Here is a 72089-nt window from a genome sequence, read left to right on the forward strand (position 1 = left end):
GCTTGAATAGATATAAAAACACTTTCTCTTCAATTAATAGTATGTTTGTTTCACCATCAAGATCCCATGTTTTTCTTCTAAATTTGCGTCAAAAGTGAAAGAAAGAAAAAAAAAGACGCAGAAGCTATGTACCATATTTTACTAATATTTGCATTATGAAATTGTGCGAGAGAAGTTGAGATTTAAAACATTTGAGCGAGGTGTGTTAAATTTAGCCGGTCAAATGGATTTAGTTACTATTAGTCCTGTCATAAACTGGCACGGAATGAAGCTAAATCTGTCTAGCCTCCTTAATTATTTTTCACTAAAATAGGCCTTGTTTTCTTTTTTTTTTGAAAAATGTAAATTATATTAAACCCAAAATGATATAACAATAAACAGATATAGAAAATCAAAATCTCCCTAATACAAGAAGACCTATATCAAGATGTTAAAACAAATACAACAAGTGCGCTTATCTATATATAAGAAACTTAATCTTGCTAATAACCTTTATTACAGAAAATTGATAATCTTCAAAAATCAACAACATAGTGAGATCAGCAATGTGTTCTTAATCACCAGATTGTTATATCCCTCAAAGGCCAACCCCTTAATTCACACAAGTACATACTAAATACTCAACAATATCATAAATTAAAATAATTTTAGTTATTTGTAATTCGCCCGGGACATAATCCTATTCAAGACTATTTTGATCAACAAATTTATTTATCTTAGCACAATTAGGTATCCTAAACTTAATACAGAGTAAAATTTCTTTTAATTAATAAATATATTTTATTATATCATTTTTAAATTACTTTCTCAATAAGTTCTTTTTTTTAAGTATTTCACACAAGTGGGTACTAACTACTTATTAATAATATAATAAACTAAAATAGTTTTAATTATGATAAAAAAACCTCAAATATCATGCATGAGAGACAATCCTAATCAAAATAATTATGGATCACATTTTTTTTTCATTTTTTTAGTATATAAAAATTATTAATTATGTTTGTTTTAATATACAACAACTCACTGTTCCAAAAACAAAAACAAAAATTATAAAAAAATCTCACAAAATATGGAAGGAATCAAGCTAGCTAGTATAATAGGCAAAGGAATGATTTGATACCAACAGATATGTTCATTTTCACAAGGAATTTGTGATATTTTAATTTCAAATCTCCTTCAAAGTTAAATAAAAACCTCAAAGCTGAAGCTTAATACCTTGTATTTTAGCTTCAATCTCTAGTTCTTGACTTTGTTTTTCACAAACTCATTGTAAAGATGGAAGGAGCAAGTTAATCGTGTATTGAAGATACTGAACCCACTACTGCAAAAAGATGATTCTATATCGATTCTATGACACTTTTAAAGATGATTTTAAATTGTCTTTATAGTCAACGTCGTAGAAAGTTAAATTTTTTTACGACAGTTCTTAAAAAATCATTTTAAAAAAGCTACACATTCTAAGATAGTTCTTAGAAAAGTAACCGTCTGAGAATATAATTTTTTTAAAAAAAAATTAAAATAAATTTAGGATTCTAAGACGGTTTTCTTAGAATGTCTACGATCTAAGACAGTTTTTCACAGAATCGTCTTAGAATGTTTTTTTAAATAAAAAAATTAAAATAATTTTAAAATTCTAAGAAGGTTTTTTGAAAAACCATCTTAAAATGCATACAATTTAAGATGATTTTTTCAGAGAACCGTCTTAGAATATATTTTTTTAAAAACAAAAAAAATAAAATAATTTTAGAATTCTAAGACGGTTTTTTCAAAAATCCGTTTTAGAATATAAACATTCTAAAACGATTTTTTAGAGAATCATCTTAGGATGCATTTTTTTAAAAATAATTAAGAAAACCCTACAACATATTCAATTCCTCTTGCTATTTTTTTTTGTTTCATAAAAATTTAATTGGTTAACTATGTTCAATAAAAATTAAATTAATAAACATTACGAATTAATATGTGGTAATTTAAAAAGACATAATAACTAACCTTTAAATTCCATCTTTACTTTGTTAGTCTTCCCTCCAATGAAGACTGCTATATCTTTACTAGCATGTCAAAAATATACAATTGAATATGAATAATAGAACTTTCAAGCTGCAAGATAACGTTATTTGCAAATTTTCATTCCTAGTCCAATCATGCATTAAATGTCAAGGATTTGATTTCTTTAGTCATATAAATCATGCTATTCGTTCAAAATGTATGTGTCACATTAACAATTCTTTCAAAGGGGAATTTTCAAATGATATAGCATTATTATTTAGCCAAACAAAGTCATTATACTTATTTTCTTGGTCAAACAGAGAAGTAATTATCACTTGTGAAAAAAGAGCAATATAGAGAAAAAATGGTCAAACTTAAACAATGACAGAAAATTCACCTATGAATGAGACAAATAATTGATACAAGTAGTGATCATTAGAGCACCAAATCTAACATATACAACTGGCACACCTGGTCAATATGTATAAATAAAAGAACTAGTTAATAACTGTGAGAGTTTAATTCTGTTTTGGCTTTGTGTATAAGAGAGAATAACAGAATTTTAAAATTCTGTTATAAGTGCTAGTCTAAGAGTGAAGGGTTGTTACTTTGTTTTGCTTGTATAAAAGGGCAATCATACATCTTAATAAAGTGGTTGTTTTCATTCTATCATTTTCAGTCTCTAGTGCTATTCCTAGTGTGTGTGCAATTCTGTGCTTAGAAAACAGTGAGTGATACACAAGTGAATGTGTGAGGGAGTGAATTGCATCTCTTGCAATTGAGTGAAGAACAGTGTGTGTTCCAACAATTGGTATCTAGAGCATTGGTTTCGATAGAAGGGGCAAGAATCGCTAAAGAAAGGTTCTTGGAGGTGTTCTTGAAGGAGTTCTTTGATGGCTGCAATATCTGGCTCAATTCCTGCAAATCTACCAGTTCTCACAGGAAAGAACTATGAAAATTGGAAGATTCAGATCAGGGTGGTGATGCGATTCCAAGGGGTTTGGGAGTTTGTAGAAGAAGGTTATATACCTGTGGGAGAGAGAGCAACAGAGGAACAAAAGGCTGCTGATAGAGAAAAAGAAAAGAAAGATTGCAAGGCACTTTTCATTTTGCACCAAAGTGTAGATGCTGCTAACTTTGAAAAGATAGCAATGGCTCAAACCTCCAAAGAAGCATGGGACATTCTGCAGAAATCTCATGATGGAGCCACAAAAACCAAGAAGATCAAGCTGCAAACTCTGAGGAGACAATATGAACTACTACAAATGGAAAAGAATGAATCAGTTGCTGAGTGCATCACAAAAGTGCAGACAGTGGTGAATTCAATGAAAGGCTATGGAGAAAAGATAATTGTGCAATCAGTTGTAGAGAAAGTGCTTAGAACCATGCCACCCAAGTTTGACCATATTGTGGTAGCCATCGAGGAATCCAAAAATCTTGAAGAGCTTAGCCTAGAGGAATTGCAGGGATCTTTGGAATCTCATGAACAGAGGATGAATGAAAGGATAAATGAGAAGAAAAGTGAACAAGCCTTGCAAGCACGGTCTAATCCAAAGAAGCATGGTGATAGATGGAAGAAAGACAAAACTGAAGGGAAGAGCAATAAATGGAGGGGAAATCAGAACAGTGATAAAGACCACAAGAAAGGAGGGGGATCCAATTCCCAAAACTCTTCAAATAGAAAGAAGTTTGACAAAAGAAGTATTCAATGCTTTAACTGTCAAAAGTTTGGGCATTTTGCTGATGAGTGTTACAGCAAACCCAATAACAAAAGAGAACCTAAAGGTGATGATGCAAAATTGGCTCAGGAAGAAGATGATGACACTGAACAGGTACTGCTAATGGTAACTACTCAAATTGAAGGGGCAAGTGATAATTGTTGGTACCTAGACACAGGTTGCTCCACTCATATGACAGGAAGAAGAGAGTGGTTTCTCAACCTTGATCAATCTGTGAAGAGCCAAGTCAAATTTGCTGATGATAGAATCTTGACTGCTGAAGGAATTGGGAAGGTCCTTATCAAAACAAAGGATGGAGGTCAGTCTTGCATCACTGATGTACTCTTTGTACCAGGTATGAAAAGTAATCTACTCAGCTTAGGTCAATTATTAGAAAAGGGCTTTATGACTAAGCTTGAAAACAAGATGTTGAGAGTGTTTGACAGAAATCACAAGCTCATTTTGAAGTCCCCTCTTTCAAAAAATAGAACATTCAAAATTGAGATTGATGTGATAGAACAAAAGTGTTTTACTACTACAGTAAACAGTGAAGAGTGGTTATGGCATTACAGATTTGGCCATTTAAATTTTAGAGATCTGAGTAAGCTAAACTTAAGAGAAATGGTGCTGGGTTTGCCTTAGATCAAGCCTCCTAGTGAAGTATGTGATGGTTGTTTACAGTGTAAGCAATCAAGAAGCACTTTCAAACAAAATGTACCAATCAGGGCAAAAGAGAAACTTGAGGTGATTTACTCTGATGTGTGTGGCCCTATGCAAACTGAATCTCTGGGTGGAAACAAATACTTCATATCCTTTATTGATGAATTGACTAGGAAAGTATGGGTTTACCTAATAAGAAGGAAGAGTGATGTCTTTGAAGTCTTTGAGAAGTTCAAAAATATGGCAGAAAAGCAAAGTGGCTCATTGATCAAGATATTGAGAACAGATGGTGGTGGTGAATATGTTTCTACAGAATTTCAAGAATTTTGTGATCAAGAAGACATAATTCATGAAGTGACTCCTCCCTATACACCTCAACATAATGGAGCTGCAGAAAGAAAAAATAGAACCATAATGAATATGGTAAGGAGCATGTTGAAAGGCAAGAGTCTGCCCAAGTACTTGTGGGGAGAGGCAGTGTCTACAGCTGTCTTCATTTTGAATAGGAGCCCTTCAAAGAGATTGGAAGGAATAACACCTGAAGAAGCTTGGAGTGGTGCTAAACCAAATGTGAGCCATTTTAGAATCTTTGGATCACTTTGTTTTAGGCATATCCCAGATCAGTTAAGAAGGAAGCTAGATGATAAAGGTGAACAAATGATCTTACTCGGATATCACTCAACTGGAGGCTATAAGCTGTTTGATCCGAAGAGTAAGCAGATAATAATCAGTAGGGATGTGGTATTTGATGAATCTAGAAGCTGGAACTGGGAGCAGAATACTGAAATGAAGGGACCTTCAATAATGATAAGGTCAGAAGAGGAAGAAACAAGTGAAGGGAATGGTAATACCACTCAAAGAGAAGTGAGACCCCAGAGAAATGCACCCAAACCAGCTAGATTTCAAGGTTTTGAGATGTTGTCTGATGCTGATGTAAGTGCAGATGGGAATCTTGTATATTTTGCTCTGTTTTCTGAAGCAGAACCAATAAACTTTGAAGATGCTATGACTGATCAAAGGTGGGTTGAAGCTATGACAGAAGAGCTTAAATCTATTGAGAAAAATCAAGTGTGGGAGCTGGTATCTCAACCAAAATCGAAGAAGCCCATTGATGTGAAGTGGATCTATAAGATTAAGACAAATCCAGAAGGCAAGGTGGTCAAGTATAAAGCTAGACTTGTGGCTAGAGGATTTTTACAGAAAGCTGGGATTGACTATAGAGAGGTGTTTGCACCAGTTGCTAGAATTGAGACTATTAGAACAGTAGTGGCAATTGCTAGCCTAAAGAATTGGACAATGCACCAACTAGATGTGAAGTGTGCTTTCTTAAATGGTCCTCTTGATGAGGAGGTCTATGTGACTCAGCCACCTGGATTCTCTATAGCTGGCCAAGAGTCAAAGGTTCTCAGGTTGAGAAAAGCTCTTTATGGACTTAAGCAAGCCCCAAGAGCTTGGAACAAGAAAATTGACAGTTTTATGATGAAAATTGGCTTTGATAAGTGTAGCTGTGAGTTTGGAGTCTATGTAAGATCCAAATCAGTAGGTAATATCATTATTATATGCCTCTATGTGGATGATTTGTTGATCACTGGTGGTAATGAAAGTGAGATAGCAGAACTGAAAAGGGAATTGATGAGTGAGTTTGAAATGACTGATATGGGGGTTCTATCCTATTTCCTTGGATTTGAATTCAAGAAAACTGAGAGAGGTATTTTGATGCACCAGAGCAAGTATGCAACAGAAATATTGAAGAGATTCAACATGGTTGAATGTAATTCAGTAGCAACACCAACAGAGGCAGGTCTTGTACTTGAAAAGGAGGGCAAGGAAGACAAAGTCGATGCAACTGAGTTCAAACAGATTGTTGGTTCTCTCAGGTACTTGTGTCATTCAAGACCTGATTTAGAATTTGCTGTTGGACTGGTAAGTAGATATATGAAAGGACCCAGAATTCCTCATCTCCTAGCTGCCAAGAGGATTCTAAGGTTCATAAAAGGGACCATCAATGCTGGAATTTTATTTCCAAATAAAGACAATAGCAACTCAGAGGAATTGATGGGATATACTGATGCAGATTGGGGAGGAGACAGAGATGACAGAAAGAGTACTACAGGTTACATATTCATGTATGGTGCAGCACCAATATCGTGGTGTTCTAAGAAGCAATCCATAGTGGCTCTATCAACATGTGAAGCTGAGTATGTTGCAGCTGCAATGAGTGCTTGTCAAGCTGTCTGGTTGGACACATTACTACAGGAATTAAAAATCAAGGAGAGTGATGAAGTGAAGCTTTTTGTGGATAACAAGTCAGCTATAAGCCTGTCAAAGAATCCAACCTCTCATGGTAGAAGCAAACACATAGAAACAAGGTTTCACTATCTTAGGGATCAAGTGAACAAAGAGAAATTAAAAGTGGAGTACTGCTGCACATTTGATCAACTTGCTGATATTTTAACCAAACCCCTCAAAGGGGAGAGGTTTAAAATGTTAAGGGACAGAATTGGCTTGATGGACTTAGGAGATCAGAATTAAGGGAGGGTGTGAGAGTTTAATTCTGTTTTGGCTTTGTGTATAAGAGAGAATAACAGAATTTTAACAGAATTTTAAAATTCTGTTATAAGTGCTAGTCTAAGAGTGAAGGGTTGTTACTTTGTTTTGCTTGTATAAAAGGGCAATCATACATCTTAATAAAGTGGTTGTTTTCATTCTATCATTTTCAGTCTCTAGTGCTATTCCTAGTGTGTGTGCAATTCTGTGCTTAGAAAACAGTGAGTGATACACAAGTGAATGTGTGATGGAGTGAATTGCATCTCTTGCAATTGAGTGAAGAACAGTGTGTGTTCCAACAATAACTAAGTTAAAATAACTACCTGCATAATGTTTTAAGTTTAAGGTGGCACCTTCATGTGCAAGCCACTACTTCCTATTGCATCAACAACGACCAAGTTAAAATAACTAACTGGAGGATGACTTAGTTCTCAGAGAGCAAATTTTCATTTAATTTCCTAAACTTATAAGTGATTTTACTTAAAAAGATAGTCATTAATCAAGAATTTAACTTGGTAACATGAGAGTTACTATAATAATAATAATAATGATGATAAAATTATTAAGACAAATTGATATAAAAAAGCAGGAATATACTCTTCACGCTAAAGAAGTAATTTGTAACGATTTTTAGCAGCTATAATTTTTTTTAAAAATTTTAAAAAAAACTAAAATTATTATTTGAAATACCATCTCTTCATGTTAAAATTGTCTTTTAGAGCACGATTTATCCATTTTGGTAATTTATGAAATTTTTTTTACACTGATACAAAAATCAAATCATAACAATGAAGTGAAGATGAAAATATCTTGAATACCAATCGACATGAAATAACAAGGAATTAGCTTACACTATATAGACTTTATGTGGTCCTTCATGACACATGAATTTGAAACAACAGATCCAGAAGTTTTCATGGTGATTGGATAGGAAGGGGAGGGACAAATTAAAGGACAAAGGCTTTGTAACCATGATCACCCTGAGGTGAAGTGTAGTAATCTTCTTCAAATGTGAGGTGCACTTGAAAAGATTATTATTACATTTAATAGGTGAACTCATATAATTTATTTATACATATCAACGCTTTTATATTCATTAATTATAGACCTGCTAAGAGTTGTCCTTATCAATAGATTTACGACCTACGTTCTTATATATGCATCCATACTACTAAAAATTATATAATTTGGTTTAACATGATTATCTTTGCCTATTTTAGAATATAGTAAAAAAATTGTGGACTTATAATTCATAAACAAACAACAAACATAATATTAATTAATAAAATGAACAAACAGAATATTGATTAATAAAATGAATTGCCTAAACATCGGTTATGAGGGTAATATTTTATTATGTGGTATTATAAGTAAACAACAAACATAATCTTGTTCATTTATAAGTTTATGAATATATGTGTTATAATATAACGCTTGAATAAATGTGTATTTTTAAACATAATTGATTCAATAACGGCCATAAACTTGAAATGCATATAACACATAATAAATTACGAAAAACACATACATTGCAACAAATCAGTGCTTGTATTATTAACTTCCGTTATTATTTGGTTAACCAATCGATTGATGTGTTGTTACAATTCGTGCAGCACCTCAAAGATAATGATTATATTATATTTAACATCAGCCTAATGATTTAATGTTAAGAAATAAGTTAGTCTGTAAAAAATAATTGACAACAAAGTGGGAAATTGGAGATAATGGGTTCGAAAATAAGAAAAAGGGGAGAAAAATATAAAAACTCTAGTTATTTACTTATAATTTTCTCAAAGTGAGGGAGTGCATCTGCACACTCTCACTTCAACATAAATCTGCCACCATTGATATTTTTTGCCCACTTTAATACTTTTGTTGTTTTGTCAACTTCCAAATCTCAAACTTCGAAAGAATGTATATCATGATTTGACACTTCGAACTCTCATGAGATTGTATGACTTGTTTGAGAGGATAATTATTAGTCAAGTTGTGTGTATCATTGACTAAAATCTCAAACTTTGAAAGAATGTATATCATGATTGACTAATTCAACTAAATTTCTTAATTTATGCTAATTAGATAACCGTACGTTATAACAAAGACCGAAGGGAGTAATAGTATGTTCATCTATCTCATGTTTATATACATTTAATGAGCACAAGTATCATCTAGGAAGTTGTACTTTAATTAATAGTAGCTTAATTACGAAATGATCTCCACCAAGTCTAATACGAGACTATAATATGGATGACATGCAAAACCAATGCACTACTACATTCTCTTGAATACGAAGCTGTTTCATTTTGAGTTCTTTCTCTCAAAATTCACCTCTCTAAAGTGCTGCCTCCTAGGAAATATAACTGCAACTGAAAGCCTATCTGTTAGACAAAAAATATTGTAAAGAGAAGAATAGTTACATTCATGCTGCTTTGAATGTGAGTGCAGATTGAAGTCTATGATAATTTACTGCTAAGGGAGCTGCCATATATCGAGACCACTGCCAAAAACATTTCATTGTTGAAGCCAACTTTACCAAGGACAGACAAGAGGCCACTCCCACTCCCACTCTTTTTGTCATTTTTCTTCTCAAGCTTTGAACAACAGAGACAATATAATCCCAAGAACTTATATCTCATTCTTCAATCGAATCTTAACTTTAATGTGTTATTGATTATGGGCTAAAACAGATGAGACATTTTACCAATCCCGAAAGCATACCAAGATCTATAGTGAGTGATGTCACAAAACCTCCAGATTTGAATGTGATATATTTTAGTATGATTTTTTTTTTACCCTTCAAAAGTACAACACATACATGTATTTTCTAGTGCAATTTTCTAAGTTGACTGCATCAATATTAAGATTGAATTTAAGCAAGTAATAAGAAACTTCATCCTGTATGCTCTCTCTTCTTCGAACCCTTGCCACCAGAGAAAACTCCTGTGGCATACCGTGAATAAAGTACAATTGCTAAAAGAATAGCAGGAACAAAACTTCTTTGCCATAACAAACCATGGCGTTTGAGTTTAATCAAATTTTAATTTTAAGCATTGATAGAAGGCCTACATTTGCAAACTTAAACCATCAACAAGAAAACTTCACTGTTTTGTTCACAAAATTAACAACAAAGATTGATATTAATATATTCGGTGAACAAAAAAAAAATATAACATGGGCATATATTTTAACTTCCATATACTTTTTTTATGAAGGTTCAAGCAATTTGGCACAAAACCCAAAAGCCACCACTCAATAGAAATTTTACTGTTCACCAGAAAGATATTCTGTGCTGGAGCCTTTTGCCTCAAAATCTAAGCTCTTCCTAAAATGTTTGATCACAATTAAAACAGATGATTACACTATTACAGCAAGGATCATATATAGTTTTACAAACACACATAAGAAATTTTATCAAAATTAAGGAATTACTACAAAAGCTAAAGACATAGCACCCTCCAAGACAAGTAAAAGGAACACAAAAAATAGTTAAAATCAAGAAATCAACAATACAATTTGTTTAATGAAAATCATGATACGGTTAATTAATAATTTCAATAAAAAAAAAACATTTTTGTTTTCTTAATTACCTAATGTCTTTGTATGTGTGACTAATCCATTTTTTAAATTTTCACAAAAATGCCTTATTTTAAACGATATATGTTACAAAGATCCACTTCTTGAATGTTCAAAAAAATAGTAAATGGCATTCACATTTTTTTAATTGGTTGGATGTTATTTGTTGTGTATTGAATATTCTTTGAAGCCATTTTTATTTGTCTAACTATTAGGCCGAATTATATTTTAGTGATAGTTCAAAACAATTATCTCACAAGTGATTAAATTGCACTAGAAAATATATCTAGTGCAATTCTTTGAAGCCATTTTTGTCACATGTATTTTCTAGTGCAATTCAACACATACATGTATAGTCAACTTATTAATATTTATGTTATTCAACGTCTAAAGTGATTAAATTGAAACCTAAAAGGGTTTCATAAAAGTATTTTTGTTTGTTAACTTATTAATATTTATGTTATCCAACACATACATGTATTTTCTAGTGCAATTCTTTGAAGCCATTTTTGTTTGTCAACTTATTAATATTTATGTTATTCAACGTCTAAAGTGATTAAATTGAAACCTAAAAGGGTTTCATAAAAGTATTTTTGTTTGTTAACTTATTAATATTTATGTTATCCAACACATACATGTATTTTCTAGTGCAATTCTTTGAAGCCATTTTTGTTTGTCAACTTATTAATATTTATGTTATTCAACGTCTAAAGTGATTAAATTGAAACCTAAAAGTTGTTGCATTTAATTGTCCCCATATGTCTTAGACTATCACTTATTGGATTGCCCCTTGCAATACTATACCAAGAGTAATGTCCAACATCAAGTAATTAAGCATTTTATGTATTGGATTATAGTTTTGTACTGTGTCTGTTACACGTGCACATAGTTGATTGAATGCTAGAGCTTCATGCATGAACTCAAAGTAGTTAGTGAATGTCTTTACTATTATCATAACAACAAAGTGAATTAAATAGACGAACAGCAAGCTTATGGTGAGCTCTACTAGTTTTTTTTAATGGTGAGATAAGTATGGTTTTCTCTATTAAGAAGGATGCATGAATTATTTATTTGAAGTACGAAAATAAGATTAAGGGATGTGGTTGTGGATGGTTCTTGCAAGGAAGACGTTTCAAAGCCATATAAGAATGCATTTATGAAACCCTTTGGAGGAAGAATTTTGGAGCCATGATGATTGTATGGTTGAGTACCCCGTAAAAATATTCAGAGAGAGGTGCAATGAAGTATAAAGATGGACCTCTTCTTCCTCTCAATGATGAAGATTTGACTTTGGGGTTGACCTTGAAGAAAAACTAAGTTAATTTAAGCGGTAGAATCTAAACTTCAAAAGAATTAAACTAAGTATGGAAATTCATATTATGTTAATTTAAACGCTCATTGTGAAAAAGAAATAAAGAAAAGTAGAGTTGTGATAAAATAAAATCAAATAAAAAAATACTAAAATTTTATTTCAAAAAACATATACATATTCTAAAAAGTAATTTCCAAAACTATATATATTACCACACGATTTCAAAATTTTATTTTTTAATAGGTATATGTTTCCATAAAATAATTATCGTTACCATTAAAATAAATCACATGCAATATTGATGAACACACGAAACACATCGACGTGCTTTAAAATAAAGTAATTGTGCAGTGACTTATTGACAAAAATGCAACGAGCAATATCTACCAACACATACGTTATTATGTACATAATTGATGGAATGTGCACAATATCGTATTCAATGTAGGGAATGAAATTATAATTAAATTCTATTATTTTTTTACAGAGAAGAAAATAAATCAAAGAGTAGAAAATACGTGCAAAAGGAGAAAAATTAAGCTTCAAAGAATAATAAAAACGGGAGTACGAAATTAAGGTTGAAAGAATAATGAGGACGGATGAGGCAAAAACCAGATATTTAGATTTTGTTATTAATTTTCATTTTTGCCGTCGTCATCGATCTTAACAACATAGTAGTGGACCATCATACCATAGAGGTGGGTTTTGGTTGGGAGAATTGAGAGATTGTCGTCGTTAGAATTGGGGTTTTCATTGCTGGAAAACCTTTTAGAATTTTGACGCATGTAGTGTGGACCAGATCAACGTAGAAGATTCAAATGCTTCTCATTTCATGATGAAGGTGATATTTTCACGAGGGTATTTTGGGGAAAAGGGGAATGGGGCAGTGTATGAGTAGGAAGGGGGTATTTAAATAGCAATATATCGAATATAACATGTTAAGAGGGTGCTGCTTTGGGCACCCACCATTATTGCTAAACCACACAACATATCATCTGAAATTTCAGTTTTACCTTTCCATAAAACTGATATGAATTGTCAATCTATAAGTAGTCCATAAGATTTTTTTTAATTTTTTTTTCAAAAATATATTTTACAAAATTAATGATTCAAGCAGAAATCGAACCTGACTTTTGTATTATTAACACAACACTCTAACCAACTAAACTAATAGATCAATTGTTTTAAAATAATTAATGTCACTATATATAACACTAAAATTTTTAATGTATATTTAATACACATATAAATTTACATAATAAATTTTGTGACAATTAATTTTTATCTAATAATTAATTTGTTTACATATTTAAATTGTAAATAAAAATCATAGGTTTAATAAAAATTTACAAATGTAAAAAAAATAAATTATTAGAGTTGCAATTTAAAAAGACAATATAAAACAGTTTTTTATTATGTTCCAGTCCACTTTGTTCCATTCTCTACCAACAATCCAAACATTACATATTCCCCTATTTAAACAAGACATTAACAGCATTGACTAAAATTAGTAAATGAAAACAGTGCTAGTAGTTGGAGCGAACATCAGGGAAGAAGTCTTCATAGAGATGGTAATGAGGAGAGAATTAAATTGCACAGTACATATTAGAACAAAAGTTAAAAAACCAATTAGATCAGTGATGGCTGTTTTCAATAAATAAGCAATGATAAATATAAGCACTGAATTACAAGTGAATCCTTAATGGCAAAGAGAAAATATAACTAACACTGGCTTGTGCTTTCCATATAAAACTGCACAGTCTTCACATCTCAGATCCTAACCTTACTTTCTCTTTATATAAACACTGAACAGGAAAGGAAATCGCATCGCTTTGATGCACAGAGAAAGATAGCCTTGAAAACCTCATCCCCAAATCAGCGAGAAGGAAATTTTACCTAAATTACACAGCTATGTTAGTGGGATGAGAATTAGCTTTTCCAGAAGGTCTTGGTTGCAACTAGGATTTTCTCCCTGCCATGTGATTCAGGTTCTTTGTTATATATGGTGGGCTTCCACCTCACTGCATGTGCAACCCGAGCTACTTTCTCAATTACTTCAGGGGTATCCCTCACCACAACAGTGCCTTCTGGGCGTAAAATTCGATCGAGTTCCACCATCAAATCAAGAAGGGTACATCTGTAATGAAGTCATGAAGTGAGCAGGGTGAGCTCATTGTTTATGCGAAACATTGTAGTGTCTGCCAGGATACAAATTATAATAGATAATCATTTTGCATTAGTAAGAGGAAACTGTGGTAAGTCGAGATCTGACATCAATTTAATAGAAGGAAATTTGGAACCTAGGCAACTCAGAACTACATTTGAGTATCTGTTCAACCAATCCTTGGTCCATACTGTGTTTCTTAATAATTCCAGACAGACCAATGAACAGCCTACGCATAAATGCTAACTAATCAACTGATGTAACAGTTGCAGTAGTAGACCATAAGTTTTTACATTTGAAAATTTGAACATTTGACTGCAGTCAATTTAATGATGTGAACATTCATAATAAAAAAAATGATGAAAACATTCATAATAAAGGAAACAAAAGTAATTATGTTAAAATAATGTCATAGTCTCGGAGATACACGGAAGGCTCCAAGCTTTCGACATACTTACAAACACTAACAGAGTATTAACTAGTAAAACTATCAATTGAAAGAAAAAGCATACTTGGCTTCAGTACAAATCTAACACATGAAATTAATGAGCCACAAGTCAGTTAAGGAAGCCTTTTATTAGCACTTTTAGAATGAAAATACCTGTTTCTGCCAGAGGCTGGATCCTTTACAAGTGATTCCATGCTTGCCACATGTATCAGGTCATAGGTGCGAGGATATGTTGAGAAAGGTTCACACCTGTGAACAGTAATCAAACAACTTAGATTTCAAATATTTGTCCATTACAAACAGTAATACATGTTCAAAATTCACCAAAATAAGTAAAGAGGTGAAGTACTTCACTTCAGTTTTCATTTTTTAAAAAGATAACTAGAGGACTACCTAAAATGCACAGTTATAAAATCAATTAAATAATTATTAGCTGTCTCATGCCATTCAATATTTAGCTTCATTTAGCAGATTTCAACTGCAACTTAAATCCAAGATACTAAAGCAGAATGAGAACTGGATCATAAAGATAAATTCTGATACATACAAACATACATAGCAAAATACAAGATAAAATATAGTGGAAAGTAGTAACTGCCTGGAAAAGAAAAGCCACAAGGATGACAAACAAATCAAACTGTAGACCAGGAATCAATTTTAAGCAAAATAAATTCAGTGAATCCCTAGTCAAATGAAATAGTTTCTACTCTCTGGTGTTATAGTATGAAATAGTTTCCCACAGTAACCTGATTTTCAAGTCATGTCAACACTCAATTTACCATTGATTAAGACAAGCCAAAAGATAAAACAAAAAGCCCTTTTAAGAGAAACACTTGAAATTTTCAGCAAAAAACTCACCAATCATGATAAACTCCAATAAGACCTCTGTCAAAGATTGCATCAAGAGTTATTGGCTTGTGAGATGGAACAACATTCATTACCCACACAGGATCAGAATTTAGTGCTGCGGCAAATCCCCCAAAAAATGCATTCATATCCATGACATTGCGTACTGCTGAAGTCCCCAACTTTATTTTTAGAGAGTTCTTATAGTGTGCAACCCTCCTTACCCATCGCTTAGTGTCTGCCTCATATACATCAGCACCATTTTTCAGGACTGTGGATCTCAGTGGAGAAGCAGTTAGCCTTTCTGGCCACTTGGGAATTGTGCCAATAGCATATTCACCTTTGACAGAAGACATCCTAGTGACGCATTTCTTCAATTTGAAGTACCTGTGAAATAAATCATCTTATTAGTGGAATCTCAAGTAAACAACACTATGAGAAGTCCATAAACGAATAACAATGATAGCATTCTCCCGAGTGCTATTATTTCCAGGTCCATACGATGCAGAAATGTGTAGCAAGCATAAACAATGGATGTTTAATGAAGTAATGTGAAGCAAAGATAGTTCAGGAAAAACTAACTAGCAATAGCCTACCGAAAATTACCATGCAAAACTTGGGTCATCTGAATCATCACATAAGTCTAGACCAAATTCATTTTGGTTGGGGAGACACATCTCCGCTGCTGGCTTTTTCCAGATCACAGTGTTACCATCTACAGCAATCAGTTCATAACACAAAGCTCTTGCCACAGCCTGGAGATCTGACCATTCTTTATCTTGTTTAGGCCACTGAACAGGGGGACCAGAAATGACTAAATATCCACCAGGGCGAAGTAATCTGTCCACTTCAATGAAATAAGATACATCTGCAAGGCAAGGTTTCTGCATTAGGGAAGTTATTTCGATTTAGAAGTTTGCAAGATATGCAAAGGTCGGCAGTGATGAAGAACTTACTGTAGGCTGTAAAAGGGATTAAACACCGAGAACAATGGACTAAGTCAAAGCCAAATGCAGGAAATGGGAGTCTGCGAGTACCAAGCATGGCAACAAAAGCTGGTACTCCTCTTTCAAGTGCAAATTGTATCTGTGATTTGTGTGAATCTCTTGGAGCAAAAGACATGGTTAATATGTTTTGAGCTAGTAAATATCCTCCAAAACTGGCAACCTGTAAAGCACAAAAAATATTTTCATGCTAAACAAGAAATTCTAGTAATAAGGTCTCAAAAGGAAACAGGAAAATAGATCCTACCCCACATCCCATATCTAGAGCAGTCCTCAGAACACCACCATTTATTGGAATGTATTGACCAAGTTTTTCAATATACTGCTCTGCTCCATCTGGAAACATTGTGCCACCTCCAGGGAATATAAAGTGAGGACCTTCAAGCTTCATCCATCCTTGGTGACCTTTCCTGTCAGCAATCTTGTTGTATGGCATGTTGCTGTGCCATATCTACATGAATACATCAGTGCTTTTAGATAGATAGATCACTAAATGGCAAACATCAACAACATTCTAAAAGGTAAATATTTTTTCTGAGACACATAATTGCCTATTCTGGACACACGTTTTATATCATAGGTTCTTAAAAATAAATGTCCTAGGGCCAAGTTTGCTCCAAACAACTTGGCTGCCAGATAAATTTGACCAGAACATTCAATTAGATCACCAATTCCTTATAAAATGAAATTGCCTTAGAGAAGTGAATCCATACATCCACCTAATTAGCAATCACAACTTAATAGCATAACAATTTACTTTCTCATTCTAAAACCAAGGCACGCCCAATTTAAATGATGACCAGATCCAGAAGCAGCTTACTTCGTACCCCATTGTCCAGAGGCTCTTCGCTATGCGAAGGTATGGGGGAGGGATGTTGTACGCAGCCTTACCCTTGCATATGCAAAGAGGCTGTTTCCGGATTCGAACCCATGACCAACAAGTCACCAAGGCACAACTTTACCGCTGCACCAGGGCTCGCCCTCATCCAGAAGCAGCTTAAAAAGCAATAATTTTTTTAAGAGGCCTCCCTACTCAATCACCAAAAACATAAACCTGAATCAATCACATGCTAGAAAACACTCAAAACCAAGCTCCTATCTTCCAAATGTGATAATTATTCAGTGAAAAATGCTAGCAACACACTCTTTTGAACATGTTTTCTACTATATGCTGAAATTTATTGAAAAATATAAAACTTTGCGGATCTCACTTCTTATTTAGAATGACATAGTCAAGATTTTATAGTTTTCAATAAATTTTAACTAATAGTAAAGCTGGTGTTAGAAGTGTGTTATAAATTGTGTTGAGCACTTCTCTTATCCAGTTGCCAAACACTAACATATAGCTCCCTGTATATAACCAGCACAATAAAACACCATACTCAAAAGAAAAAGTGTCCGGCTAATGACTGCTCTAAAACAAATAAAAAGTTTTTATTAGAAATTTCACTGAGGTTAAATTAAAATCACGGGGCAGTGTCCTACAAAAATTTCACATTAGAAAAAAATATTGATTAGAATGTACTTACAATATGAATAATTTTTGCATGGTCATTCTAATAAAACCATTGACTTCTGTAATAATTACTTTTAAGTTATATCTATAGTAGTAGTTTCTCTTAAGTGGGTCTCAGCCTAATTCAACTTCACAAAATCGGATTATAAGATGAGAGTTTCCTATCACATGATACTTTTTTTTTTTGGTTTAATTTGGCTATATCACTAATTACAAGAGTTTGTAACAATGTAAATATATTTACACATTGGCATGCATGAAAATCAAATTAAAAAAAATAATAAAATAGTTAAATAAACAACAGCATTCCCCAACATTGCAGCCCAATCTCAAGATCCATACCTTGTGCAGGCTCTCCGGCCACTTCACCGGCACCTTGTATCCCTTCAGCGGCGGAACGAGGCAGAGCGGCGTGGTCTCGAGAGGCGGGCAGTGCCTCTCGCGGTAGTAATTCATCTCCCTGCTGAGCTGGCTGTTGAGCCGCGGATCCTCGCACGGCATGTGGTCGGCGGCGGTGTCGGCGGGGCAGGCCTCGATCACGCGAGGCTGCCGCTGCCCCGCCTCCTCGATGGCCGCCGACACGCGCAGGCGCAGGCGCGGATCCGCGGAGGAGGCGGAGAGGAGCAGCGTCTGGCGGCCGGAGGCGGCGAGGGAGTCTCCCGCCGGCGTGAAGACGAGCAGGAAGAAGAGGAATACCAGGCCGAAGAACGCCGCCGAGACCAGGTCCAGCACGCGCCACTGCCGCACGCGCTTCGAGGCTGGGAGGTTCACGTGACCCATTGAAATGAAAATTGGATCCGATCAAAACGGCGTCGGGGTTAAATTGTTAATGAATGCAACTAACTGGGAGGGTTTATTGGAAGAAGAAGATTGAAGGGTGTGAGATTCAATAGTGTGAGTTTTGTGTTGAGTTACAACTGTGAGGTGAAGTTCCACATCGGTAAGTGGAAAGGTTGAACACCATGTTGAACACCTTATAGGGAGAAGACCCATAAACCTGAACTTAACATGTTGGGTTAGAGTATGGTGTCAGGTCTCCTTATGTGTGACTCGTGTTCTACATGTGTACCCCTCGAAATTGTGTACAGTGAGGTTTATGGGATGTACTGAGTCAGTGATGATGTAATTTTTTTTTTCTTTCTGTGGTTAAAAATCAAATGTATCGATCAATTATTGATGAAAAATTAATTTTGTGACATGAATATGATGATTTAAGAAATTTTTACCTATAATAAAAATTGAATTCGGAATTTTCACATTAAATAGATAAATTTTTCACATTAAATACAAAGAAAACCTTCTATCAACACGGTAACCTATGTATTTGATAAATTAATTAATGGGCTCCTTTGAAGCTTAGATAAATGTCGGAAGCTTGAATTGAACAGCATGTGGTTCAGATCTAACAGAAAATTGCTGAAAATCAAGAGGATAAAACAAAATAGAATTGTAATATGCCCACTCTTTTCTCAAATAAAAATCTGAGGAAAAAAACAAAATGCTCAAATTGTTTAGAATTTTATGTTATTTCGTGTTATGTTCTTTTATTGCAGCTTTGTGTTATGTTTACTTGTTTAGAATTAGAAAAAAAGCTATATGGAAACAAATTATATATATATATATATATATATAATTATTAATAATGGAAATTATCATTTAGTGTGCACATTTTATTAAACAATTTTATTCTTAAATTAATTTTTAAATTTTAATTTTTTTTCTAACTTATATTAACTTCCTATTACTTTTTATATTATTAATTTTGTTTGTTCTGTCATTTTTTTATTAATTATATTTAATTTCTATTGTTTTTATTATTAAAAAAATTAAAGAGATACGAAATGTCTCTCTTCCCTTAATATATATATATATATATATATATATATATATATATTATTTAAATTAATCAATATCATTTTACATAAAACAATATTACAGTGACAAATATATTTTTAGTCCCAATGAAAAAAGTGTTTTAATTTTAGTCCAAAGAAAATTCTTTACTTTTATCCCTCTAAAATTTAAACTTATTGTTTAATCCTTCCAAAATCTGATATAAGTATTCATCCCTAAAATTCATTTTAAAGTAGATAAATAACATTTATTTTAACAATCTAAATTTTTTTTAGGTGGTATCACACAATAATATTGTATCATAAATACTAACATGTATTACCTTGAATGGGTTACTTGACCCCAAAACACAGGAGTCATCAATACGTATCATATAATAATAGAAATTCAAAACAATTTTTGATTTTAGTCTCCCCTAATTGTTTCTAATTTTAGTTTTAGTCACCCTTTAAATTTATTTACAAATTTATTCCTTTAATTCCTAAGTTTATATCTAGACGTTGATTGTTAAAAGGAACGCTAGACGATCAAAATATATTGTTGTCAACGTCCAATCAGAGCGTGACACATGACAGTCAATATTCTTTTGTAACGGTCAACGTCAAAATTTGAATTTGAAGATCACATTTATAGAATTAAACATAATTTAAGAACTAAATTCGTGAATAAATTTAAATGAGAACTAAAATTGAAATTGGAGACATCTAAAAAGATAAAAATATAATTTTTCCAAACAATATATCAAATTCATGAAGATGAAAGTTCAAGAAAATTTTTTATAAGAACTAAAATAAAAAATCATTAATTTTTATAAGAATTACAAACATATTTAAGGGTAGGAAAAGAATAAATAACTCCTTGTTTGATTCACTAGAAAAAATGAAAGATTTTAGAAATTAATTTTGTCGTGGTTCCTTCAAATTCATAAAACATTCTAATATGTAAAATATATATATCCTCATGATCTAACAATTAAAGGTTATGCAGGTAAACCCAACCAGCCAACCCCCCACCTTTTCTCAACAGGTTAAAAGGATTAGTAGGTTGAAAACCTTCAACCTTTCCTGCCAAAATAACCAAGTTGACACAACATGTCCAACCCAGCACAACCATTATCTTCTGAGAGCTCATTATAATTACCAGAACAGAGAATTCTTAAGACAGATCATGAGAATGTTTTCGGACCATCAACACTCAATTCTTGCGCAACGGAGTCACCAAAAATGAGGTGCAGGTTAAAAACAGGAAATGAAGATCTTGTGACGAATTAATTGAGAAATTATGAAAGAGTATATACAAAAGAAACCATAATATGCCGTTAAAATGTTTGCACAAAAATGTACGTTTGCAACCTTGATTCACTCCAGAATCCTGCTTCGTTAGAGTTGATAAACGCCTGCTATATTAAAAAGTAAAATAGCAACTTGGTCCCATTATCATCAGTCCATAATCAAAGTTTCCTTAATGCTCTAAGATTGAACTCATGCTTGATAAGATTTGATCTCAGTAACATGGAACGAACATCACGATCAAATTCCCTTCCAGTTTCCAGAACCCTTTGAAAGGTGGCATTCCTTTGATCCGCATGCCGTGCATACAAAATTTTGTTGTGCGAATCAATTCGAGCCTGCAAAGTGCAAAAGGTTCCACCAACAATAAACTGCTTAAGTCACATACAGACTGTTTTATTGTAAATACACACACACACGTATATATAAAACTGTCTTCAAAAGTTATAATAAAAAAATGAAACGAATGTAATACTGAGGTGTCGATTTCTTTCCATTATAAATTCAACCAAATCAAGCTATAGACAAAACAAGGCAAATTAAGTGAAATCAGACCTGTATCTGATTATCAGTAATCAATGCTTCTAGTTCCTTCTCAAGTCCCGCAACAGTTGTCTTGAATGCATTAGCCATCATGTTCAAATCAACAGACACAAATGGGAGTGTGTACTGGATAAGGGCTTTGTGACGAATTTGATCATAAAGTGTCTCAACATGGTCATGCAAATGTATATCAAGCAATAGGTTTGCTTTGAGGTTCCCGAGGTATTCCAGACATGAAGCATAGTGACTGAGAAAAGGAAGCAAAGACATCAAGATAAATATATTTTCCAGAGAGCCAGAGAAAAAAAAAACACGTACAGAAAGAAAGTAAAACATTGCAAAGAAACAGTTTGAGTGATATATATAATTAAGAGTAAAATAAATATTGAAAGATGTAATCATGTAACGGCCCCCTTTTCAGTTTACACCAATTCAACAATATTAAAATAAGAATTTAATTAGTATGCACAGACAGTAATCACATATTGTCTTCTATGGTGTGTTCCATGACTTTTGTCTTTACTAGGATGATTTTTAATTAGTTGACAATATAAAACTTTTTACATCGACAATAACATGATAACTAAATTCTAAAAAACAACATTTTAATTTGCAGTATGCAAATCAAAAGGACAACAATCAAGAAAAATAGTTAACTCTAACCATCTCCCTTGTTGGGGGGGGGGGGGGGGGGGGGAAGGTTTAACCACATCAATAATCAATATAACGAATTCATGTCTATATTCTCCATGCATACCTTCGAATCCAATTTCTTAAATATCCTGGTAATTTTTTCAGACCAGCTTAGCACCACACATGAAGAACTTCATTTACCTATTCTACTGGTGATTCTCTATAGTTTTATTTTAATTCAGTTGAGCAAGAAAAAAAAAAGTGATGCCTAGTGACTAATCCCTAATACATTACATAGGTGAACAACAAAGAAAAAGAGAACATGAAGACCAACTTACCTTGAGTAAAAATCATTTATCAGTTCCCTTACTTCAGGTACTAACTCTAAGAAATTGCGGAAGTTGGAATTGTCTATAACTTTACTCTGCCAGATATTGAAAAAGAAAAAAGAAAAAACAAAGACAATGCCATCAATGTTTCAGATTGAAAAGAAGAACCATCACAACAATATAATGGAGAGCTTGCCTTTAACTCTGCCCGATCAAATGTTGCAAGTGCACAAAGTCCTCCATATGTTGCAACATCTTGAGGTGCAATTACGTCATTATAGTGACTTCCCAGTTCAGGTCCTGTTTCTAGAAACTGCATTAAATAAAGAAAACAAGGTTGCCAAAGTTATTAGCCACGGCAGTTGAATCGGGATACAAATCATGTATCGGAAAGCTTTCGAATCAAATCGTGAATCGTAACATTCATGATAAAAAATAAAACATATATATGTATGTGAGTGTGTGTGACATTTAAAAACATTGTAGGAGCATTTGAACATAAAGAAACATTAAAAACGAAAGCATACATACCATATGGTTTAATTATTTTATTACTGAGTATTATTTCGTTTATATATAACATGTTATCCTTTAAATAGTTTATTACATTTTTTATTACTATATTTATTTATTGCATTATATTTATTTTAATATATTGATTAATTTGTTATACTATATGTTATGGATTATTTAGTTTTTTTGGTCACTACTACTATTATTTAGTTTATATATTATAGGTTATGTTATACACAATGCCTACTGGCCCAAGTTTGAAACTAATCTGGACACAAGATAGAACCCAACAAAAAAAAAAGGCAAACAAAAGGTTTGGGCCACATGGCCCAATTTGTCTCCTGGAATCCTAACTCCTTGAGAGATTGCAGCGCCGCAAACACTAACAGGGAGGTCAAAGCAGAAAATGAAATTGCTCCCACTAACCCACATGGCCACCGTGATTCAGCCACAAAGCGCAGCCACTTCTGCCGGGAGGCAACCATGCACCGCACTGCTGTTACACAGTTAGTCCGTGCATGACCCAACCCTGTTTTGGGGACGTGACCTGCTTCATCAGTTGCTGCGCCAGACACACACAATTCAAAAACAACTGGCAATTCATGCGATTCTGGAATGATACAAGCGATCCGTTTGCAATTCACACCCAAAAAGGATCCAACATCCAATTCACATCGTTGGGCCTCTGAATCACATTGCATGTATCGGATCAAGATACCCATGATACTTACTACCATGTTATTAGCAATTAAGTTAAGAGGTTATCATACATCCAACAATGATAAATTAGTATTGAATCCTCAACCTCCAAATCAGGAATTTCATAGACCATGCTAGATGGATCTAGTCTAGACTGACTGAGAAAGTAGAGTGCTAAGGAACAGACCTTTCGGGCAGCAAGCTTGTACTTTTTGGCTTCTAGATTAGCCAATCCTGCAGCACATCGTAGCTTTGCAACTGTTACTGCTTCAAGGGCATCTGGTGACTGTTCTGCCTTGCTAACATAGCTTGTAACATGAGGAAATTGACCCATTTCAATGCTGACCAGAATTGCACTCATACACATATGAACAATGTGCTTTGATGTAGTGCAATAATCCCGAGTACGGACATAACTTTTAAAAGCGTCCCCCAATTGACCATGAGCATAGTAAAACTCTCCAAAATCATTGTATCCCATTCTAATGCTTTCCTTAATTAAGTTTGTCTGCAAAAAATAAATGCAAGATGAACAAATTGACAGGATAAGGAATCAATGGTGATTTACGAAAAAGCAGGCCTCATCAAAATACTACCTACAGTCCTATATATAAGAAACAAAAGGCAACATTTTTTTGGTCCTAATTAAGAAACATAGGACTACTTTAATGCTAAATTTCTTTCTTACCACTAATTAACTGTGATGTCTATTAATTGATTACACTCATTTCCACATAAAAGTGAAGCATTTATTGAGCTATCAACAAAACAAGGTACACTCATTGGTTGAATTTGAAAAATAATCACCTCTTAAATATTAATGTATGGATAGTCTTGGAATAAAATTAAAATTTATGACAAAATAACCAATCTAACCACTTTTATTGGTCTTGATGAATTACGTAATTGTTTCTTATATACAAGACCAAAGGTAGTATCATACAAAAGAATGCTATCCCAGAAAACAAAAACAAATCACAAAACCTATCATTTTAGCTTCATAGTTTTATTCTTTTAGAATTTTGTTTGGGAGGAACCATAAATGGCATGACAATTAGTGTGTTTGGAAAACAATTTGTATCAATGTAACATACATCATAATCAATGAGACACTGGTGTTGCTTCTCTGTTTTCTGTCCCGGAATGTACAGATGTAAATTCTTAGTGATTCAAACAGTAATCCAAACACTGTTAATCTTGCATGTTGGATACATTTTAACCAAACCCTAACGCAACCACAAAATACAAAAAACTGCAGAGTTTCCTGTAAATAGCACACAACTGTGCACAACAACCATCCCCCCAGAAGTCGGTAAACAAAACTATCTGCGGAACACATTGCATGAAAAACAACACCAGACTCTTCATCTCTCATAAATAAACACCAGAGTATAAAAAACACAAGGTGAAAGCAATACATACTAATCACCAAACAAAAGCTACATACACATACAGGCTACAGCACATCCCAAAAGATCACTGAATGTATACAAAACACAATAGTTTGCAGCAGAAGCAACAGCACAAACAAATGTTATAGTCAAACAACAAATTTCATCCAACAGCAAACAAAAGAATTTGAAACAAACAAACAACACTTCACCGTAAGGTCTTAAAAAACAGTTAGCGACCAGGATTGAGGCCACAACATCAAGGTTTTTAGATTCACAACTGTAATTGAGGCCAAAGTCACATTTGTTCGCAAATCACAATGAACCTGCTACCACAATTTAAAACTTTAGTCTGCAATTGTGACCAACATCACATTTGCCTGCAATTTCCCACAATAACACGGATTACAACGAAACTGCTACCAATATTTAAAAAAGCTTAGACTTCACAAACACTACTTATCATCAATGACACGTGCATTTAAACGTCGTATTGTCTGCAATTTCCTGCAATATCAAGAATCAGAACGAAACTGATACCACAATCTAAAACCTAAGTCTGCAATTGTGGCCGATGTCACATTTGTCTGCAATTTCCCACAATATCAAGGATTGCGACGAAACTGCTACCACAATTTAAGCCTTCGTCTTAACAAACACTACTTATCATCAATGGCACGTGCGTTTAAAACATCCTACAATCAAAACCTAAGAACACGTTTCATCCACATTTTAAAAGCTTAGTCTTCACAAACACTACTTATCATCAATGACACGTGCGATTAAAGCATCCTACAATCAAAACCTAAGCACACGTTTCATAACACCAAAATTTGAAGAAAAAAAAATAATAACCTATTTTCAAATAACATGACAATATAAGTCATATTTTTAATTGATTAAACCAACCAAAGATTCTAGGGCAAGAACAAAAACAAAGAAAAAACACAGCAATTTCCAAATTTCATCCCCAAAAAATCAAAAACTCACCCTATACGCATTGAGTTCGTTCTCGAGCTTCTCCTTCTTCTGCTCCGCTCTCCGATCGATGGCGTCGCACCACGCCGCATCCATGCCGTAGTTCGGTCCCAGCCTCCCGTCGATCTTCTGCACGACCTCCCTGAACAGCTGCGTGTTCTCACCCTTCTTAATCTCGTCGTAGGCCATGCGCAGCGCCTCGAGCTGCGACGCCGCGTTGTTCATCTTGTCGGCGATGAACAAAAGCCGCATGATCTTGGTGCGCCCCGAGTACAGCGCCGCGTACGCTTCGATGTCGACCTGGTCGCCGCTCATGATCGCGCGGCGGCTCCGCTTGTCGCCGTCGTCGCCACCACCGTTGGCGTAGATTTCGTCGATCATCGGACCCGAGGTCTCGTCGTCCCCGTCCATGTCTAGGGTTAGGGTTTGCGAGGGTTTTGTTTTGGTGCGGTAGGGTTCACTGGGTAATGTGGTTCGCGCAGAGGTGGTTGATTTGTGTCACTATGTATTCTCGGAGATCGCTAAATACTCTTCGGTGCTCTTCCTCTGCTCTACTTGTTTAGTAGTACTATGGAGATAACCCAAAACGGGGTCGTTTCATTCGTTTAGGTGACTTTAGAATATTTTGAATAGATAAAGTGTTTTATAAATAATTGTAAAAGAATATTTGGAGTGTTTGCATATCCGATTTGATGAGTTTGGAAAGATAAATTATTTGATTTAATCACTTTCATTTTTTAATTTATCATTTAATTAATTTTGTTTAAAATTTTCATTTGTTTCAATCCAAATTTAACGTGATTTGATAAAATAATTTAAAATATTTAATATTTTATTTACATATTATTATATAACTATATTTGCATCTTAAGTCAATAGTTAGTAAAAATATCTTTAACTAAATATATTTTTTATAAATAAGTATAAGTTAATGATAATTTTATAAATATATAAGAAATAAAAAATATAAATATTAGTGATATTATCAAATTATGAATATATACATATATATATATATATATATATAAAAGTTACAAGAGACTTTTGAATATTAGATGTTAGATTTTTTAGCTTAAAACCAATTAACATTAAGAAAATAAATATATAAGCTATATTTTCAGAATTGAGATAGAGATAAAGTGAGATTTCCTAATAAATATCACCTCTCATCTTATTTGTAAAAAAATAAAATAAGTTGTAGTATATTTTGCACTATAATTTGATTCTTACAAATAGGAGATAAGATAATAATACATAGTCTTTATCATAAGAGAAATTAGATTATGTACTTTCAAGTGTAAATTAGTCATCCAATCACATACTTTGTATGTTTACTTTTGTAATAATTACTTTAAAGTTATATCTTTTGATTGACCGGTAATGTCCTTAGGCTTCTCACTAAGTGAAGGTATGGGGGAGGGTAATTGTACATGGCCTTACCCTTGCAAGCACTAGTTCCTTCAATTTTTATTAGTAACCGTTGGTGTGAATTTAGCTAGTCATAATTCGTGAAATGCCGTGCATTTTTAAGAATAAAATAAAAGTGAAGGTATGGGGGAGGGTAATTGTACATAGCCTTACCCTTGCAAGCACTAGTTCCTTCAATTTTTATTAGTAACCGGTGGTCTGAATTTTTTGTTTAACTGGTATGCAGAAATATGGAGGCAATCTAAATGAAGCTATTAATGCCCATTTTCTTGAGGTGGATAGGCACATGTATGGCAATGTGGTTCATAGAGTTGCTTTTATTTTCTTTCATCTTGTTTTTACTTCTATTTCTATTTCTATATGCTTTCTAAAATTTGCCCTGCTTTCAATAAACATTATTTCAGGATTCATCTGATGGTGGGCTTCCTCGAGGTCATTTTCAGCAAGAAGATGATGATTTGGCTCATGCACTTTTGTTGTCCTTAGAGGTTTTTGAATATTCATTTTATTTTGACAATTCAATTTCTCCTTTTCCAGTCTTTCTGAATTTTAGTTGCATTGAATTTAGACTGCAGAGCAAGAGGCCAAATAGAGGTAAGGTATGTGACCACCAGCACTGTGGTTTGATGAATGACCGATGACTGGTTGTGCAACATCTTGAGCTACAATTTTATTAGATGATGTTCCTAACTTGATTTAGAATATATATATATATATATATATATATATATATATATATATATTTGTCAAAGAGAGAAAGATATATTGATCATTCAATCTTATTTCAATAAGTTATTGACCATTCAATCTCATCTCACAATGTAGTGGGGTGGTATTTCTTCTGAAGAGCTTAATGAAGCATTGTTCGCTGAAACTGCACTTTTTGGTGAAATTTCCAATCACAGTTCTCACCATATTTCATCCTTGCCTAATCTGCAACATCATCCAGAACAAAATGTGGATCCGAAGGCACAATGTCTGTCCACTTCTATGTCACAATTATTAAATGACTCTCGCTTGCTGAAACAACAACAGGTTTGGATTCTGGCCTGTGATGGCTGTGTGATCAAGGTTTATGACATGATGCGTCATTTGTCATAATTTTGTGCAGGATTCTGAATATCTAGAGTCACTACGAGCTGATAAACAAAAGGAATTGAGTTCTCTCAATAAAGCTGAAAGCCATTCCTCAAAGGAACAAGAGTCATACAAAAAAATGCTTGTAAAAAAGGTAACACATTTGCTCAGTTTGTGACTTGTTGACTTTGTTCCTGCTGTTAGTTGTGATAATGAATATGAATATGATTTTGTTCCTGCTGTTAGTTGTGATATGAATATGAAGTGTAACCCTTCATCTATGGATAGTCAATATTACAGTTAACTAAAGGTTGCATGACTTTAACTCCAGATATTTGTCTATACATGTAAGATTGAATGGTCAATAACTCACAAATAGCCCCTTTCTCCACTCACAAAAAAAAATAGTGCTTGTGCTTGACATGCCCCTATGTATGTTTTTGTGTGCATGGGTAGTTATTCTAAGTTTGTATGGTTTTCCTGTATTTGTAAATGGTGGTGATTCTTAAATATATCATCATTATAAACTATATAAATACAAATTCATTATAAGATGTGGCTAGAGGCAAGCACCACTGAATTGTGTGTGCCTTGTGATTGCAGGAATTGAGGAAAATTCTTGACAAGAAAGAAGTTAGGCTTTCCAAAGAACCGCCGTTATCTGATGAAGTAATTACTATCGTTGTTCGAATGCCAGTTGACAAACTAGAGGTAAAATTAGCGTTAGAATATGATGAAATCCTTACAGCATAAGTAAGAAATCTCTGTTGAACAGAGAAACAAAAACAGCAAAGATAAACCAGAATAACTCAAGAAGAAAGTTGGAACAAACAGGCCCCTAATGATTAGCTAATGAAGAGCTCATTTTAGCTTATGGAGAAACTCATCTCATTTTTTTCTTCTTGTTTTCTTTTCTTAGAAGTGCTTCTAATGAAGCTTACTCAAACAGGCCCTGCCCAGTATACATTCCCCAAGCCAATGACACATCCATTAGAAAGAGTGCTCATATATCCTCCTAAACGTTCTAGCCACCCTCTCCTTTGTGATTTCCTTCATCATTACATTACAATTCTCCAATTCTCTTCCCCCAATACCCTCTTGCCAGCAGCCCATTATGTTCAGCATTTCCGTTCATTTCCAACGGATTTCTCCACTTCCTGACTCCCTTCTTACATTAAATTTCCATGCTTTCCCCTTTTATCTGTTCTTCTTTCATACACCAACAGACATTTGCTTCCCTTAAGCCCATTTTTCTGTTTTTATCTCTCTCCTGTTTGGAGAATTGAGACATTGTTTCCTACAATCGAATTCATTTTAAATACCAGATGAAATCAAATTCTTTGTGAGTTCTGTATTTAAATTAGCATACTTTTTCAAAGTTTATTTTTGAATTATACATTTTCTCTCACAAGAACCTAGAGGAAAATAATTTCTCACTTCAGTTTAAGTCATTTCTTTCAAAAAATCAAACAAGTCTTTTCTATCTTTCCCTTATTTACTTCATGAATGCATACCTATGAAATAGGCATCAACACATTTCGAGGTGTAATATGTCTATATTACATTACTGTGAAAGTTGGCATACTTGGCTAACGAATTGTCATTTTGTTACCTTGGTAGCTTCTTTTTGATTTCATAGACATTTGTGGAGCACAGAAGCCTGGAACCTATAGACTTGTGAGTGTCTCTTTCCTATCCACTTCATTTCTGGATTGAACCTTCATGTTGTTTTACTTTTATGGCATGATTTATGACATGCCGTTTGAACACACTCTCTAACATACTCTTTTACTCTTTTGAACATACTCCCTTTTATTTGAAAATCATAAAATTTTGTAGGTTTCACATCTTATTTAATGAATCTTTCTCATGATTTATAGTTTTCAATAGATTTTAACCAATAAGAGACACTGTTGGGAGCATGTAAGAAAGTGTGGTGCTAGCACTCCTTTTTTTGTCAATAGTGTGGCTAAAGGTGTTTAACTTCATGCTTAAAGTATATGATTTAAACAACTTTCTCAGTGACTATTGTTTCTTGATGCATGCCATGAATTATGCTGGTTCCAATTGATGTGTAACTAATACTTGGGAATGCATTAAACTTATAGTAGTTTGATAATATATCCTAAAACTAATTTAGTGATTGTTAAGGTTTTTTATGAAAACTGACAAAGGCATAGATGATGACACTTAGTTTTTATTATCCTTGGGTTTAAGTATGTAATGCATTTCCATCGGATACAACTTTTGTAGTATGGGGGCAATTATCTTGATCATTAATTATATTTAACCATCATATGTTATCATTGCTCCAATATTTTTTAACAGGTAAAGTCATAACCGCGTCGTGCCTATAGTATTAACAATTGCTCGTCAACTTTCAATGAAGGAGGCCTTAGCAAATTAAAACAATGAAGCTTTATTTCTAGAGTTGATTTAGTTTCACCTATTTTCCTTGTAGTATCTTGATCTTTTTTTTTGCTGACTTTTTAGTATCTTGATCAGTACAATATAGATTTGGATCCCAAAAAAACTCTTGAGACGGTTGATAAAAAAGAAAAAAGAAAAGTGGACGATTGATATTCATTGAAGACAATGGAGGGCATTTTTTTGCCAACAGATCTTATTACTTGTCAAGTATTATATTTTGAAATGAAAGAATTGGCTATTAGACAAACATACATCATCGCTTGATCGAGCTCATTTTTTAATTTCTACATTATTCATTCATTCAGAGTGATAAAGAGTGAAAAGGTTTATTTTTTAGATTAGTGGGAAAAAAATTGGGTGGATCATTTGTATCTTTTTTTTTATTTCTTAAATTTATTAAGTTGAATTAGGGATTATAACAAGTTAATTAATCTCACTTCACAACCACTTGAAAAATAACACCCAAGTGAATGACTTGGGATTTTGTTGGAACCAAATACTTAAAAGGATTCAAATTTTATTAAAGTTGTGTTTGGTTTAACGATCCATAATATCAAAGAACTAGAATTGATTACATCTTTTTGTATTGCAACAAAGTTAAAAAGTAAGTTAAAGGATGAATCTAATATGTGTTATACAAGTATGAGACTATAATTTTTAAATAATTACAACATATAACATAATTATGTTCTTTCAAAGCCTCTAAAAAAGTAACACATCATCGACAAAAAGTAAACGCGTGAGTGAAGGATCACCTCACGACAAAGATATATGGGTTACCAGATATTATTTGAAATCAACTCATGAATCCTCAACCCCAATTTCTCTACACAAAGCACAAATAAGCATGACGAGAGTAGATCACCAAGTGCAACCCTCGTAAAAATTCTCTAGGTTGCTCTCATTCCAAAGGATGTAGAAACTGAATCCATGAACTGTGATGTGGCTAGCAATTAAAGCAGGAAACCCAAAGTTAATTAAGAAGGATGGAATGAAGGAAATTCCAATTATACTCTATATATCTTAAACCTAATGTGCTAGAATCGCATTGTCGTGGGTCAACATATTGGTCTTTGAAAGCCCCACTCACATCTCCCAAAGATCATCATCACCAACGACGAACTAATATATTACTTGAAAAATTATTAACTAAAATTAACTCATTTAACTATTCCTATTATTTATTTACTTATTTCTTATATATGACACTGCCAAATATTCTTGAAATAAAATAAAGAATTGAGGTTTTTAAACATATATTTTTTTTTAATTTGGATAATCTTTCTAATAATATGAAGTTTATTAGTGGCAAGTGGAGAACAGTGCAAAGTGTTAGCATAGGACTTAGAAGTTTCTTTTATTTTTTTACATTTATTAGTTAATAATACACGAAGTTAGTTAGTACTAACTGTTAACGGTTAACGGTTAACGGTTAGCACGAGTCCAACGGATTCAGAGGTTGGGCCCCACATCACAAAGTTGAACTATAAATGAAACAGTGGCTAGCGCGCATAACCATAACAAACAAACAAACACTACACACTTTCACTGCAAAAAGTCACAAACACTTTCAGATCGACCGAGCAAACGATGCCGATGACGAAGCCGAAGCCGATGCCAGAGGAGCAGAAGATGGAATACTTCATGCAAGTCACTGAAGCACCGTTGTCCGTCGCCGTTCAGAAATTAGAGGTACGACTTCACATTCTCTCACTCTCACACTTTTTCTATTTTCTTTCTTTTTTCCTCCTCCGTTTCGTTTGTAGTTTCGATACATGCAATATTGTAACTACTCACTTTAATTTTCGTTTTTTCGTGCATTTTTCTTAATATTTTTCTGAGTTTTTGCTTAACTGGTCTGCAGAAACATGGAGGCAATCTAAATAAAGCTCTTGAAGACTTTTATCAAAAGGATTCGCTCCGGTATGGCAATGTGCTTCTTAATTTTATTTTTCTTTCATACCTTTGAAATTGAAATCTTTATAAATGATAATTATTTTTTTTTTTTTTACTAAACATGTTCTAAGAAGCTGAGTTTAATTAATTTCTTTGATTTATTTTATGTACTAATAGTTTGTATGATTCTTGTTTCGACTAGAAACCCAAGTCAAAATGAGCAACATCGTAGCCAAAAGGGCTTAACAGTGGCGGAGTTTTTGGAAGCATATCCCAAAGTATAATACTCATAGCATGAAGTTTACCATATTGTTGTTACTTCTATTTCTAAAATTTATTATCCCTGCTTACCATTTTCTATAACAGAAAACACTGGCGGAATTGTTGGACGAAAGCACTGAGGGATCTTTTTCGTGGAAGAAATGGGCAGCTCCCAAAGTATAATACTCATAGCATGAAGTTTACCATATTGTTGTTTCTTCTATTTCTAAAATTTATTATCCCTGCTTACCATTTTGTTGTTTCTTCTATTTCTATAAGATTCCTCCAAGTCATTCTCAGAAAACAGAGGCGGAATTGTTGGACGAAGGCACTGAGGGATCTTCTTCGAGGCAGAAATGGGCAGTTCCCAAAGTATAATACTCATAGCATGAAGTTTACCATATTGTTGTTTCTTCTATTTCTAAAATTTATTATCCCTGCTTACATTTTGTTGTTTCTTCTATTTCTATAAGATTCCTCCAAGTCATTCTCCGAAAACACTGGCGGAATTTTTGGCCGAAGGCACTGAGGGATCTTCTTCGTGGAAGAAATGGGCAGTTCCCAAAGTATAATACTCATAGCATGAAGTTTACCATGTTGTTGTTTCTTCTATTTCTAAAATTTATTATCCCTGCTTACCATTTTGTTGTTTCTTCTATTTCTATAAGATTCCTCCAAGTCATTCTCCGAAAACACTGGCGGAATTTTTGGCCGAAGGCACTGAGGGATCTTCGTGGAAGAAATGGGCAGTTCCCAAAGTATAATACTCATAGCATGAAGTTTACCATATTGTTGTTACTTCTATTTCTAAAATTTATTATCCCTGCTTACCATTTTGTTGTTTCTTCTATTTCTATAAGATTCTTCCAAGTCATTCTCAGAAAAAACAAAAAGCTAAGTCGGGCCAGCTTCCAATGTCCTCGTCCTCAAAGGTTTTTGAATGTTCATTTTATTTGTACAATTTCAATATCTGTCCACTTCTTGATGACAATCGGTTGCTGAAACAACAATAGGTTTAGAATTTAGATTCTTGCCTGTGATGGCTGTGTGATTAAGGTTTATGGCATGATACATCATTTTTCACAATTTTGTGCAGGGCCCTGTCAAACAAAAAGCTATCGATCCATTAACACGGCCTAAATTTCCGTATGCTCGCATACCAGCTGATAAACGATGGGAGTACTTGGAACGACTTTGGAGGGTAATACATTTGCTCAGTTTGTGATCTGTTGTCTTTGTTCCCGCTGTTGGTTATGATGTGAATATGAAGCGTAACACTAAACAACCATTGAATAAGCTATGGATGGCCAATATTACAAGTTAATTAAAGGTTGCATGGCATGCCCCATGTATGTGTTTGCCTGCATGGGTAGTTATTTAAAGTTTGTTTGGTTTTCCTGTATTCATCAATGGCGGTTATTCTTAAATATATGATTATTATAAAGTATATAAATACAAATCCATTATTACACTGTGCCAGAGGCAAGTACTCTGTGTCTGATGTTTAATGTTTACACTATTAAGGGAACATATGCTTGAGGTTTTTGTTTCATTATGTTGACTTATGAAAATGTTGAAGTAACTCAATTAACCACTATTTCTCAAGCTTACTTTTGTGCAACTTGTTTTCTTTTCTTCTTTTTTTTTTTTATCTCCAATGTACTGAAAAAAAAAATACTTGTAATCTAATATAAATATGTTGTTTTATAGTAAATATAGATGATTAAGTTGACAGTGATGATTTCCAACTTTCATTTGAACAACTGAAATCTTTTATGAAATCCAATCATAGTTTTCAGTAGTTGCAATTCATGTAATAGTCATCACAACAGAAAAACGCACCAAATTGTGGCTGCTACTTCTATCTATGGGTAAAAGCACCACTTTGTCCTTCTTGTTGTGTCTCTTCTTGTTTACTGTTTCCATTTCTCTTTTGCATTTGTGGCGTTTGCTAAGAAGCATATATACACTTCAAAAAAGGATATCTTTCAGACACATATTGGACATGCATTATACACGCGATGTGTAACTGAAACTTGTGTTAAAGAGGGTGCAACAATTCAAATTCTAACGAGGGGTTTTAAATTTTGCATTAATAGTGCTAGCCTTTTTTGTCCTGTGTGTGGATACATTACCCTTATAATTTTTTATTGATTTGGTAGGAGGATTTCTTGTACTTTTGTTTCTAAATGCACTACTGAATTGTGTGTACCTCGCTGTCTCATGATTGCAGGATTATGCGGATACACGTGATAATATTCATATTGCTGTTCACATACCGGGTGGTGGTTGCGTTCAACGTATCTTTCTCAAAACTGACAAACTTAAGGTAGAATTAGCATTAGAATATGATGAAAACTAAATTCTGGATAATATTCAGTTTAAAGGAATGGATCTCAGCTCCTTTTTCGTCCCAAAACAGAGAAAGAACAACAAGAAAACAGGAACAAACACCACAGGATAGTATACACTCCCCGAGCCAACCCCACCTCCACTAGCAAAAAAGCTCGATACCATCCTAACATTCCAGCCACTTATAATTCTGCAATTATCTTCCCCCAATCTCCTCTTTCCAGCTGTCCATTATGTTCAGCATTTCCCTTTCACTTCCAATGGATTTTTCCACTTCTTCACTCCCTTCTTTCATTAAATTCCCATCCTTGCCTTTTTCAAAGTATTTTTTGGAATTATCAATGTTCTCTCACAAGAACCTAGAGGAATATAATTCTCACTTCAGTTTAAGTCATTTCCTTCAAAAAATCAAACAAGTCTTTTTATCTTTCCCTTATTTTACTTCATAAAGGCATACTACTCATGAAATAGGAGTGCGAAGCACCAGATAAACATTTGAAGGAGTAGTACTGTCTATTTTACATTACTGTGAAAGTTTGCATACATGGCTAACCAATTGTCATTTTGTTACTTTGGTAGGAACTCTTTAGGTTCTTACGCGTAATTGGATTAGGAGAATATTTGTCTGAATCCTATGTACTTGTGAGTGCCTCTTTCCCTATCCACTTGATTTCTGGATTGAACCTTCATGTTATTTTACTATGGCATGATTTCTGTCAACGGTGTAAGTAACTAAAGGTGTAAGTTTCTGTCAATGCTTTATTACCATAATTTTTTCATTAAGGTTATCGAACTTCATGCTTGATAGAGTATATATGTTCAAAATTACCTAGGTGAATCTCAGTGATCATTGTTTCCTGACACATGACATGAATTATGCTAGTTCCAAGTTTATGTCTCTGATTAATACTCGGGAGTGCATTTAATTTATATTAGTCCTGATATTTAAAACCTGTTAATGTGGCATGATCATATCAGAATATACTGGTTTTCATATTTTTCATAACCTTATAGAGAAAATACACAGAAAAATATGTGAAAATTAAGCATATAATTTCACTTTTACCTTCTTTTTTCAGAAATTGGAACTTAGTTCTGAAACCTTCACGATGGATTTACCAAATACACAACCATTAAGATTTTCTCTTTGAGAACCCCGTCTGATATCATGCATTGCTAGTAAAGTGAAATGTTTAAAAGATGAAATAAATTATAACAGAAAAATAAACAAGCAACCCACATTAATTTCCAAATATAAAAACTTCAAACTAATGACATGATCCTACAAGTATGTATGTATGGAGTATGGATAGTTGCAATTACTTAGCATACAATAACTGAACCTCGTTTAATTGTGAACCTTTTCACTCCTATTTTACTCTTTATGCCAAGCTAACTTCAATTGCAGTATAGAATCACAAGATGTGTATACCAACGAGTCTCAAATTTACATAAATATAATATACTGGTTTTCATATTTTTCATACTACTGTCTATTTTATATGATCCATTAAATACATTGATTATATTCTCTAACAGCATGTCCTAAAATTAACTCAGTGACTGTTATGGCTTTTTATGAAAACTGATAAAGGCATAGTTGATGGAGCTTAGGTTTTTTCTTAAACTTTTTTTTTAAAATCTTGATCATTAATTATAACTAGCAGCATATGATCTCTATATAATTGAAATGATCCACTTTTAACTGCTCCAATATTTTCACAGGCAACGAAATCCCCACGTCGTTGTTACAGTATTAAAGATGGCCGGTCAACCTTGGATGAAGTAGGCCTAGGCAACGGTGGAGATTTGTATCTGGAGAAGATTTAGTTTCGCTTATTTTCCTTCAAGTATCTTGGTCTGTACATATAGATTTTGGGACCCCAAAAACACTTTGAGACGGGTTAGATAAAAAAAAGAAAAAGGAAAAAAGTAATCTTTGTGATGGATGATATTCATTGAAGACAATGGGAGGGCATCTTTTTGTCTATACAGATCTCCTAGTTGTCAATTATACTTTGAAATAAAAGAATTTGCTATTGGACCAACATACATGATGATTTGATCGAACTCATTTTCTAATTTCTAAGTTCATCGTTCATTTAGAAACATGAATTTTATCTTTTCATAAACTGGGTGAATCTTTTTATCTTTTTTTATTTCTTAAATTTATTCAGTTGAAGCTAGGGGTTGAAAGAAGAGATTTATCGCATCTTCTCGTCCTTAGTCTAATCGCGCTTTTCATGATGGCCACAAAGATGAATTGAAAACAAGTTGGGTAGTTTAACAATGCAAAGTCTAAAAAAAAAAGATGGTTTAAAGACGCATTTCACATAATTGTTTTTGAAAGTTTTTGATTATTTACAAAAGTACCACTCAATTTTTAAAGACATTGATTTTATAGAAACATGTTTAAAAACCTCCAACAAGGGAACCCCGGCTCAACATCATAACATGTATGTTGAGGTGTACAATCAACAAGATTTAGCAAAGTTATAATTGGTAGATAGGAGTTTTTTTAACATATCATTAGGGATTCAATTCCTTATTATTTATATAGAAAAAAGCTTATTGAGACATAAATACAGGTTAATTTGTTTAAGCTTATTTTTTAAAACAAGCTTTCTTTAAATAAAATAAATAGTTTTATGATTTTTTTTATATTTTTTAAATTGTTTTTACTTTAACATAAATAGTTTTCTTTTTTAAAGAATCAAATCTCAACAGTTTTTTTAAAAACACTTTTATAATAATTTTTTTAAATTGTTTTTTCCTAATTTTAAACAAATTGACAGTACATCTCAATGATCTAACGACATTTCAAAAGAAATTAGTCTCCAACAAGATATGCTTGATGAAAAAAAAATGTATATTGAGGTCAGTGAGTGACACATCTACCTATTGAGAATAATTGTTCTCACAAAGATTTTACTATTACTTATATACGTGTGATAAAAAAAATTGTTCGCATAAAATAATTTTCTTATTAAAGTGAAGGTAAAAAAAGAATAAATTGATATTAATTTTAATATTTTATCTTTTAAATTTTTAATGTTCCAGATTCTCTAATGAACATCTTTGCATAACTTTAGTATCTTGGATTTCTTTTGTTATAATATTATGTATTTTGTAAAGTCTGTGATTTTTATTTTTACAAATATTATAAATTATTTACTGTCTCTATTAACAGAATTTTCTGGATCCAGTCATTGGTTGAGGTATACAACTCATACAAGTTGAAACATAAATGTAGAACATGGTTAGTCTATCTATGATTATAAATTATAAGACATTGAAAAAGCATGAAAAGAAAGGGATGGAGAATTCCAAAGATCAGAGACACTCCTCATCATTTTTTACACTTCCTCGATCCTCTCCCTCGTATTATTTTACATCCTAATCATAATAAATAAATATACAATAATCTATTTCAGCATGGAAATACGTTTTTGTATCGGTCGTAAACCACTCCTTTTCACCATAGCCCAAACTATTCGTTTCTAGATAACTAATTGAAAAGTTTAACTAAGCTTAATTTCTTTTAATAATGATAATTTAATAATTAGTTATATACTATATAAAAGATAATTTTTAAATGAGACCGTCAAAACACATATGTATACTCTTCGTGATAACTTTGCTTAGTACCTTAGTACTCAACCGTTGTAGTATACACACAACCAGCTAGAGTACTTAGATATTGGCCAAAATTAGATGTGAATTCAAGATTATTTTTTTATTGAGGATCCCAAGAATACTTGTTCCAATACTAGAAGACATTGGTGGTGGACATTTGCCTAAATCATAAAGATATACAATCCTCCTATCTTTTAGGATGAGTTTAATAGTGTGAAAAAGAAAAAAAATGTAAGAAAATTAAAAAAAAATATCTAAATTAAAGTAAAGAAAAAAAGTGAGATATGTACTACTTTTTTTTTAAAAAAAATCTCCAATTTCTTCTCAATTTGAACTTAATAAAACATAGACTTAATTTTGGGTTGACAGTTTTTCACATTCTCAATCAAAAGAATAAAATTGAAATCAATGTTTAATTTTAACTCATATCTAAGTACTCCAACTGATAATAAAAAAATCCGAGCAAATATACTTTTAACATTATGTTTGGAAAAAAATTGAAATAAGAAAGCAAGAAATATAAATTAAGATGAATTTAAAGTTGTTTGGATTAATGAAATAATGAAAGAATGAATGAAATATTTTTTTACTTGTTTGGTTAGATTGAAAAGTGAAAGAAAATAAATAAGAAAATTTTATGAAAAAGACAAATTTATCCTTTATAATATAAAATATAGATAAACGTGATCAACACAAAATCGATAAGAATTATAAAACATGAAAGTTTTTCTCATAAATATAAACAATAAATTTTATAACATAAAATTGATATTAAAAATATTTTTAAAAAAATAAGTTTTGTTTATAAGTTATAACTAATACAATATTTGCAGCCTAGAAAATAAGTTTCACAGCCATGCGGATCTAAATAAAATAAATTTTTCATGAAGAAAATTTGACTTTACATGATCTATATGATAGGAGCAGAGAAGAATCTAACTTGATTTTCATTAAAAAAAAAAAAAAAAAAAAAAAAAAACTAAGTCAAGATGATATAGATCTACTTCTCCTCTTGCGTTCGTACACCAAAATTCTTACAATTTCCTTAATAATTTAAGTTATCTCTATTTTTTCATTTCAAGAGTTTTTATTTGTTTTCACGTTATCCTTGCTTTTATACTATTGGCATAGGAAACATAATATTGAAAATATAAAGCAAAAGGTGATTTTCAATATTGAGTTTTTTTTTTGGGAAATTCTGGCTCTATTTCACACCATAGTGAAGAGAAAATAGAAATATTTTTTATGAACGAGAAAATAGAAATACTATAATTAGGTGCCACTCACAAAAATTTAATCATTTGAGTCTCATCTAAACGACTAAAATAAATGCATCCTAATTGAGCACAAAAGTTCCAGAATTCAAAATGAAATTGGTATCAATGGTTGTATATGACTAAGCTATGCATATATATAATGATCAATCATGTGCTTATTTTTATAATTAGGCATTAATTCTTACGTGTGTGGCACCTCATGAGCACATTACATACAACTGGAGAAAATTTGTGAATATTTTTTGGTATCTTCTTCTTCTTTGTTCTTGTCGTATTAAATATTTAGGGAGTGTTTGGTTTGGTTGTTTTCTGTTTTTATTTTCATTAAAAATAGAAAATGGTGATGAAAATCTGTTTAGTTGGATTTCTAAAAACATTTTCGGTGAAAATTAAAACAGGAAATAACCAGAAAATGAAAACAATAAATTCTCATTTTAGTGTTTTCAGTTGAGAACAAAAACCTCATTTCGGGTAAAATGAAATTGCGGTGACAATGAATATAATTTTAAGCAAATCTAAAAATACAAAAAGACAAGAAGTCAATATATCATAAATTTTCAGTATTTTTATTTCATGAAAACAGAAAATAAGAAGTCAAATTAAACATGTTTTCAGAATTTTAATATTTTGAAAATGAAAACAAATTTCAAAAAATGAAAACAGAAAATGAAAATGCAAATCAAACACACCCTTATATATTAAGATGCTTCTGTCTCATATTTTAATTTTAACTTAAAGCAATCCTCTTTTAATGGGTTTTGTTCATGGCTTCGGGTTTGTGTTGTCTGGAAAATTATTTTAAGGACGACACACGTTCACTTACTAGATAACAAGTAAAAGTGCCCCTTTAACAATAATATATCGAGCTTTCCTTTTCCTTTATACACTAATGTCGTTTATGTTTATATAATTAAAATTTACAATAAATTATTATTTTTAAATATATAATTATATAAACTATATTACAAAACTATATAACAACTAGTCAACTAGATACGGAGTATTATTTTATTATTAATGATTTTCTTAATAAACTATTGAAATTCAATTTTAAAATAAAGGTGAAAAAATAAATTGAAACCGATAATCAGTTAAGAAAATTAAATATACATATAAAGATAAAAAAAAATATTTAAGAAGGTTCATTATCAAAAAAAAATTAAGAAGGTTGAAAAATAAATATTTACCTAATTATCAAATTAAAATAAACTAATTTAAAATTAAAATTAAAAAATATATCCAACGATAAAGAATAAAACTAATATATGTATATATAATTAGAATAAAACATTTAACTTAATAAGAATGAAATAACTACTAAAGCATTCTTATCTAAAAATAACTCTTAAAAATATTTTCATTTTAAAAAACATTTAACTGCATTTTCATTCAAAAATCTAAATCAGAGACACATAAAGCATCTTTTCATAACATAATAAATTACGCTCAATAGTTGACTCTATGATTGATGCTATCTAGGAAATCTAGAAAAGGTCAACAAAAACCTAGTATTTGGATAAGAACTGGATTTCTTTATTCCAATAGATAAGAATGAAGTCAGTCAACATTAGACGATCGTTAATAACAATTTTTTCTTTCGATAATTAAAGTACTATGAATCACTATGTTTGAACAAGCATTTGACAATTGACAAAACTTGAAATTAGAGTATAAAAATCCAAAAGTATTCATTCCATCTTGCCTGCTTAGCCGACGGTATTTTCGAATAATCAATTTACACTCAGTGTACCCACACAAAATAAAAAATAATGTCATCTACACTTTATCAAATAATTAATTGATTATAAGTGCATTTTCTTCTTTATTTTCTATAAAAATAAAAGTTGATGAAATGTATATATAAGAATTCTTATTTCCCCCCCATAGTAACGTAAGCGCGAACCGATGAGTGCATTATTCAAATAGTATGATTTTTTTTTAGCCTGATTAGCGATGTTGAGCTTAGGTGTTATGTGAATGTAGTTGTGTTTATTGAATGTATAATGTGATATTCAAGCACTGGAATCTAAAAAAAAAAAAAACTAGCATAAGTGTAACGCATGGATGCCCATTAAGTTTTTTGGTATTTGCAGCACTTACTGCTTTCAATTTCAAATTTTTCCCCGAAATATCAGCATGAACTTGTGTTGTTCATTCTCTCTAAAAAAGAAACTTGTGTTGTTTACATCTTACTCTGGCAAGTTAGTGGCAACATATATACATGAAGAGGTTGATGCATTAATGATCACTATCCACCGGATAAAATAGTTTAATCCACTTTGTTATGGTATGGTAAGTTTACTCCATTCTTAAGCTAGCTTATACAATGAATGTCTTTTGTGTATATCCCTAATCTTATATATTTTTTCCTGCAAATGAGAATCAAATATAATGCGTGTTTTAGTTCAAGCTGATCTTAAATTTAATATTTTTTATCCTATCAAGTCATTATTGACTCTAAATAAATCAACATAATTTGTTGAAGGTTTACACAACGACTAAATTTGTGATCATCTTATAAAAGGATAAATCAGTCAACAAATATTTTTAGTCTTTTTTTTCTTCAAGATATACAAAGTATTTTAAGATCTTAGTATCTATATAATGATTTACAAAAAGCTTTACAAAAAAAGAATGAAAGAATATGTTGGTGATATAATTCATGTCTTGGTTCTTCAAAACTTTTTTTATATATAGTTTTCATCTTCAAGTATTTGTTGTCTCACAGTGCTCTCCACCTTGCCCTTCATCTGAAGTCTTGAATCCATTGAAACATTTAATACTTGTATTAAATGTATGTTCTTTTTCATAGAAAGTTCATGCTTATAGGTTAACATGTTGTATAATTTAATAGGAAAATCACTTTTTTTCATAATAATAGGTTTGCAATACTAGAACGTGTCTTTTGATGAAAATCAACATCTTTGAGATGGTGTGCTTCATTTATTCCTCGTAAGATTTTGACAAATCATGAGAGAATGTTTTCTACATGAAAGAATCTCAAATGCATAAAGGTCTTAAATGTACTACTTGAAATGATATGTCAATTGTCTTATAAATGCATTGTCTAAAAATACAAACACACATGTACAAATCATGATTTGATAGCATATCGAACACAACTTTTACTATTCATATTTATTTGTATCTAATCAAAATAATTAGGAGTCTTGATTCATCCTTAAGACATAAATGTCTTTTGACTTAACAAATATATTTTCCATTTTTAAGCTATTAATTTATTAATATTTTATTTAAAATTAGTGAAAAGATTTATAAAAAGGTATAATGTTATTCATGAATTATTTGATTTTTTATTCAATTATTTCTATCTATATTGGATTAGAAGAGTTTAGTTCAATTAATTAATTAAGCAATATAGAGATGTTACAAATTATTCAATTTATGTTCAATTTTTATGGATAAAAAAAAATGTTGATGAAACTTGTGTTATGGTTAAGCATGTCAATGAAATTCATACCTGTGAGTATCCGTTCAAACCCGTCTCAATTTTGATGAAAAATATCCGAGTTGATCGAGTACAGGTTCGGGTTTGGGGATTACTCAACTTTTTTAATTAGAGTCAGGGTTAGGGACGGGGATGTCACTACCCATCTCATACTCATTCCCATACACATCCCTATGATGAAATTATTAAAATTTTATTAATTATTTGTTAATTTTTTTTATAATTTTTACATAATTTAATATTCTTTTCTTGATGATTTTTATAAATAAATGTGCTGCAAATATAAGTAGTAAAAATAAATGTGTAACAATCAATTTTTTTTAAATCAGATTTTCAATATAATTTTTTTACAATTTTTTTTTACAAATCTAAACCGAGGATGGAGATACCTGATACCCGACGGTACGGGAATGAGATAACAAATTTTAACCCATCGGGTATCGGGGACGAATACGGGTACATGTTGGAAAGTCAAAGTCGGGGACTGGAGAAACAATACACGCCCCCGTCTCGCCCCGTTGCCACGTCTAGTCATGGTTAAACTCTTTTTTTTATTCATTACTCAATTACTCATTATGATAACTTTGTTCAACTAATTATCCTTAAAGAGACCTAGCGTTTGGAGATCGATATTTCAAAATAGTGAGAATTCGAGAATATAAGTAAATAGTGAGAAAATAAGAATTAGGAGTGTTCATACAATTATATAACATATTATAATCCGATGCCTTTATATTACTTTGTCAAAGAAATGTCAACAGTTAAGAATACAGAAAAATCATAGTACCTTAATGGATTCATCTATCTCAAAATCATAATCTCTCATTTTTTCCTAGGAACTTTCCTCCTATTTTATCTAATCTCTCATCTAGAAACCTCAACTCTCTTTTTAATCATCCTTTTCGGCATAAGTGATAAAATGAGTCAATATGTCCCAACCCATTAAAGAAACATGTTGATCCACCTTGTTCCTTGTAAAAAAAGTGAGTTAAAAATTTAAGTCTGTCCCATATATGTTTGGGTTGACAGGTTAACCCATCAAAAACAAAAAAAAAATTAAGAAAAAAATAAAATAATAAATATTTTTTAGTTAATTTTATCTTTAATTAATATTAAATAATAAATACTTACTAAAAAATTAAATGTATAACATTAAATTTTAAATAATAACTTATTTAGACAAAAAATAAATTAAATAAAAAATTAATAGTATATGTATTAAATATCAAAATAAATATTAAATACTTATGGGGAAAAAACAGGTTAACGGATTGGTGTATCTCATTTTTTTTTTTTTCTCAACCCATGTTTTGGCAGGTCAAAATGGGACATGTCAAGATAGATTGACAAGTTTAAAAACCCTTACCCTTACTTCTTTGTCTAACTTTCCTATCCCATCCCACTTCTTCAATCTCAACCCCATCCCCCCTCCCCCCTCCCCTTGATGCCTTCCTTCGTCTCATTTCCTTTTAAGGGTCAAAACTAGGTCCTACATTTGAAGGTTGAAATTTTGAGATGAAAAAATGGGAAGAGAAAATATAACAAGAGAGGTAAATTATGAGCTCTTAAAAAAGATGAAGTTGGAATGATAAAAGATAATTTTTTAAAATTAAAAGTAATAATTTAACCAACAAGCTTCAACAAATTGATAAATAGTTGAGTTCTTTAAGTATATTAATAAAGGTTTGATTTTTTAGTTGTGAATAATATTTTATTAAAAAAGATAATATTCACATTGATGATCTTTATGATTAAGAATTAGTTTGGTGACTTTTAACGGTATGATATCCATGCTTTAAAAAAAAGATAAAATTAGTTTTAATAGTTAAGAAAAAAATAATAAAATAAATTACTAAGTGTAATAACACACTTTTTTTGCTGAGTAATTTTTTTATAAATAAAACACCTATAATGTAATAAATTAATAATAAAATAATAAATTTCAGTTATCAATTTATTTAATTTTTTGAATGTGGTTTTTATTTTATAACTATAAGTGCATGCTTAGACTGTAGTTTGTAAAAGTATTTGAATAGTTGCTTCTTCCAATCAAATCTTTGGACTAAATTTTAATCTCAAACATATATTTTTTTTAACAAAATAATGTCAAACTTAATTTTTTTTTCCAAACTAAGGTGCTTCTCATCTGTAAACCAAACATTAGCCTTAAATATCCCATATCAACAAGGTGTATACATAAATAATCTTATTCTTTAAATATATAATTATGAATTCAAATTCTTAACTTGTACATATATAAAAATATTTATTAAAAGAAATTAACTTCTTAAATAAATTTTAATAATATTAGTCATTGCCTTTGACTTAAAGGTATCTTACTTTTTTTAAAATAAAAAAAAACCCCTTAAATATTCCATTGAGAATATCCAAATAAAGTAAACAATTTCACGCGCTGCTTAGAACAAGAAGCGCGTAAGAGAAGAGTGACTACTCCGTAACAGTCCAGAATAATCCTTTGTACTGGATAAGAACCATCAACCTCGTATTCCGATCGTCACACAGTTTGTGCATCTCAATTCTCAACATTCTCGGTTCACCTGCAAGCAAAACGCCATGTCGCTTATTATAGCAGTCCACGCCCACTCCTCACATGTCGTTTCCGCACCCGATCTCCTTTAAACGACACCTAAGACTCCCCAAACACGCGTGGTGAAAAGCCTCCACCCTGAAAAAAAATTCCGAAAGAAAGAGACACCCCTAAAGATCTGGTCTCGGCTTCTCACCTTTCCTTCAAAAATCTCATGTATTTCACTCCAATCGCTGTTCTCTTAACTTTTCCCTCTCTAGCTCTTTCTCAGAAAATCGACAAATTCAGATTCAAACTCAAGTTTTGAGGCTGATTCAGATTCTGGGTGTGTGGAATTCATAAAGTCAGGTTCAAGATAAAGTTTTAGCTCAATTCATATTCTGGGTGTGTGAAATTGGGGAGAAAAGAATTCAAATTTGGGGGTGCAAAGTGGTTTAATTTGATTAGGTGTGTGTTAGTTAACATGGGTGCTAGTTTTTCCATTCTGGGTATATGCAATTGAAAAATTCAGGTTCCATATCTAGTTTTGAGTTCAATTCATATTCTGGGGGTGTGGAATTTAAAGAAAAGAATTCAACTTCGGGGGTGCAAAGTGGTTTAATTTGGTTAGGTGTGTGTTAAGTGTTAACATGGGTGCTAGTTTTTCCTCTTGCGTTTGTGATGGGGATGGTACCCCTTTGAGGCCAAGGCTTGGGGACATACCCGAGAGCTGTGTGGCATTGGTGTTGATGTATTTGGACCCACCGGATATTTGTAAGCTTGCACGATTGAACAGGGCGTTTCGTGATGCCTCGTCGGCGGATTTCATTTGGGAATCGAAGTTGCCTTTGAACTATAAGTTCATTGTGGAGAAAGCTTTGAAGGATGTTTCTGTGGAACAATTGGGGAAGAGGGATATTTATGCTAGACTCTGCAGGCCTAATTCGTTTGACAATGGGACCAAGGTGGGTAGTTACCTTTATTCCATAACTTATATGAAGTTCTATAGGTGTTTTTGATGTTGTTCTTTGATCAGAATTGGAGTTCGACTTTGATAACCTATTTTGATCTTTAATATAAACATTTAATATGTGGATAATTAGGTGAGACTTTAATTGTGGAGTTTATTTGGGTAAATGTCTTCATAAGTACACCATGAACTAAAATTAGCTTATATATATGTTAAAAATAAGCTATCGGAGAAGCTAATATGAGAAAATTAGTTAATTTTAACTTATGGAGAAGCCAACTTCATTTTTCCTTCTTATTTTCTTCTCCTATAGGTGCGTATAGTAGCGAAGTTTATCAAAAATTGGAAAACAACATATATAACGCTTATATTACTACATTTGAGTTTTGTCCTTATTTATACTCTTCTTCATATATATTAAGTGCCTTGGTGTTTACTTGTCTAAAATGTTACGTTGGTGTAGGAAATTTGGCTGGATAAGAGGACAGGTGGGGTGTGTTTGGCGATTTCATCCCAAGCATTGAGGATTACAGGGATAGATGATCGGAGATATTGGAGTCGCATTTCAACTGAAGAGTCAAGGTGAGATTATTGTAATTGAAACTGTTGCTCGGGCTAATAAGTAATAATTTATAGAACTGGCCTATGCTTGACTTTGTTTTGTTGTGTTTTCATCTTTATGGGTTGAAATACAAACCATTTTTTTTTTTGCTGGATTTTTATTTTTAAGCCCTTTTGTGGTTTAAGATCACACATTTTTCACCTTGTGGCTTTGTTATTTAACTTAATTATAAAGCTCGAAGGTTGAATTTTTCATACTTCTCCAAATCCATTTTACTAATATTCAAGGTTATCTAATACCAAATTTCTTATGTAAGGAACTAAATGAGTTTAGTTATCAGTGAATTATTTGAACTTGGTAAATTGAGTGTTCATTTAAGTTCATTTGTTTGACTAAATGAATAACTATATTTGTAGTTAAGTTTGATTATTTAAATGAATCAAACTTAAGATTTGTAGGTTTTACATTAACAGTGTGAATAACTGGTATATACATGTACAACTTGGACAGTTGCAATTTATATTTACTTAAAAAACTGTAACTTTGTTTATTATCTTCTTATATATTACTTAATGTCAATTTTCAAGAGTCATGCTTTAAATGAATGACTATATTTTTTAAAAAAAAATTGTCATTTTCATCATCAGTGATTTGATCTCCAATCTTAATCAGTTTTATGAATACAAAACTATTTTATTACAGTTTTAAATTGCCTTCTAGCTTGACATTGTTATCAATTTAGTCATGGTCGCATGTATGTTCTTAGTTCTTACTCCATTACTTTTTCTCATGGCTCCTCAATTTTAAGTTTTATCCACCTTCTGCTGGAACACATAAAATTAGGAACTTCAAAATTGGATGACCCCTGTTTTTGTGTGTGCTATATGATGAAGCCTGATGTATTATACTATTTTTGTCCATAACAGATTCCACACAGTTGCTTATCTTCAACAAATTTGGTGGCTTGAAGTGGAAGATGATGTTGATTTTCAATTTCCACCTGGGAAATACAGTGTGTTTTTTAGACTCCAGCTTGGCAGGTCATCCAAGAGATTGGGTCGTCGTGTTTGTAAGACGGACGACATTCATGGCTGGGATATAAAACCTGTAAAATTTCAGCTAACAACTTCTGATGGTCAACGTGCTGTATCCCAAAGTCATTTGGATAATCCCGGGCACTGGGTTCTCTACCATGCAGGAAACTTTGTTTCCAAGAGTCCTAATGATCTGATGAAGATCAAATTTTCATTGACTCAAATTGATTGCACGCATACCAAAGGCGGTTTGTGTGTAGATTCTGTATTTATATGTAATAGTGATCTAAAAAAAGAGGTGTAGGTTTGGTTTTGTAGGAAGGAAATCTGTATATAGTGGAAATGAGCTGAGGCACCTGAGTCCTGAGTTGACTTTTGTCATTTGGGTTACAGGGGGGAGTTAAGTAGAGTTGATTCTTCCAAATATGCCCCAACAACACTCCCCTTTAGATTTTTTTGTTTCTTTGATATTCATAGTCCCTTTAGATGTTTTGTTTCTTCAACAGGACAACGTTTTAAGAGGTTGCACAGAAATTTACACCCTTTTTGGGCATAATATTTGTGTGATTTATGTATATTTCCTCTTTTGATGGTACTGGGAATTGATTGATGTTGTTTTCTCAAGTAATGAAACGGTTCATGTGGTCTAATTTTAGGTGGTTTGGATAATGCATGCGTAGTTTGTCTTTTTTTTGTGTGTGGATTTTCTTTTATGATGCGTTCCTTTGTCCATAATATAAAGATTCCACTTGATAGTTTCGATGAAGATGCAAATGTTGAAATGGTATATCGTTTGCCTTTCTTTACCTCTATCTGTGAGGTAGATATTCTTAATAGGAATTAGATGTGGTTAATTAATAATACGTCTCATCTAACCCTTCAAATTTTGCTGAATTGCAATTTCATTCCCACGGTGGGAGGCCTACACACCTTTTCCACCTTAGAAGGCGTCTCAATTCAAATACTTTATAAACATACTGTACCCCCTCGGTCTAGTAACCGGTTTACTAAAAATGCTGAGATCCTATGGGGCTATGGGCTGGATAGATCTCGGCCCACCAAATATTGAAAGGGGAGGTATGTGAAGTTTTATATTAAATATTATTAATAAATTAGGCATAAATCATAGGTAAAATTATAAATTTGGTCCATTTATTTGTCTCAAAATTGTAAATTTCGTTTCCTATAATTTAATTCACAAATTTAGTCTCCATTTTTTGGTAATCTAGTTATTTCAATCCCTAATCCTGAAATTCGACATTGACTATTAATTGCTTACACCGTCGCATGTCGTGATTTTATTGAACGTTGACCGTCACGTGTCATGCTTTATTGGAGGTTTGTGCAAATTAGGTGCATGAAATTAACGTCCAATAAAAACGTGACACGTGACGGTCAATGTCCAATAAAAACACATGTAACAGTCAAGGTAATCAATTAATAGTCAACATCCAATTTCGGGTTTGGGGACTGAAATAATGGGATTGCAAAAATTGAAGACTAAATTCTTAAATTAAATTATAGGGGGACCAAACTCGAATTCTGAAATAAATAGGGGACCAAATTGATAATTTTGCCTAAATCATAAGATAATGAAAAATTAGTAACATGGAGATTAAGGTAAGGCACATGGACAAAAGGTCCATTAAAATATGTATATAAGGTGAGATTTTTGAGGTAATTCAATTGTTCATTTTCATTTACAACTCTAATTTATTATACTGGAGTGATATCTGACTTGAACGCCTGAATGTATTTATAGGTATTCACCTCCTTTGACACATAACAGATAGTCGTGAAAGATGACAAAGATGAACAGATAAAGCTCAACACAACAAGAGAAAGTTACTATTGTACCCTCAAACAGGTACACATACTAAACATGAACTTGTAAACATATTGTATGAGTAATTAGTTAAGTCATTGGTTAACATTGTGATTAAAGTACATTTTAAAAAATGTTCTAGATTGTGCAAATATTTTTATTATACATCTGGTGACCCAAGAATGCATATGAAGCTTCTATATTAAATTTTCAGGTCGTTGTATGTCTTTCTGGTAGATGAATGAATACTTGTTCCCTTATCCCTCCTCTCTCGTAGTGGATCCTAGGCAAGACTACAAGAGCCTCTCCATGGAGGAGAAGAACAAATAGGTAAAGTGCATTGGGCAATTGCTTCTTGCTATCCTATTTTTGGTTCCCGCACCCCCATAGTAATGTTAAAAGACAAAAAATTACATATGCTCAAAACCCTAGCCCGTGCTCTTCCTATTATCCTTCTTTTCTCCCATCACCCATCACCCCTTTTCTCATCTCCATAACACTCACATCCAGAACCTACCACACAACACACTCACGTCACAATCTCCATAATTTGAAAACAAAAGTTAACAAAATTCAATCAAATTAACTCACAACACAAAGAAGGAACTTCAAGCATTTAAGTAGATGGTGGGGTCTCAATTGAATTTCAACTTCACTACAATGGCATGGACTACTTTTTTATTATCATCAAATGTTAGAATTTTAGTTTTGTTAGCAGAGGATATCACATATGATCTTTCTCCCTTAACCATCCAACCCAACTTATATCTCATGACATGGACTATCAAGAAAGCAAAAAAGGAACAAGAGATTGTTATCGTGCTGTTTTTTTTTTTTTTATCCTCGATTCAAAACAATGCAACCCATCTCTTTCTCCTTTATTTTTTTTCAGTTTTCTTTGTTTAAAAATTAAGTCTTAAAAATTTTCTCTTTAACTTCATTGATCAGTGTTTGAGAACATTAGTTAATGAAGTTAAAGAGATTTTTTTTATTGGAAGGCTATAAAAATGCCCTCTCGTAATACATGAAGTACACTTTTGCAACTAAGTACTAACTTCTAAAAAGGTTTTTAAGTTAAAGTTTCATACAGCCTCGCAGGTGTTTGTAATTTTTATTTAGGAGTTCGCATGTAACTTGTAAATTCATTTTGTAGGTTTTGTTTGAAAAATTATACTATAAAAACTACAAACTTATTAACAAAATGTAAAACTATTATTTTTCTATTTATAGAGATATAGTGTTTGGTCTAGTTTTTAACGTTAAAAGTAGTTTCGAATTAAAATTTAAAATAAAATAAATAAATGACAATTATGACCGGTGGCATATCAAAGTAGGCATGAGTCGTGCAAGTGCACCCGTCACTTTGAGAAAAAAAATATATTAGTTTTGTAATTTTTAATTAATGATAAAGACAGGAAATGCTAATAAGTTTGTTTTCTTTCTTTCTTTTATATCATTTTATTCTTATTTTTTTAATTTTTGATGAATTTATCTCAATTTTTTAATTTGGCTCATTTTATCTCAATTTTTAATAATCGTATGAATTTTATCCTCTGTCATTTATTCTTTGATAAGTACAAAAATTTGTCAAAAAAATTAAGAGTTAAAATTCTCCAAAAAATTTAAAAGTTTGAGGTAAAATTTGAAGAAAAAAAAGTAGGAATAAAAAGTACAATTATGTTAATAGTAAACATATAAAATTAGGGAAGGTAAAATTTATAAAATTCTTAAAAGTTAAGGTAAAATGTGCAAAATTAAAATATTAGAAGTACAATTCATCAAAAATTAAAAAATTAGGAATGAAAAGTGTAATTAAGTCTTATATTTTCATATTATGAAAACATGAATCTGAACATAATAAGCCATGACATGAGAAGTTAATTGTAAGAAATTGAAGGGAAAAATTTCAGATATCTATCATGCGATAATAAATTCAAGTTGATAAAGCAATGGTAGAAAGTTATTGTTATCATAACTGGAATTATAAAATGAGGTTATTAACACCCACATATCACTTGACATTATTGTTTTCTCTCTATCTCTCAGTTATATTTATCTTTTTTTCTCTCTTAAAGTATTTAGTAGCATATGAATGTCTATTCATCTTTATCAGACTAAAAAATCATAAATGTGTCAAAATTTGATAGGAAAAATGATACACAAACACTTTATTATTTATCTCTTTTTTTTCTGATCCCCTCTTTTTATCATATCACAAATTTTATCGTATTTATATTTCTCGATCTCTTTTTTTTTTTTCTTTCTTTGTAGCTTGTTAAATAGCATAATTGGTGTTCAAGTAATATTTTTCATTTGATAGTCACATTTTCCCATAATCCCATGCCTTACACTATGGCTTAAACGTTGTGAATCTTTTAATTATCAAATATCTAATGTAGTTGTTTTTCTAAAAAAACTGAAGGTTCAGCGAATTAAGGGAACTTGAAGAAGGCAATGCTTCTAGACAAGGCAATGACAGCAATTATCGACAAATCGAAGGTTTTTTTTTCTGTTGAAGTGTGGTGTTCTTGAAAAGTTTTCCTATATACCTACAGGAAACACAAATGGTTCTTAAGTTATACAAGGGTGTTTTATGAATAAAGTGGCCGTGTATTTATACAGGAGTAGAGGTGTGTGTGGTTTTTAAATTATAAGAAGGATGTTTCATATATTTGACATGTATTGTTACAAGAGTTTAAATTACTTTTGTAATTGTATATTTTATTTTTATTTGTTTCAGTTATTAACTTAGTTAATAAGTGATTCCTATACTTTAGGAGTAAGTCAGGTTTAATTTTTAGTTTTTCTGAAATTAATAAGTGATTAATTTCTGTTTTGCTATATATTATATTGATGCTCATAACAATTTGATTCAGAAAAATCATTATATTTCCTCCACATTGTATTGTCTCTCTTCTTTTTTGTTTTATTATATTTTTCTGCTACAAAACTAACAATTGATATCAAAAGCCTCTTCTGTGTTTTGATTTCTGAAGGATTTTGAAATAAGTTTTTCCCAAGCCATTCTTCCCGTCTTTACTGGGGAAAGTTATGATCTCTAGGCAGTCAGAATGAAGACTTATCTGGAGGCATTAGATTTTTGGGAAGCTGTTGAAAAGGATTATGACATACTTCTGCTGTCAGATGATCCTACTATGAACCAGATCAGAATTCACAAGGAGAAAAAAACAAAAAAGGTAAAGGCAAAGCCGTGTCTATTTGTCGGTGTCTCTCAAACCATCTTCACAAGAATCATGGCTCTCAAATCAGCAAAAGAAATTTGGGATTTTACCTCGAGAAGGAATATGCTAGAGATGAAAGAATACATAGTATGCAGGTGCTTAATCTAATGAGGAAATTTGAGTTGCAAAGGATGAAAGAGTTTGAGACAGTCAAGGATTACACAAACAAATTGTTGGGTATTGCTAACAAGATAAGGTTGTTGGGTGGTGATTTTGTTGATTCCAAAATAGTTGAAATTTTTTTGGTAACGATGTCGGAGAGGTATGAAGCATATATAGTCTCATTGGAGAACACAAAGGATCTATCTAAGATCACATTGGCAGAAGTGGTACATGCCTTGCAAGCCCACGAACAGCGAAGACTGATGAGAGAAGATCGTGTGGTTGAAGGTGCACTTCAAGCCAAGCATCATGACTTTGGGAATTGCAGAAAGAAAATTTTCAAGAAGAACCAACTAGCAAGCAACGAAAATGGTGCAAACAACCAAAACAAAGGTAAGGGAAAAAGGAAAAATTACCCACCTTGTCAGCATTTGCGGAAAAATGGGTCACCCACCATTCAAGTGTTAGAGAAGACCAAATGCAAAGTGCAGTAAGTGCAATCAGCTTGGACACGAAGCTGTAATTTGTAAAAGCAACTTGAAGTCAATGCCCAAGTTGTGGAGCAAGATGAAGAAGATCACATTTTTGTTGCAACGTGTTTTTCTATGGCGAGTAATTCAGAGTGTTGGTTGATTGATAGCGGTTGTACAAATCACATGACATATGACAAGTCTACTTTCAAGGATTTGAAGCCTATTGATGTCTTGAAGATCAAGATTGGGAATGGTGATTATATTCAAGCAAAAGGAAAAGGAACTATCAAGTTCAGGTGAAAAACTTATCTCAGATGTTCTTTATGTACCTGAAATTGACCAAAACTTGCTAAGTGTAGGTCAATTGCTTGAAAAGGGATTTAAACTGTTTTTTAAACATAAACATTGTCTTATTCATGACATTGTTGGTCGGGATGTTCTAAGGGTTAAAATGAGAAATAGAAGCTTTTCGTTTGATCCAACAAATGAGGAATATGCAGCCTATTAGACTCAAGTCAGTCCCACAGAACTCTGGCACAAGAGACTAGGTCATTGCCATCTTGAAAGAATGCTAGATATGAAAAAAAAGGACTTGACAAAAGGCTTACCAGATTTTTCTGATAATTCACCAAATTGTAATGCTTGTCAATATGGTAAACAAATCAGAAATTCATTCTCAAAATCAGCTTGGAAAGCCTCCCAAAAGTTGCAGCTAATTCGTACTGATGTAGCAGGACCTCAAAGAACATCATCACTAAAAGGTAGTCTCTACTTTGATCTTTTCATAGATGGCTTTACAAGAATGTGTTGGATTTTTTTCTTAAAATTCAAGCATGAAGTGGTTGGAGTATTTATGAAGTTCAAGAACATGGTAGAAACCCAAAATGGATGCAAGATTCAATTTCTAAGATCAGACAATGGGAATGAGTATACTTAAGCAAAGTTTAATCAATTCTGTGAAGAAGCTGACATTGAACATCAATTCACAGCTCCATACACTCCAGAGCAAAATGGAGTTAGTTAGTGAAAGGAGAAACAGAACCGTGATGGAGATGGCTAGGTGCATGTTGCATGAGATGGAGTTGCCTAAAACATTTTGGGCAGAGGCAGCTAATACAGCTGTTTTCATGCAAAATTGGCTTCCAACCAAGGCTTTGAATGATAAAACTCCATTTTTTGAGGCTTGGTATGGGTTTAAGCCTTCACTAACCTTTCTTAAAGTGTTTGGTTGTGTTTGTTTTGCTCATGTTCCAAAGGTTAAGCGTGACAAACTTGACAAGAAAGCAATTTGGAGCATTTTTGTGGGCTACAGTTCAGTTTCAAAAGCCTACAAAGTCTATCATCCACAAACTAAAAAGATGACAATCACTAGAGATGTGCATTTCAATGAAGGTCAGAAATGGGATTGGAATAACTCACAAATAGTTGGGTTTTTCCTCAATAGTGGAGACAATCATCCCAGAGAGCAAACAACAGAGCTTATGCATAATGAATTAGAAGATGACCTTCCAATCAAAGGAAAAAGGCTACTGTCTGACATCTACCAAAGATGTAATGTAGCAATTTATGAACCTGCTAACTATGAGGAAGCACTAAAAGATCCAAAATGGAAAATTGCAATGGAGGAGGAGATGTCTATGATACACAAAAACAAAACATGGGAGCTAGTTGAAAGGCCTGAAGGTAGAAAAGTCATTGGAGTTAAATGGGCTTTCAGAACAAAGCTTAATGCAGATTGCTCAATCAACAAGCACAAGGCCAGACTCGTAGTTAAAGGGTATGCACAAATTTTTGGTGTTGATTATTCTGAAACTTTTGCTCCTGTGTCCATATTAGATACAATTAGATTGGTGCTAGCAGTGGCTATGCAAAATGGCTGGAAAATATTCCAACTAGATGTCAAATCAGCTTTTTTAAACGGAGATCTACAAGAAGAAATATATGTAGAACAACCAGAAGGATTTGTGAAGCAAGGTGAAGAAGATAAAGTTTATCTTCTCAAAAAGGCCCTCTATGGCCTAAAACAAGCGCCAAGGGCCTGGTATAGCAAGATAAATGATCACCTGTTGAGCATAGGCTTTGCAAAAAGCATATCTGAGTCCACTCTTTATGTGAAAAATAAGGGAAATAACTTTCTCATAGTTTCTCTCTATGTTGATGATCTTTTAGTAACTGGAGATGATGCAAGGCTAGTTGAGGAGTTCAAGCAAGAAATGATGCAAGCTTTTGAAATGACTGATCTTGGTCTCATGACTTATTTTCTTGAAATTGAGATCAAGCAAAGTTAGAACAAAGTGTTAATCTGTCAAAGAAAATATGCAAAAGAAATTTTAAAGAAGTTTCAAATGGAGGAATGCAAATCTGTTAGCACACCAATGAATCAAAAGGAGAAGTTCAGCAAGGAAGATGGTGCTGATAAAATTGATGAAGGATATTATAGGAGCTTGATTGGATGTCTAATGTATCTCACTGCAACAAGGCCAGACACTCTATTTGTTGTAAGTCTCTTGTCTCGTTTTGTGCACTGTGCAAGTGAAATGCATTGTAGATTATGGTGTCAAATTTAAGAAGTGTTAAGAATTCAAGTTGTATGGATTCTCTGATAGTGATTGGGTTGTATCCGTTGATGACATGAAGAGCACTTCAGGATACTGTTTCAGCCTAGGCTCAGGGGTTTTCTCATGGTGCACATAGAAGCAAGAGATTGTAGCACAATCCACTGTTGAGGCTGAATTCATAGCAGCAACAGCAGCGGTAAATCAAGCTTTATGGTTGAAGAAGATTCAATGTGATTTATTTTTGCAGCAGAAGAACAAAACTAAATTTTTTGTTGACAACCAGGCAACCATTGCTATTGCAAACAATCCAGTGTGTCATGGGAAGACTAAACATTTCAACATCAAGCTCTATTTTTTGAAAGAGATGCAGTAAAGTGGAGAAATGAACTTAATTTACTGCAAGTCTAAAGATCAACTGGCTGACATGTTTATAAAGCCACTGCCTATCAATAAATTTGGACTCTTCAGACAAAGAATTGGAGTTTGCAGTTCCTAAAGCAAGGAGGAGTGTTTAAATTTCTTTAAATTACTTTTGTAACTGCATATTTTGTTTTTATTTGTTTCAGTTATTAACCTAGTCATTAAGTGATTCCTATACTTTAGGAGCAAGTCAGATTTAATTTTCAGTTTTCCTGAAATTAATAAGTGATTAATTTCTGTTTTGCTATATAATGTATTGATGCTCAGAACAATTTGATTCAGAAAAATCATTATATTTTCCCCATATTGTATTGTCTCTCTTCTTCTTTGTTTTATTAAACTAACAAAAGGTTTGCATTGTTTTGAATTACGTTGTTGAAGGGCTTTCTATGAATAACGTAGGCATGAGTGCATTTCTAAATAAAAAGGATGCTCCGTGAAGAAAGTTAGCAACTTGACATGCATTTCTACTGATGTTGTGTATGGTTTTTAAGTTATAACGAGGTGTTTCATGAATAATGTTCACATGCATTTCTATCTGTATTTATGTACTATGGTTTTTAGTTATTAAAAGGAGTGTTTTGTGAATAAAGTTTTCCTGTAATTCTGCAGGGTATTGGTTTTTAAATTACAGAAAGAGTGCTTCATATATAAGGTTTAGGGTTAAACATCTTTTTAGTCCCGCAAAATATGTAAATATTCGTTTTTATTTCCTTTTTTTTAAAAGGTTGATCTTTGGTCTTTAATTTTTTTTTAGAAAATGTGTCGCAAATGGCTACATTACAGTCTTACAGAGCATACAAGCTCCCCAAGTCATAGTGGGGTTGGACACAGTTTAATGCATTAGTAAAACATAATACTGTTTAATGGTTACAAATTGTGTTTTTGTTTCGCAAGTATCCTGGTGGTGCTAAATTCAGCTAGGAAAATAAATGACAGGGACATAAAGATAACTCAAAACGACAAACTTTAATAGCACTTCCATAGCTATTGATATGTCAGAATTAAGTTAAGACTTCATATCTGCTCGCTTTCTGGAAAATATGAGATCATGAGGTTTCAAAAAAAATACTAATAGATTTCATTCCTCTGAATGGTATCACCACAATATATAAAACTCAAAATAAAATACTTAATTCTTTATGTTATGGGTCATAAGTAATCATTGTCTTAATACCATTAAAGTTGGTTCAGGGCCATCAACAATAACACGTAAATATTTAAATAAAGTCTAGCAAAAAGTAGCCCACTTTTAGTTGATTTAAGAAAGTAGAAGCTTTTCTTAAAGAAAACAAAAACAAAAAGAACAAAGAATAAAAACGAAAACAAAAAAGGAGAATATTCGAGGCTTTGCTAAACCTGCCTAGAAAATGAATATTATTTGTTTATTAAACATGCAAAGCCATTAAAGAAACATGCAGCAATGCTCAATGTCTCAGAAAGCTGTTAAAGAAGTTTGTAATAAGAACTTCCTTGGCTTATTTTCAGATAAGAAAAATGCTAGACTTGCAGTTATGTATTTCTTTGATGAAAAAGAATCTTAGTAACTGCACAAAATTTGGTAAACTATTGATGACTTCAGCAATAGCATATTTTGATTCATTTACAATACAAATACCATTAGGGATCCAAGCTTGACAGAATATGGCTGCATGGAAATGTGCCAGCTAGAGAAAGGGAGATAAATCATCACAAGTTTTTGAGACTTGAATTTTACACTTCTTGACCAGAGTTCAAATGCTAGCAAAGTTTCTAAAAGGAAAACCGATGAGAGAATCAAAGAGGATGCAGAAAGATAAAATATTATACAATCTAAACATTGATTAAACAGATTACCAAACTTTCTCATTCCACAGTTTACACTCTAAGCTACTTGTTTCATATAGGCAATGAAACAACATTGACAAGAACAAAAGTAACAAAGAAAAAGCTTCAAGATACAAATAGTCATTTGAAATTTTCAGTGGTTCCTCTACTTTCTGCTGAACAAGCTTCTCAATTTCCCTCTTTCCAATCGCTCTAGCAGCTTTTTAGCTCCTGGAATGTCCATCTCTGTAAGCTTCTTCAGATACCCAATTGCTCCGTATGAAATCATCAGTTTCTTACATTTCTTACTTGGAGAAAGTGATCCAAGGCAAGAAACTGCATACTTTTTTGCAGTGTTCTGGGGGCTTGGATCAAGCAACTGGACCAGATTTGGCACACTTTTATCATCCTTCTTAACCTCTCTCCGATTCTGGGACAGAACCATTAGGCTTGAAATCGCTTGAGCAGCAACCTCTCTAGCATTATTTGCTTTAGCCTCAAGCATCTTTATAAGAAGAGGGATGCACCCGGCTTCACCAACTATTTTCTTCATCTCCATTGAGCTGCAAACACGGCAGATGATAGACGCAGCAGCTTGTTGAGCACCCAATGATCCGGACTTCAGCACGTGAACCAAACAGGGAACCAAACCAAGAGAAACTAAAGTTTCCTCAGAAACTGATCCAATCAGATTTTTCAAAGCTCCAACTGCAGATTCTTGGGGAAGTGGACCGTCAAGATAAGCCAGAAGACTCCTAACACCGCCTTCTGATATCACAGACTTTCTCAGATACTCATTGCTTAAAGTGAGATTCTGCAAGCATTCTGCTGCATACTCTTTGGAACCTAATAAAATTCCACAGTTAAGAAGACTGATCATAACCCTCACAATACCTTCTTCAGCCAAAGCCTGTCTCACCTCAGGAACAGCTGATACATTTGTCAAAGTACAGGCGGCAGCTGCCTGCGACACAGAATCACCACTTTGACAAATCTCAATCAATGGCCGGACACCACCATGTCCAACAATTGCACGAGTTGTTTCAGCTGACATTGACAATCTCTGAAGAGATAGCGTAGCCTTCTCTTTACCCACAGCACTACCAGATTCGACAAGCCTTATGAGAGGTGGCAGAACTCCTTCAGAAACTAGCCACTTTTCACAACTTCCTGACTCCACGAGAGAGCATATAACGGTAACTGTCTTCTCCCTTATCCTTGGAGATGTTGCTGTGAGCAATTGGACTAAAGCAGAAATATTGCTCCTACCAAAAACAGCCAAAACATTCTTCTCATCCTCTTTCATAACATCGTAGAGTCTGTCTAAGGCTTTGTGCTTTGCTTCCAAGTGACCAATCTGAAGGCGCGCAAGTAGTTCTCTTATATTGTTGTGTGTTGCAATATCTGATTCTGCCATAGAACCTAACACTGTTAATGGCAAAGTAGCTTCACCAAGCACGCCCGTCTTGATCAAGAGACCACAATCCTTCAAATTCAAATCCAGTTTCCCAATTAATGCATCGAGATCACTCTGCATCCGAAGTTTGCCCTCATACTTCTCCTTCACACACAACTCAGCCAATTCAACGGCTTCTTTAAGTGTCTTTGACACAGCCTGCAATTGCTCCTTGCAAAGAGCATTCTTGGAGAAACAAGGGTGGCTTGACAAGTCCGATAAACGTGACGGAATCTGCTCCAAATTTGAAATGATCATCTTCCACCTACCAGGAAACCCCTTAACCTCCCTTGCATTAGCAAGAGCAACAGGAACAAGTTCCTGTGCATGCAACAACCAGTCTTCTGTGGAACGGGCTTCAAATGCAACCACATGGTTATCTTTACTAGCTTGAGTAGCTTCCACCATGATTTCAAATTTGGGTGGACTGGTCTAGTAGAATTGAATTGATGATCAACAAAGCTGTAGAATAGAAGAAAACCAAGCTCAAAGAAATTACCAAGATGCCAATTTGTAGAAAAGGCAATGATATTATCAGCATAAAAAATTAAAAGGTTGTGGAGCGGTAGCAATCATAAAATCCGTAAATTATAAATTAAGACTCCAATAGAAAATTCTCAGACATTAAAAAGAAATAAAAAAGACTACACCAACATCAATAACTTCGAGAATCTTATGATCACACACAAAGCTTGTTTGAAAGCATAACTCAACCATCATGAAAACTGAAGTACCTAAAGATGCCCCACGAGTCTTTCTTTTCCTTACTTTAGCAAGTGATCCTTTAATGCCCTTTTGGAAATTCCAAACCATATATTAAATTTCGATGTGAATAAGAAAAGACAAGCTAAACCATAGTTGATGAGAATAGCTATTGATGAAAGTGAGGGAATTGGCGTGTAACGGCTAACTATTGAGTCCAATTAAGAAGCCGTCGGTGGATAATATTATGCAAATCAAAAGCATCAGGCCAAAGAGACCCACCCCACACACATGGTATAAATGTAATACAAAAAACCTCTCAAGGGTATTTTGGTCATTGACAAAAAATCTCCTTCAACTTTACTTATCAACCATGAAAAATTAAGGTTGGTGAAGAGAGAGTATCAAAGTTAAACGTAGGGAGTTTTGTTTGTCATGTTGATTCCAACCCACATCAAGGGTTCCAGTTTCTACAAGAGAGGCTCCTCAAAAGTGGAATTCTTAAATGTGTTTTTCCTTCTTTCTCCTCATAAAAGCTACCGGTTTGAGAAAGGGAAAGGCTTTACTTTGAAGGAAAGACACAAAAACAAAAGCCTACATCTACAAGTTGTATACAACCCAATTACATCCAATAAATAACCCCTTATTTTTATTTATTGCTATCATTATTACTATTGAGTATTAACATTGATGAAAATTCAAAATCATAAATGTAAATAGTAATATACCTCAAGCAAAACTTAACTTGCTAAATCTTCAAAAGACTTGATCTTGTAAAGAGCTATCACTGTTGTTCTCCACTGTTTCTGCAAACCCAAAAGACATAAGAGAAAATACTAAGTTCACAATCAAATGGGAAGAGAAAGAACAAAATTTGTCTTTTCTTCTATAAAGATATCAAAGCAAAGAAGCAACATAAAAAGAAAACACTTGAAGGACCAACCTTTAAGAATTAGTTACTAAGACAACAAGCCAAGCCTTCGTAGCTTAATCTTCAAACTTGACACTCTCTATCATACACATACACTATAGTGTACTTCAGAAATGGCTATAGAGAGCATCAACCAAATGTAAATGCAAATGCTTCCAAACTCATCAATCAAGACACAGCTGAATTTATTTACTTCAAATCCACCATGCCCTTCATGTTAATTTCTGAGAATCAGAAGCATCTTCTCTGTGGTGATCAAGTTTTGAAACAAAAACCTGCTACAAAGTATTTAAGAAACTGCACAAAACGACAAAAGAAGTACAATACAAACAACACAACGTTCACACCCACTATTCAAAAATCAAATTTTTACCAGCGTGGAAGCCAGTGCCAGCGTTGAGGGAGAAATGGGAGATTATGTTTCGTGTGATAGGCTTAAAGGTCGAGCATCTTCGATGACCGGACGGTGGAGATTGTAGTTTGGACAGACAAGGTTACCGTTGCGATTTGTTAAAATTTGAAAATACTAAGGATATTTTGTTTTTTGGCCCGTTACCAAGGTGATGACGTGGAAACTTGGCACGTGTGATGGGGCAGATGTTACTTTTCAAAGTGACTAAAATCCCACGTGTGAAGGAGACGTATCATGAGGAACTGTGTTAAGTTCAGTTCGCAGTGTTCAGCGTTATGGTTTTTTGAATTTGCAAACATTTGACATTGGTTTTGTGGAGAAATTGCGAATATGCCACTGATTAAATGTTTGGTGAAGCAAAGCATGTGAGGTTGTTGGCTGGTAAGTCATAGAAAATAGAAAATAAAATAAAAATTGGATTATTACTTGTTAGTTCCAATTCCAATTTTTATTTTATATATAAATGGATTATTAGTTGGGTAATTAGAGAATCATATGTAAAATGGAGTAGAGTATCAATGTTAATTGCATAATCAACTCGCATTTCAAAAAGGATTAAAAAGATTAATAATTTTTTTGTTTTTTTAACCAAGTTTTTATCTTTTACTGGAGCAGATTTAATTAACTTGTTTTAAAAGGAAAAACTAATACTTAATCCAAGTTCTTGTGTTGTAGGAAGGAGCTTTAAAGGGGGAAATTATATATAAAAAAGGTTCAAAATATGTAGTATAATTAATTAAAAGTTGAGAAGAAAGAAAAAAAATCAATATAAAAAGTTCTTAAGAACTTAAAACTTTTAAAGTAAAAAAATATAACAAGAAATCTTAATGCAAAAAAAAATAATTAATAGTCTTCAATTATAGAAACAATTAGTACTTTAAGTATGATTTCGTGATTTGCGGAGAAATTGTAACTACTAACATACAGTCAAAATGATTGAAGAAATCATTTACACACGCTATTCTAGTCTTGATGAGAATTTTCTAACACAAATTGAATTGACAACGATCTGAGAAGCATAGATTGATGCTTTGAATGATTTTGTTGTCGTGTCGTAAGCTTGATCAGATTTTGTAAGAATTGAACGTGGAAAAAAAAATCAATTTATGATAAATTAAATAAAATAACTACTATTTTACACTTAATCACATTTAAGCAGGAAGCCTAATCCGTAAGATAGATCATGCTTAACAAATCCTCTACAAATATTAATTCCAACATATTTTGAATATTTAAGTATTTTAAAAAAATCAATATATTATTTTTATGTATTGATAATATATTTTTTTATAACACATGTACCACTACGCAAAATAATTTGTCATTCTGTGTATAGCTCAAGAAGAAAATAAATAATAACCGAATTTCTATTGAATGAAAGGAAAAATAATGTCATACTTCTTATACTCAATTTTAATTAAAAAATTTATCTTCTATTTACATCCTCTAACCAGATGTGTTTGGAACAGCTGAAAAAATATTAGATTATTTCAATAATGAATTATACATAGTCCAAGATCCAAGAAAACCTGTTTGAACCTGAACAAATATCCAATTTAGGGCATCAATCACTTCATTTATAGGCCGAGATAAAAAATTTGAAATTTTCATGTTGATTTTTTTCTCAACATAGTCATTGTTTTCTTTACGGGTGTATTTGATTAAGAGAATTGAAATAAAAAGGATAAAAATAGAAGAGATTTTTTCTCAACATAGTCATTGTTTTCTCAACATAGTGTAAGAGGTATTGATCTCAAAAAATACGAAATTTTTCTCCAATATTATTTCCCTACTTCATTCCAAACACAACATACACGTTACAATTGAATTTTAAATCTGATGGTTGAATAATGAATATATTAGAGGGGAAAACACGGGGGCTTAATCTATTCAGAGTTTGAACCAAGTGTCCAAATTCATCCGAGTATTACTAAAGTCCAAAATCATGCTATAGCATGAACTTAAAGTTCAAAAGCATCCAACAGAACTTATACGACGTATATCCCACAAAACAAAATAAGACAACTCGCTGATCCACCTCAATGAACACTCGTACGTTACAGCCGATGGCTACATACATAGCATAACAAGATGCACAAAACAAATCATCAAATCAAAGAACAAGAGACAATACCAAAATGGCCACTATGATGATCTAGAGTGAAAACCTAAAGACAAACATAAGAAAATTAAAACAGAACAAGCAAGAAACGTCTCTACAAGATTAAGCCTGTGAAAGCCACTAAACAAGACTCACTAAACAACGCCTCTTTTATCATAATATGAACCACAAGCAATTAGGATCAGGCTTACCTTCGGTTTAAAGTATGGTAAACAAAAAAAAATATTTAGCAAAATAAAAACCATAAAATTTGATGAGCAGCATAATACCATCTAATATAGTGTCATTTGCACATTAAGGTTCTAACCAAACATAGCATAACAGTAAATACAATAACAAGTTTGAGTTTTTGCTGCCAAACTATGGACTAAAATGAAATTAAAATGGTCTAACAACAATTTCACACAGTTCTATTCAGCTTTTCCTCAAGATCGAGACCTATCTCGGGGTGGGGGAGACCGGCTGCATGAACAGTAAAAAAAGTCAAAAGTATAATGATGTATATATATCATAAAAAATTATTTTAAGAAAATAAAACAAGTAAATTAGATCAAACCTATCATATCTCCCATTTATTGGGCTTTCAGCTCGATCATACTTGGGGCTTCCTCTTGGTTCTGGTCTGGAAGATGGATTCGATCCATGACCATAATCTGGGCTACCCCTACCTCTACGATATGGACTGGGGGATCTACCACGACCATATCTCCCATCAGGAGAGTCATGGCCTCTTCTATCAGGACTGTATCCATTCCTTCTGTCTCTGTCATCATCATCTCTTATGGCATACTCCACAGTGATAACACGGTCCATAAACTTGCTGCAAATCGAATCAAACATTAAACAATCAACAAGGTTTAAACTAATAAGCAATTATCCCCTTTTCCCCATACCTTCCTTACCCAGGGTACTAGAGAGTATTTCAAAGGATAAAAGTTCAGGGAATGGGAGGACAGAAATAACTAGTCAACAATTGCGAAGGCAATTACAACCTCAGGTTGGTCGCCTCCAAAGCTCTAGTAGCATCCTCCTGGGATTCAAACTGAATAAAAGCAAAATTCCTTCTGATTCTTATATTTAATATTTTCCCATAGGAATCAAAATGTCTCTCCAGATCCCTTGTCCTGGCATTAACGGGATCAAAATTTATAACAAACAAAGTTTTGGATGGTCTTGAATTAGATGAAGATTTTCTGGAATCACCACCTGACCTTCTACTGTCACGTTCTTGCTACAAATCACAACATATTTACACAACGAATGTTAAAAATTACAATCTGAACAATAAACCAGAATTACAATAAAGGCAACCAAAAAAAGCAGCAGCAGCTGCTAAAGCACCAGTTCATTTGAATACACAAACAAGTGTCAACCAATCAGGCGATGCACAGTAAGTACAGATTCTCAGAAATGACATTCATTGAAATGAACCAAATCAAACAAAAAAATAATTTTAAACAAGAATCCCATGTCATTCTTTGCTCCCCAAGCATCATGCTTTGGTATGTACATGAGGTAGTATAGTAATCATCACATTTTAGTAAGCACAAGTGCAATTTACTACCACAACCTACCTTAGTCCACTCAACACGAATCCGGCGACCCTTTCTACCAAATTCTGTTCTATCAAGCCTTCTGATTGCATACTCAGCATCACGTTCATCTTCCATGTAGACGAAAGCAAACCCTATGAAACAAAAATGTTATGCATAAAACAGCACATAAATATTTAAGTTAAACAATTGAAGACCCCTTTCATGAAGATGGTTTATAGAGGAAGGCCACATCAACTTTGCAGATGATAAAAATTCAACATAAAACACAAAAATAAAAACTGTCAAGAAGTACCACAACACCTGCCACAGTTGCGAAATCATCATGGTTTCTATGTTGAAACATGTTGGAAATTGAACACTGAGCAAAAGTCATGAGGAATGAAAAAGCAATGAATGCTGAGGGAATGCAGAATGGCAGGGCTAGGGCGAATCAGATTATTTCTTCTGGAAAAATACAAGAAGGAGAAGCTGGGGCACATTCTAGAAAAGAAATGCAGAGAAGCACATCCATCCAAGAAGAGCATGGACATTCCAACTTTCCAAGTAATCCTGCCACAAAGAAATTATTGAGTATGGGGGTTCATATCTAAAGACAGCTTTCTTTCTTAAAGAGGGAAAGAAAATGTACATCCATTCAAAAGAAATTAGTCAAAGAACATCATCTCGACCCTTCTAAGAATCATTATAGGACGGAAGTCAAAGTTGACAGTTTTGGTTTGTAAATCATGGAAGAATCAATGGTGGACTCCAGGTTGATGAGCGTGCTCCAATTCACACACAAGATGAAAACAGAAAGTTTTAAAATAACTAAAGACCTAAAAAATTTCGGCCAACAGAAATACAAGGATTTTACTATTTGCACTCTCATTTGCCAAATATGCAAAGCAAATAAGTGACTGTTTTAAATGTTTAATAATTTCATAACCAGTACCATGTAAAACATTAAGTCTATAAGCTTTCTTCTTTCTGTTTATTTGTGTGGATGTATCCAAACTGACATAAAAAAAAGGGGTCAAGGAGTTCTTTGAATGATGATTGCTTTCAAATGGTTGTACATTACATTTTCCTTTCCCAAATATTTGTGACTCAACCCAATAGAACACTTCCATCTCAACTTCCACGTCTTCAAACACCATCATTCACCGCATAACACCGCTCACCAATCTGTCAACCTGCTTTATCGCAACAGAACACATCTCTGAAACATCCAATCTTCCTTTTCCATACAATCCATCCCAATACCACATGGCAAATCCAGCACAACAAAACAAAACTTACAGTTATCACAGCCAAAATTCAACATTGCCACCCAATATATCAAACTCGTCATTCAAATCAGAATTCGCAGTGCAAGAATACCCAGAAAGAAAATTGACCAGCTACAAAAACCAAGCCTCAAAAAGAAAGTGTAACTAAAAAATGGTTCAACAATTCATTTGGTCTTATGTTTTTGTCGCTATCCGAGAAAACAATACGTTTTAATCACTAGTTGGGCTTTGGTTCCCAACGTTAGCACTAGAAAAAAATTTCTTCAGTATAAAATCACTACAAAACTTTCTGAAGGTAATAAACTACTGCAAAAAAGTGTATACCAACTAAAGCTTACTGTTTTCTCGAAAAGGGGCTAATAGTGTATTTGTAACAGCTTCATCGTGAGAAAAAATAAATTAACTTTTTACGGTGAAGCTAACACGACAAAAAGTTGCTTCTACTTTTTCATGGTATCAACATGATTTTGTGGGGTAAAATTGATTATGTGTTACACAAACACACTACAAAACTTAAAATGAGAACGAGTACAGGGACCAAATGAATAGCTTAATCCTAAAAACTTAGAAAAAATTTAAATTAAAAATAGACGATGTTGAAGAATGATATACCGGATTTCATGTCGACTCTATCAACCTTGCCGTATCTTCTGAAGAGCCTCTCCACGTCGGATTGACGCGCGTCGAAATCCAGGTTTCCGCAGAAAACAGGTTTCATCTTTTTTTTTTTCCTTCCGAAGCTTCGAAATCCCTTCGCGCGCGACCTGCGATGCAATGCAAGGAAAAAAAATGATCGTCGTGAATCGAAAATCAAAGAAAAAATAGCGATTCGGATCGAGGGTGGAGGGGGAATAAGGGAAGGTGGATCTGAAGTTCCGTGGAAAGATTGGTACCTTAATGAAGGGAGTGAGGGTTTGCGATAGAAACCCTAGGCGTGAGATTTGGGGAAATTGCGAAACGCGAGAGAAAGAAAGCGAATGTTGGAAAGTGGAGAGAGAAAGAAAGAATGGGAGGGGATGAAGGTAATTATCACATCAAATCATATATAGCCACGTGGCTACCACGATGAAGTGAGTAAATAAGCTATGATTGGAGCGTTTGGGGGTGCGTCTATTCCTGTACCCAACTCCTCCTACTTGTGTTTGCATATGAATTATATTTTTTTTCGCCCTCAATGATAAGATATAATAAGCAGATTTTTTTTCCTTGTAATAAAATTTTATTTTATATTATTTTGTATTCCTTATGTTACTAATTTATTTAGAGTTTAATGGTGTAAAATTAATTTATATAATCAGTTTATGACTTTTTTCTCATTTATTTATTAAAGATAAGTTTAAGTTATACTGCTAAATATTATTATGAGTAAATAGTATGTAAATATGGTATGCTTGATTTAGGGGGAAAAGGTGAAAGGAAAAACAGAAAAGTGTGATAATTTTACAAGTTATTTAATAAAAAAAGTAAACAAAAAGAAAGTTAAATATGTATGTAAAATATCATAAGTGTTTATAAAAAAAATACTACAAATACTCCTTGTAAGAAATAAGAATATTTTAGACATTTAATGCATTATAAAAAAAAATTCTCCCTTTCTTTTCATTTGGATATATCACAAAACTAATAAGTTTTTATACTATTATCTAATTATTATGCATGTTAAGTTTATTGATTTTTACATTAAATATATATGATAATTTTTTCATTAGATGGCATTGTAAAACAAATTACACTAATAATATATAAATATTATTTATGGAATCTGGTATAAGTTTACTGTTAAACTAGTGACAAACCAAATCGCACAAGTAGAGAGTGTCATGTCCAAAGGGATTTCATTCGTGTACAAATAATTTGTCCAATCCAAATTCTAAGCAATAGAAATGAATGTTTGATTTAATTTTGAACTATTATGCAAACTTAAAAGTATCATAAAAGTAGTAAACAAGAAAGACAAGTGGAAATAGGACACAACTACTAAATCAAAACCACAAACACTTAGAGTTTAAAAAAAGAAGAGAAAATGCATAATTATGAAGTTATTAGGTGTTTGGCCTCACTAAATCACTCTTGAAGCAATGTTAATAGTGTTTTTTTTACTCGATGCTCAGTTAAGTGTTACCCTAATTCATAAAATTATCCTAATCAAAATTCCTCTTGTAAAAGGGCCTAAATCACCTCACTTAACTTCTAATCCCTTAGCAAGTTAAAAGAAATGACTTGGATCACAACAAGGATTAAAAACAAGGCTAATAAACCACATTTTATCCCTAGACACGAGTTTTATTAAAAGTTACTTTCAATTTTTAGTAATGATAACATTTCTCAATGATTCTCACTCTATAAAATATGCAATGGGTGACCAAATCATGAACAAGACAATATAATAAAAGAGAGTAAACAATAACATCGAAAATGAATATTAAGTAGATAGAATAGATAATTACATCAAGAGTTTGAAGTGCACCAAACCCCCAACAAAAGGTGAACTAGTCTTTCATTGTCATGAGAAGTCTTTCAAAAGAAAGAAACACAAAGTGGAAGAAGAAGAAAATGATCAAGAACTAAAAACTAACTTAAGTTCTATGTTTGTGTTTTCTGTTGTGCCTTAGACTGATCCTCTCCAATTCCAAAAGAATGTCCTTTTATATTGGGCTCAAAGCCTTTATCTTGTCACTTTAGAGTGTGATCTTTTCATTGAGTGAGACATACTCGTTGGATGAGTTTTTTAAGAATTCCAAAACACACTTCAAATGTGATTCCACTCACTGGACGAGCTTCAATTTGTTGGACAAAATCTTCAACAATTAAAAATATGAATTTCTTTTCTTCACTCAATAGTTTTTACTCGTTGGCTAGTTTCTCCTAGTTGGACGAGTCCTTCTGATGATTTGACACTTCTTCACTTTTGAGCTGTCATGTGACCTTGTTTACACAATTGCTTTTGTTGTGAGAGACATAATGAATAACATCTTGAATTGGTGCTCCAAAACCTTGACCAAAAGAGTAAAAACTAAAAAAAAGGATTAAAATTTTATTTACAACCTAAGATTCTATAAAATTCTATTTCCTAACTAAATTGAGGCTAAACTAAAGCAAAATTGAGGAAAAGTAGATAATTGTTGTGTTATTTGTAATTCAAATGAAAAGTATGTACACAAATTATCATTTACTCACAAATTTTAACAGATATAAGTGCAAGTATGAATACCTTAATATCAGAAGAAGAAAATATCACAAAATAAATAAAGAGAAAGATCACATTCTTTAATTCACCAAAAAGAGAATATATATATATATATATATATATATATATATATATATATATATATATATATATATATATCAAGTTCTTTAATCCTTTATGCCAAACGAAATATCACATTTATAGTTCAATAGATTGAGTAGAATTCTTGAGTTATTGTAAATTCTCAGTATTTATCTTCAATTCTTACAGATAAAAAAATGTTAAAAGATAGGTCACATTTCTTAATTCACAAACAAAAAACATTGTTCATTATGATGTTTTATGATTATGTTTCATAAAAGATTTTTGTCTAAAATTTTAGTTTAATTACTACCTTTGTTTCTATTTATAAAATTGGAAACAAAATGTTGGTTACTTTTTATAAAAACCAATTTGATAATATTTTTTATATTAAATATTTTTAGACTAAAATATTGGTCCTTAATTGAATATGATTATAAGAGAGAGGTTGCATTGACAAATATTTAAAAGAGAGGAATGACCATTAATGACAGTGATTTTTTTTTTGAAAAAATATATAAATTAGGATAAATTTATTCCTATCCATTAAATTGATTATTTTTCTTAATATTGAAAAATTAGATAGTTGAATCTTATAAATAAAAATAGATATAAGCTATGTTCGACAAAACATTTCAATTAGTTTATAACTTTTTTTACTAGTAGAAAAACTTGTTTGATTGTTTGGTAAATAAGTTCTATAGCAATTTTTTAGTAGCTTCTAGCTAGGGGTGTGCAAAAAGCAATTCGGCAAAAAAACCAAACCAAACTATTTTGAACCGCTTTAACTAGTTTATTTTTATATCCAAATCAAGTTGGTTTAGAAAACTAATTCAAAACTGAATTGATTTTAGAAAAATGGTTTTGAAATGAATTGGTTTTAAATAAGTTCTAAATTGGTTTTAAGAATCAAAATGGTTTTGAATTGATTTTTGAATTTCTTTTTTAAATATTTTTTTATTCAGGTGAAAACCAATTTGATTAACCAAACTAGTTTTGAAATAATTTGGTTAGTCAAACTAA

The 72089-nt window shown here is 32.6% G+C and overlaps 6 protein-coding genes across 13 annotated transcripts; 2 read left to right on the plus strand and 4 right to left on the minus strand.

Annotated features, from left to right (window-relative positions):
- Positions 1-13446: 13446 nt before the first annotated feature.
- Positions 13447-18956, minus strand: LOC100778824 (probable pectin methyltransferase QUA3). The gene is made up of 7 exons (XM_003521247.5): positions 18120-18956; positions 16509-16712; positions 16214-16424; positions 15864-16125; positions 15270-15644; positions 14565-14660; positions 13447-13936 (listed from the first exon to the last, which is right to left on the minus strand). The coding sequence occupies exons 1-7, from the start codon at positions 18555-18557 to the stop codon at positions 13729-13731; spliced, it is 1794 nt and encodes a 597-aa protein (XP_003521295.1). The 5' UTR covers positions 18558-18956; the 3' UTR covers positions 13447-13728.
- Positions 18957-20925: 1969 nt separating this feature from the next.
- Positions 20926-26552, minus strand: LOC100782579 (COP9 signalosome complex subunit 1). Its single transcript, XM_003521254.5, has 6 exons — positions 26019-26552; positions 23825-24145; positions 22622-22738; positions 22435-22520; positions 21476-21710; positions 20926-21258 (listed from the first exon to the last, which is right to left on the minus strand). Exons 1-6 carry the CDS (start codon positions 26415-26417, stop codon positions 21082-21084), a joined length of 1335 nt encoding a protein of 444 aa, XP_003521302.1. The 5' UTR covers positions 26418-26552; the 3' UTR covers positions 20926-21081.
- Positions 26553-32361: 5809 nt separating this feature from the next.
- Positions 32362-37499, plus strand: LOC100785249 (uncharacterized). The gene is made up of 12 exons (XM_006576297.4): positions 32362-32633; positions 32806-32864; positions 33040-33115; positions 33204-33275; positions 33378-33470; positions 33572-33664; positions 33767-33856; positions 33959-34030; positions 34195-34299; positions 35332-35427; positions 36030-36092; positions 37176-37499. The coding sequence occupies exons 1-12, from the start codon at positions 32532-32534 to the stop codon at positions 37278-37280; spliced, it is 1026 nt and encodes a 341-aa protein (XP_006576360.1). The 5' UTR covers positions 32362-32531; the 3' UTR covers positions 37281-37499.
- An 8728-nt stretch (positions 37500-46227) lies between these two features.
- On the plus strand, positions 46228-49478 carry LOC100789493 (F-box protein PP2-A13). 2 transcript variants are annotated; one of them, XM_006576298.4, is made up of 4 exons: positions 46269-46930; positions 46991-47324; positions 47793-47911; positions 48818-49478. In XM_006576298.4, exons 2-4 carry the CDS (start codon positions 47010-47012, stop codon positions 49227-49229), a joined length of 846 nt encoding a protein of 281 aa, XP_006576361.1. In that variant the 5' UTR covers positions 46269-46930; positions 46991-47009; the 3' UTR covers positions 49230-49478. The 2 variants fall into 2 exon arrangements, with proteins under 2 accessions (XP_014628916.1, XP_006576361.1); XM_014773430.3 differs by having other exon boundaries at positions 46228-47324.
- A 9853-nt stretch (positions 49479-59331) lies between these two features.
- LOC100809488 (protein spotted leaf 11) lies at positions 59332-62822 on the minus strand. 3 transcript variants are annotated; one of them, XM_014773431.3, is made up of 4 exons: positions 62453-62822; positions 62238-62315; positions 61542-61599; positions 59332-61269 (listed from the first exon to the last, which is right to left on the minus strand). In XM_014773431.3, the coding sequence occupies exon 4, from the start codon at positions 61213-61215 to the stop codon at positions 59518-59520; it is 1698 nt and encodes a 565-aa protein (XP_014628917.1). In that variant the 5' UTR covers positions 61216-61269; positions 61542-61599; positions 62238-62315; positions 62453-62822; the 3' UTR covers positions 59332-59517. The 3 variants fall into 3 exon arrangements, with proteins under 3 accessions (XP_014628917.1, XP_006576363.1, XP_006576362.1); XM_006576300.4 differs by lacking the exon at positions 61542-61599 and having other exon boundaries at positions 62255-62315; XM_006576299.3 differs by lacking the exon at positions 61542-61599.
- Positions 62823-65240: 2418 nt separating this feature from the next.
- On the minus strand, positions 65241-68955 carry LOC100797778 (serine/arginine-rich splicing factor RS41). 5 transcript variants are annotated; one of them, XM_003521281.5, is made up of 6 exons: positions 68692-68955; positions 68411-68562; positions 66549-66661; positions 65967-66205; positions 65531-65794; positions 65241-65436 (listed from the first exon to the last, which is right to left on the minus strand). In XM_003521281.5, exons 2-6 carry the CDS (start codon positions 68514-68516, stop codon positions 65400-65402), a joined length of 759 nt encoding a protein of 252 aa, XP_003521329.1. In that variant the 5' UTR covers positions 68517-68562; positions 68692-68955; the 3' UTR covers positions 65241-65399. The 5 variants fall into 5 exon arrangements, with proteins under 5 accessions (XP_003521329.1, XP_040870260.1, XP_040870261.1 ...); XM_041014326.1 differs by having other exon boundaries at positions 66831-68562; positions 68692-68811; XM_041014327.1 differs by lacking the exon at positions 68692-68955 and adding an exon at positions 66831-67079 and having other exon boundaries at positions 68411-68549.
- Between the last annotated feature and the right edge of the window lie 3134 nt (positions 68956-72089).

The sequence above is a fragment of the Glycine max genome, chromosome 3, assembly GCF_000004515.6.
Source record: "Glycine max cultivar Williams 82 chromosome 3, Glycine_max_v4.0, whole genome shotgun sequence".
In the NCBI taxonomy this organism is placed as follows: Eukaryota; Viridiplantae; Streptophyta; class Magnoliopsida; order Fabales; family Fabaceae; genus Glycine; species Glycine max.

Coding starts and splice junctions, on each gene's coding strand:
- LOC100778824 (XM_003521247.5), bottom strand. CDS start 18,557: ATGGGTCACGTGAACCTCCCAGCCTCGAAGCGCGTGCGGCAGTGGCGC. Junction 16,425..16,508: donor CTCTAGATATGGGATGTGGG/GTAGGATCTATT, acceptor TGTGCTTTACAG/GTTGCCAGTTTTGGAGGATA. Junction 13,937..14,564: donor CCAGCCTCTGGCAGAAACAG/GTATTTTCATTC, acceptor ACTTCATTACAG/ATGTACCCTTCTTGATTTGA.
- LOC100797778 (XM_003521281.5), bottom strand. CDS start 68,516: ATGAAACCTGTTTTCTGCGGAAACCTGGATTTCGACGCGCGTCAATCC. Junction 65,795..65,966: donor TTGGAGGCGACCAACCTGAG/GTTGTAATTGCC, acceptor TTCGATTTGCAG/CAAGTTTATGGACCGTGTTA. Junction 65,437..65,530: donor ATAAATGGGAGATATGATAG/GTTTGATCTAAT, acceptor CTGTTCATGCAG/CCGGTCTCCCCCACCCCGAG.
- LOC100782579 (XM_003521254.5), bottom strand. CDS start 26,417: ATGGACGGGGACGACGAGACCTCGGGTCCGATGATCGACGAAATCTAC. Junction 24,146..26,018: donor ACGAACTCAATGCGTATAGG/GTGAGTTTTTGA, acceptor TATTTTTTGCAG/ACAAACTTAATTAAGGAAAG. Junction 22,521..22,621: donor TTGATCGGGCAGAGTTAAAG/GCAAGCTCTCCA, acceptor AATATCTGGCAG/AGTAAAGTTATAGACAATTC.
- LOC100785249 (XM_006576297.4), top strand. CDS start 32,532: ATGCCGATGACGAAGCCGAAGCCGATGCCAGAGGAGCAGAAGATGGAA. Junction 34,031..34,194: donor CAATGTCCTCGTCCTCAAAG/GTTTTTGAATGT, acceptor AATTTTGTGCAG/GGCCCTGTCAAACAAAAAGC. Junction 35,428..36,029: donor TCAAAACTGACAAACTTAAG/GTAGAATTAGCA, acceptor TTACTTTGGTAG/GAACTCTTTAGGTTCTTACG.
- LOC100809488 (XM_006576300.4), bottom strand. CDS start 61,215: ATGGTGGAAGCTACTCAAGCTAGTAAAGATAACCATGTGGTTGCATTT.
- LOC100789493 (XM_014773430.3), top strand. CDS start 47,010: ATGGGTGCTAGTTTTTCCTCTTGCGTTTGTGATGGGGATGGTACCCCT. Junction 47,325..47,792: donor CGTTTGACAATGGGACCAAG/GTGGGTAGTTAC, acceptor ACGTTGGTGTAG/GAAATTTGGCTGGATAAGAG. Junction 47,912..48,817: donor ATTTCAACTGAAGAGTCAAG/GTGAGATTATTG, acceptor TGTCCATAACAG/ATTCCACACAGTTGCTTATC.